Below are 72,089 nucleotides of genomic sequence, written 5' to 3'. Positions count from 1 at the left end.
AGTTTATGCGTTCAGCGGCTCTAAATCAAAATAAGATTGCGGCGTAGTTCAGTGTAAAAGTCGGCGGCGCTGTGTGTCATTGTTTAGCGATCTCGGAACGTCGCGTCGCCGGAGTCAATATGCGGAACATTTCCTATTACACGCCCACTTCTTCTCCTGAACGGAAGTACATTAACAGAGCTGCACAACGTAATAAATTAATTATAAATGTCTTATTTTGAACTTAGTAGTATAATTTATTCGCTTATTCAAATCAATAGGTATAAAATATTTGCGTTATTTTTTTATTTATTAGCTATTTAATTTAAAAGGATATTTATGACTTCGTAGCTTTCTGACATTAACTGAGTCTGACTGAGATTATCCCAGAATGTCACTTTACCAGAATTTTTATAAATAATCAATGAAAAATTATATAAAATTATACATATAACTTTAAGACTAACAGTACTACATTTCCAGAAAATATTAATCTTTTTTTAAAATGTTTATGGCACACTTTAAAAATAAAATAGCATACAGCAACAGCTCTATTGAGATCTGGGAATATTTTTATACCAACACAATTTGTAATGGAAGCGACACGCGGAGACAAGAGAGCGCAGGGGTCGGGGGTGACGGGCGGGGGGAGATCACACGGACGCGGGAAAATTACTTGCAAATTCCATTTACAAAGTCTAGGGGCAGCGTCAAAAGAAACCAGCGCCCGCAACCGGGCATTACCTCACTATTGTCCTCGTTGTGATCTTACATCGAATTGGGCCTTGTCTTGTTTAGGAACTTTATATTTGATGAGAATCATTATTGTCGATTTTTTTAATTATGCGGTATTCATTACTAGGGATATATCTGAGGATATCTTCTTTTATGACTAAAAATCATTGTTTTAATGTTTGTCCTCAACGCGCCTACGCGTTTTGACAGGGTGTTCAAAGACGCCAAAAAGATTTTTTTTCATTGCGATATTATTTTGATTATTTATTAGCATTATTGTTAAATTGTGGCAAATATTACTTGTTTAAACATAGAAACAAAAAAAAGTTTTTTTCAAATAACTTGAAATTGTAACATTCATTAGTGTTTCGCCACATATTGAATAACTGAACAGTACAAATATAATATACAGGGGGTCCCACAAAGTTCGCAGGCGAGGTATCTCGTCTCCGTCGTATCATTGTTTGTTTCGCAACAACTTTAACCAGAACTGTGTAAAGTCACACTAAGTGTTAGTGAAGTTTACACAGCTTGTATAATAATCTACATCCTATATAATAAGTAAATAAATTTTTAAAATTTAGCGTAGTTTTATATAATAATTGATACTGGTGGTATATATTTATTTGTACTTATGGTAACCTAATAAATAGTAATGGTAGTAGTAATAATGTAAAAACTCCAGAAACATTACTGAATTCCGTCAAACAAAATGGCAGTTTGTAAATTAACCGCATTCGATTATGATTTCTCAAACTTTATCTGCAATGAAATTATAATATTTATTTGATATTTTTGTATTCCAAATATAATAAAGAGAATGGAAAATTTCAAGAAATAAATCAATTATATATATTACAGAAGCAATTTTAAAATTTCCAGCTTTTTTAACAAAAGTTAATTATTATTATTACAGATATAATAAGAAAAAGTTATGACATATGTCACCTCTTTTTATATAAATTTATAATAAAAAAAAAATCGCTGTAATATTTATAATAATTATTAAAGTCATCGAAGATCGTAAATAATACCAGAGATAAAATCCTTTGAAAATAATTATTACAAAGTAAAACAACAATTCAATTTGTCTAAAAATTGTCATAATGTTCCATTGGTATGTAAGTACGGCGAGGTTACGGCGAACTTAGCTCATTACCACATCTACGTTACCAGAATGACAATGAAAAGAATTTTACTTTACTCTCTCGTCTAAGCTTATTAGGTGGTGTCGGACGTGTAGTGGCAACGCTCGGTTCGCGGACTATTGAATTTCTCGCTTCAACTCTTGGGAAAAGTACACTGCAGTTGTTATTTGCGGGTTACTTGCAGTGCTCTTGTAAATCTGTTCTATCGATGTGTACAGTTATGCAAATAAGTGTAAGTTATTTTATTATACCTTAAATTTCTCACGAGAATATACGTAAATGTACGTTCTTTTTATTGTGACCTACTGTGTCCTAATTTAATTGACCAATACTAAAGAGCTGTTTGATTTTTATTTAATCAGATTAATTGTTTTTTTTTATTAAATATTATTTGTGACAAAGAGGTGATATGGCCACCTATACTCAACTATTTCCCTTCTACACAGAATTTTAAAACTAAGCCAAAAGTAACTAAAACGATATTTGTTTACCAACGCCATTGAAGATGGAGTAGGATTCAAAATTGAACGGAACGCGGTAGTAAATAACAAAGGAGATTGGATTATTCCGATAAAATAACATGAAACACCGCAAGTGGATGCCGAATTTTACCGCCTTTGGTCCGTTGACACAGGCAGGGAGATTTAATAAAAATTAAAAATTGCGACTTGATGATGATGAGAAAGAAAAAAATTGTTTGGCTTTATTCTATTTACTGGCTGTCGCCCGCGACTCCATTCATGCGGTATAAAAAAATGAGCAGCCTACGTATTATTCCAGACCGTATTCTGCATCTGTACTAAATTTCAAACAAACATCCATCGATCCATCCCATCCATCCATCCAAACATTTGCATTTGTATATAATATTAGTAAGGTAAGATTTATTTTTAATGATAATAAAAAATGTAATTAGTCTGGCATATTAACTAAACAGGAACTAATTGAGGGGAGTAATGATAACATCTTGCTTGGCCAATTGTTTTTTAGGAAGCCACAAATAGAGTATGTGTTGCGTGTGGCTGTGGGGGCGAGTTGGTCGCCCGAGGAACGTCCGCGCGCAATCTTATTCCTCCGAGCGGCGTTGGCTCGCTGCCGGCAGCTTATTGCCTACGTGCCACCGGGACGGCCGCGCACACGTCATATTATTCTATCGAACGGCTATCGGTCGCACCCACACCGATATTAGTATACCCGCCGCTGCTGTCTCCAGATATTGCCCGCTCTCGTAAATAAAGCCATCGAACTAACACGTAAAGAACCACTATTTGTTACAGTAAGATAAATTTATTGCTTCAGCAATGTTTACAGTGCATTCTTTCATAGTTGGGAGTCGCTTATTGGTCGAAATACTCGGTCGAGTTACATCTTTCTCCTTACTATCGATATTTAATATCCCTGCTTATTTCTTAGAAGGAGAAATTCAAAATTATAGGTTCCTTTCGTATTTTAATTGAAGCTGTTACGTCGGAAACAACTATGCGAACAATAACGTAATAAGGGTGACCGCAGCCGGCGTTATTGCCGTCGGCGAATGTTGCCGCTGAGATTTGTCGGAAAAAGTGAAACTTTTTATCTGTGCTCGGTCCCAGGCCGCCCGTTCTCATTTCCACGGAGCCACTCTTGATCACAATCGAGCGACCGCGACACAGGGTTGTAAGACATTCTGTAATTTTGGGCATCACTGAATAGAATCGTCGTGTTTCATATACAAGACGCAGATGAAAGAATATTTCTAAATTTAATTGAGACTTATTGTATATGAAAAATTGAAAAAAAAATTTTTTTGATTAACTGTTTTTCACATCAAATTAAAATATAAATATAATAACACAAGTAGATTTTTTATGTATTGTAGATTTCACGTATTACTTAAATAACATAAGAAAATAATGAATTAAATATGTTTATTTTTTGTTGAAATTATCACTGGCAACCCTGATTTCATAAGGAGTGAAGAACAAAGAAAAATATGTACGCTCTGGGGAGCGATACGTTAAAAAATTATGTGACCCGCAGAGCGATGGTGAGATGATAGAAGTAGACAGATAGCGCCACTTTCTATAACTAAGTGTGGACACTCGATCTCTATTGTGAACCCCGGCTCATCTAATAAATGGCTTATTGACTTTTTTTTTTCAAATATAGAATGTAATAATTTTTAAATGATTAAAAACTATAATATTTTTAATCAAATAAAAGAAGAAGGCACCGGCTGAATATAACAGAAAAGACGTCGATTTAGAAAAAACCGGCTCAGGTGTCAAGACCTTGCTAAATTGGACTACTTTATCTTCACCTTCCATTTTTGGGTACAGGCAAAATTGATTGTCAATTATTATTGACGCATTTATCTTCTACAACTATTTGTATCTTTATAGGTGTTATAAAAAAGAATACAGTCCATTTTATTAGCATATCGAGTTAGTGATTCAGGCGTTAGCGTGGCGGGCACGGGCCCCCAATAAAACGGGCCGAGGTAAACGGCGTGTTTGCGCTGCGAGATGACTGATAGGGCACGCGCGACGTCCGCACACTGCAGTCTTATACACAACGAACACCGCACACCCATTCAATAAAACTATCCATTTGTTCAAATAGCGACTCTGAAACCGTTTACTATTAGTATGTTAGGAGTAAGGGAAAAATGTAAAAGCATTATTTAGGAACCCAGGTTACGGTTGCTTATACAGGATGTCCGGAAAAGATATCATGTCAATATGACAATTTAACCCAACTTATCTTTATCCAAACTTGCATAGTGTATACGCTAGAGGCCTCCAAAGTGTATAATTATTTATACATATATAATCAAGTATATTAAAAGTTAATGTATAATGTACAAAATTTTAGTTTTTTTTAAATTTTATTTTACGAAACAATTAAAAAAAAGTGGGAAGCTTTTCTATGTGGTGTAGTAAAGCACTATTTTTTTAGATATAAAATCCCTTATATTATAAACTGTATAAACAACTTTGTAAGGAAAGACCAAGACAAGTGATTGTAAGTAGAGTTTTAAAAGCGGCCAAAGTCGTAGGAAACAGCTATAAAACTAAATAGCAGTAGCACAATAGTTATTAGCTTTGAAAGTTTACTCAATTTTACAAAATAAAATAACGCCTGCGTTTTATTTAATTACACAATACACCGTGGGTTTCTGAGACCAGAATATCTGTATGAAAGATATTATCATCACTATCATTATCTTTGATAAAACAGAGATAATAAAATGTAAACGGAGATTTTGATCTTAGAAACCCACAGATAGAGAATTTATTCCAAAGATTAAAGTCGGTGTGATAAGATTTGAGGTCAGCGTTAGTTAAAGCATTTGACTTGCACATATATTAACCACGTACCTTGAATATCACTGCATATCTACGATCTTTTGCACGTGTTTCATAACCTCGTATTAAAGTAATGAACAAGGAGGTAACATTTGGGTTTACGTGATTTCCTATATTCGACAATTTAATAATACACACCACCATATTTTACAGGAGTGGACAGAAATGACTAAATTCGCTTGCTCTCTCTTCTTAGTAATACTAGAAATTTTACCAATATTAAAAAGTCGAATATTTGGATGGATGGATGGAAGAAGGTATCTCCAGAACTTTGAACATCGTCTGGAAGACACACAACGAAGTTTTATAAATATACGCATAAGCTTTTTTAATTGAAAACGTCACAAATTTGTCTAAGATATACTTTGCTATCGTTCTATTTTCTTTCCATCTGTAGGTAACCAATACCTATATTTGACACCAATATTTATATTCTTATTGTTACCGACTTCTCGATTACCTAATTCTATCAAAAGAAATAACGTTCCGTTTATGCTGGTATTGAGCTCGAGCAAAACGTAGTCAAGTTCATGCTCAGCCGTTGCTCTAAATCTTTGACTCTTGATGACAGGACGTGTTATCGCGTACACTCTACACTGTTAAATAAAAACAAACAATACGTTCTACACTTGTTTGTTTCTCTGCTCCTTTTATTGTACGTATATTTTTTTGCGTATGCGTTTATAGAGACGTAAGTGAGCACACATGTGATCGTCATCTTTAGCTCACCCCTGCCAAGTGGCAGAATATATTTAATACAACGGCGGCTCCTTGCTTGGTCTGTTCCTTTATAGTCAAAGCTCTAAATAGTTATTTTATGAATTTGCGTTCCAGTCGTGCCGCTCCTTTACTACAAGAAAGCATTACTTTGCATTGCAGTGACATTTTTCTTTATGAACTTCCCTCGCCTTGTTTTTATTAATTCCACTTCGTTGAAACGTAGAACTCTATGAAGAAATTAAATAAGCCGAGCCAGGAATATAACGTTAGAAATTTTAAATATACATTTCTAAAATCTTTCTTTTTTATTTAAAGTTCTACTTAAGTCATACTACATTATAATTATGTTTCATGTACTTCTTTCATGTTTAAAAAAACAGCGTATAAGGTATGCTAGATGATATCAATATTAAGATTCGCAAGATTCGTTACACAGATATCTTATGCTAAAAAAATATTTTACGTTGTAGGCTTCATAATCTTACTAATAATATAAATGTGAATGTTTGGATGTATGGATCTCCAGAACGGCCGCATGGTTCTCGCTGAATTTGGAATAGATGTAAACATAGTCTGTAAAAACAAATAGGCTAATAAGGTTTTTAAATATCGCGCGGACGGAATTGTAGGCGATAGCTTGTTAATAAATATAATTAATTCTATGCAGTTCTTTATCGAACTAAATTATTGCTTGGTAGCAATCTTACAAGCTGTATATTATTCAGATTATTCACAGGGTTGGTGTCTGTCTCCTATCACATTTACGTTTCAGTAATTTGGAGACCGAAAACGAACCGGTTCGACAATTTAATTCATTCAAGCAGTCATAAAGTTGGAGGCGTCTCACTGCTTAATATAGCCGCCTTGCAAGAAACAATTAAACACGAGTACAGATACACAGGAGCTACGTTAATTTAGAGGGTACAAGGATACCAAATATTATTAAATTAAATATTTTTTGAAGCTACGTTAACGCTGAGAAAAATCTAGAGCTTGGCAACTTGTTCAAATAAGATACAGGAAAGCAAATATAAGTAACGCTTTTTATATATGTATGAAAATATTAATTAAATTAACATGTTACCTGTATCCAACAATATTTGGCAGTTTGAGTTTTGACCTTTAAGTTCCGAGCTCTGTCCGTCTGTTGCCAACCCTTTGGAAATTGTCTATTCAATCAATGTACCTGCAAGGTTTAAACTGCGGCATATCATCTTTGAACAAAATCAAGTGATTTATTTTATTACTTCGGCTAAGCGTGGTACTACAAAAATCTGGTCTAACTAAATCCCTATACTATCTAGACTATAATGTATCTATGTTCCGTATTTCAACCAAATGCGCTTAGTCGTTTTGGAGTTATGTGGTAACATTCATCTATATTTTGCATTTATAATATTAGTAAAAAAGTTGAAATCGTCCTGCCTTCTTTCTATAACATGCGTTAGATTCTATGTAACGTTTTAATGAAAAATAATGATGTCTTTTCGTAATTTTCATATATCTACGTTGTAAAGGGGTAACATGTCGAATGGCTTGTAATACGGGAGTATAAATCGTATGAAGGTTGTGACGAGCGCTGCGGAGGCGCACTTACGTGCCGAATGAGACACATCTACTCCGTCTCGAGCGGGAACTGCTCCGTGAAATGTCCTTTTAATTGTTTCTTCAAATATACGACGCTCGCGACACCTTGATAACACTTTTTCATATCATTGTAATTAAACTTTTAAAGAAATAATAAAATTAAATCACTATCACTGAATAATAATTAAGCAAGATTAATAAGAAAAACTATCATATTGTAAGAGACTTGTACATGTTTTCCTATCATCAGCAGTTTACCACAATTATCATGTCAAATCATGTCCAATCATGTTCGGACACCATTCATATCGTGTGTTTCATGCTCACCTAACCATCAAAAACTATTTAGCCGTAGTTTAATGAATAAACCATACTTTTCCTTTTAAACCCCGCGTATCATTTTATTTGCACGGATTACACTATTTTATCTTTTTAAGAAAGTTTTGACAAGATAACAAAAAGGAATAGCAAATAGTAGAAGATAATTCCTGAAGCACTTTTATATTGTTTATGAATGATTTAAATGATTATTAAATGATGGATCAAATTGATATTTAATACGCTATAGCATCTTTCTTCTTTTTTTCCCGTTGCTCGTAGTTGTGCAAAGTGCGTCTGTAGTTAGCTTCATCTCTTAATTGATTTTAATTTAATTTACTTCATACCTATATCAAAGAACTGAGTAAGAACGGAAAGAAATTCTATTGTCGTTTCTCACACTTCAAGTAGTTTGATTCGAATATCAATTAATGTTATACGGAGCAATATAGTTAGTGTCGTGTTACTTTTATGAGCACTTTGTATTTAAAGTGCTATTGCTGTAACGATAACACTGGATAACAGTCGACTTGCACAATATTCAAATGAAATTGCATCTTTGCCAAAACTAGCGGCAGAATGGCGTCGCTAACATTAATACATAATAGAATACCCGACCCTCCAGTCGGCGTCGCACGAACTCTTTGTTTTTATACGCTACTGAATACTAAAGTCTTAATCAACTATTTTGCTGCCACTATAATATAAGTGTATGAAGGCGTATACATAAACTTAAGGCAATCAGTTTAAAAAAAATAATAATATTCAATAAAAAGGGTCTTGACAGACAGAGAAACGAATAGACAATGAAGTAATCCTATAGGTACGGAATTCAAAAAAATTTAAAAAGCTAATGTTTTGTAGTATTTATTGGTGGTAGTACTAGATATTTCTCTTTTCTTCTTCTTAAATGGATACGTTTTAATCGAACTATTATAATCACTTGATACCAATTCTGTAGCGTTTATTTCTAGAGTGAAATTTTCCATATACATACTTGGATTAACTTTTGTTTAATCTTCACTTGAGTTTTAGTCTATAAATTACTCATTTAGTTTATTTTCGGTATCTTAATTATGTTCCAACATATATATTTCAAAATATGCATTAACTTCCGTTAAGAAAATTTTAAAAGAAGCTTTAAGTTCTTCATTAAACCAAAGTATTATTAAGAATTAATTTATATATCAAAGGTTTACAATATGACGTATTTCATTACGTTACGTACATTAATATTCTATGAATGTTGATTGATCTAACCAGTGTAATATGTATGATTGTACGTGCACGTACTGAGTACTTCTATCCACGAATACAGCCGCGTCAATGGCAAATGCAATTAGTTTGAGTGCTCCGTTTTTGATGTAGTACCGTGAGCCGGTATGGAGCCGGGCGTGGATACCGACATTCCATATAAAATAATCCCCTTCCTAAAATCGACGACTTGCACAGACGCTGTTAAGTATTATTCATTTTAAAAGGGTTTTTTTTCGATATGCACTAATCGTTTTTTAACTACACGCGATCTTTACCAACTATTCGTTTTTACGTACTTGACAAGTACTCATACGTCTATTTTAATTGATTTTGAAAATTGAAAAACCTGCCCTACGATTTCACTCACCACCCTATCGTCAGAATAAAGGCGTATTTAAATGATAAACAAAAAAAAAATCATTCAAATTAAATTGCTGGTTAAATTAAACAAACTGAAAGTTGAAGATAACACTATTGATGTATAGCTCCAGCTTCCTTCAAAGACTATTAAGATGAAGGCCTAAGAATTTCTAAAAAAAGTTCGCATGAATCTGCCATACTTGGTTTTAACAGTAAAGAAATTTTTGTTGCGCCACTAGAGAAGGCTTATTTCTAAGTATATGAGTAATCTTACTAATATTATGAAGGGGAAGTTTGCATTGAATAGGCTCCGAAATTATTAAACCGATGTGAAAAATTATTTCACTGTCGGGAAGCTACGCTATCCCTGGGTGACACAGGCTATATTTATTACTATATTTTTAATACCGCTCTGACGAAGTCGCGGGAAACTGCCAGTGTTAAAGTAGTTATATTAAAAAAAATAAAGCCACTAAAATGCTGATTATATTATAAAACAATAGTTTATTTTAAACAGATTAACACCAACTGCGTAAGCTGTAATTAGTAACTGCGAAATTCCCTGGAAAAGAGTAATTTTGTCGCGTTTAAAATCTGTCGATATATGTTAAGCGGCGTTGATTTACGATTTCATTAGTAGCGCGGCTGTGCGACTGTGCGACGAGACGGTCATAACAATCCCCTACATATGAGTACTAATTTACGTCCCACTGAATCACATAGTCACAACAAATTGTAATACGAATAAAATTAATGAACATAATTGCTGTTGTTGTGGTAAATTGATTGATGCTCGACTCTCTGTGGTTGTTAAAGCAATAAGTTATAATATAATCATAATAGCTTTAGCAGCGTGTTAAATATTACACGTCAAATGTCTCGTTCGAAAATTATAAATTTTAGTTTTCAATATATTTCGATGCCTTACTAATTATTTACTATTACAAAATATTCCAAATTATTAATTTTTTTTTTTTCAATGTTAGGAAATTTATACCTGCTTGCATCAACGCCAACGCTGCCTGTCGTCATTTTCCTGTTAGTCAATTAATAAGCAGCCTATCCATGTTCTTTCTTGAAAAATTTAAATAACTTTGTTATTGTGAAAATTCTGCATGTCTTACAAAGAAAAACGTGTTCAAAGACATTCTACATAAGTCCTACACAATGGACAAAGACGTCTTAGCGATTGTCCGATTGTACACTTCATAGAAACTCGGGTCGAGCATTGCTGTAAATAGACTATTGTGTTATTATTTTATAAAGAATACTAGTTGTAGCCCGCGATTCTGTCCGCGGGGAATTAATAAAAGAAACTTAATTGAGATAAAAATTATCCTATCTCCCAAGTTGGTCCAAATTACAGAAGCTTACAAAATTTGATAAGAATTGGTTCAGTAGTTTCGGGGTTTATCACGAACATACATCGTGACATTTTTATTTATATAAAATTGAATAAAGTATTAGCAAATATTTTTAAAGGATAGTTTGTTTTTTATAAAATCTCGAGTCGCGATGTACATAATAATTACATATATTTAAGTGGTTATTTTATTGAGCTAAATAGAGATAGATATAAAATAATATTCTAATGTTTTCTTTAAGATACATTTATGTGATTAATATGTTTAGATCGGCAGTCTTTTGGACAACATCCAAACAAATAAATTGTTTCCTTGCGTACAAACCTCAGGTAATGCAGTATTATTTATTACGTATGTGACTCATATTTCCATTAGTTACTACTTTTGGCTCAAAACTCGATAAAAATAAAACACGAGCTCAATAAAAATATTAAAAAAATAAATTAGCTAAAAAATATAACAAAACTTATAAAGCCGTATCATTTTTTAAATCAGAAATATTTTTTGAATTGCCAGTCCAATAGATGAAAATGTTCCAATCAAATTTTATTATTAAGATTTAAATGATGACTCAACAAAAAATATAACGAGATATCTATAATAGAACGAAAACATCGAATATATCTGTGAAAATAATCACGTTCTCACTTAAAGTGTAGTCTCATAGAGTTTATTATCGACAAGGGAGTCGTTATGTCCACGGCGGGCAAATAGGTGCTTACTCCGAATGGCGCGCTTCAAAAGAGTCGTCGCGGTCCCGTTCAAATTGTATGGGATAGCTCGTAAACTAACACAATAATTAAAAGAATACTTTATAGTTTTAGTGATTTACTTTTATGGATATTTGACTGCGTTTTAGATGTCTTGTGCTCGACTAATTTTTCTCTTTTTATGATTCATAAATTTATAAATAAATTCATTTACCAGCCGTAATTACTGCTTTTTTTACTAATTACCAAATTCTCTTGTGAAATATTGTCATTTTAATTGTAAGTATTATGACTAAGTATTAGATATTTTGAATAGAAATTTATAGTTACTAAAAGGTAACCCAAAAGTTGAAGAGAGCGAAGAAAGTTATGAATTTTCGTCTTAAGAAGATTATATTAACTTCAGCACATCGTAATTAAGTTATGCAAATTTATAATAAGACGTTCTTAGTTAGTCTACATAATTTTACTATACTAATAAACTTTGTCTATACCTAATTTTATTTACAAACTAACATATATATTTTACTAATTGTAGATTATGGTCCTAATAGCTGTCGTAAATATACAAAATAAAAACAATAAGCAATTCAATGGAAAGCATTTAACAAACGCAGTCGATATGAAATTGCATTTAAGCCAATGGGACAAGTATTCATCGTCAGTCATATTATTTGTCAGCGGCCGTCAGCGCCAGGCGTCGAGTGCGCACGACGCGCGCCCCGCGCCCTATCCAATTACAAATTCGCAATATTTTCTATGCAATGACGCTTGCGATGCAATCAATCTGCGAGAAATGTCCGAATGTGTGCCGCGTCACAAGTCCAAAATAAATTTAATTAAACGCCGAACAACGAACCATTGCATTTGGAAATGTATGTTTTTTAATTGTCAAGATTCGTCGTAAACCATTGTACGCTTATGCTGGTTTAAAATTGGAACTAAGGCACTAAAGTTGTTTGTCACTTCCTTGCGAAGTTCTCCTTTAATAAAAATCCCAACAATTACTGTATCTACGAAATCTTTAGACAAAGTTTATCTAAGAATAGAGGTCTAATATAGCGTAAGTCCTTTAAAAGTCTGCTGGTTGGCGCGTATGTTGCACGTGAAGATACGATCACATTAAAAGATAAAGAGTATGTTGCATGAGGCAGGTAAAAATAGATCGAATGCAGTTCGCAAGCGACGAAGCCACTTCAGAACCCAACTTAGCTATTTCTTAAGTTCGATATACACTGAGATATTGACATTTCTTTTAATACGTATCAGACGCTATAAAGTAACTTAAAAAATATTCATTTGTCCATGAAAATATTTAAATTCACTTATATATTTTGATATTTATAAAAAGATAATATTTATTTACCTTGTTTAAGGCATCACGCGTAAAAGGTAAATCTTTTTTTGTTGTATCAATTCTTGATGAAAGAAAAAAATCTTTTTTGGTGAGCTGACCAAATGTTTACAATAAATTGCGTTACTACAGGTGTGTTCCTACCCTAAGTCGACTAAAATAGCTGCCTCACACTTACTGCAAGGTAAAAGTCCAATCGAATATTCGCGAAAGCAGAGACGCAGCCCTCTTGCAAATGCAAAGTTGAGTCTAAGGTTTTTGCTGTTCGTATCGATTTAAGCTTCAATTGACTAAAGATTTGGCTTAAACATCTGGAAAGTAACTTTTAATTTTGTGTGATTCCTTTAAGGATTATTCTGAATTATTATCAAAACTGTAGTAATATATTATAGTTGTCGATCTAGTCAATGTACCAAAATTTTGAATGTTAATTTGTTTATGTTTTCTTTAAAAAATCTTCAATAAATATTATCATAACACATCTATTTGACATGTACGTGGAATTCTAAGGACTCATTTAAATAAAAGTTCGCTTCAAAGAACCGAATTTAGAGTTGAAACAAGTTGAAGTTAAAGCGGACACTTTACATCGACCTCTCTGCACGCAGGAGTGGTTTCTTTTTACATTGCGAGCTTCACGGCGAAATGTTTTGAAGGGAACGATTTCACTTTACGTAGACGCAGCGCTCCCGTCTACCGCATCTATTGTGCTCGCACACAATCGTGCATTATTGTTTTAACGCAGATGCTATTGTTTTTTTGTTCTAATATTTCTACTGTATCTACTTTCGACTAATGGTGATGAAATTAAAACTTATTTAAAATGAAATTCTATTTCATGTTTTTATTTAAAAACTCTATCTTTCTTACTGATATGATAAATATGCATGTTTAGATGTATGGATGGATGGATGTTTGGTTGTAGGTATCTCCAAAACGGCTTAATGAATCTCGATTAAATTTGGCATAATTATAGAACATAGTCTGGAAGAATACATAGACTACTTATTTTTTTCTTAATATCGTAGACGGAGTCGCAGACGACTGGTAGTGTTTAATAGTTTAGAAGATATTGCGATTTTTAAACTGTACTACTTTGTTTTTTAAATATATAGATGTGTATGGATATTTTCAACCATTTATGTAATAAAATATTCAGAAATAACTTTCACCGTGTTTCAAAAGTCACATTTGAATACGACTGCGCTGGTTTAACTCAATAACCTAAAAATAAGTTCCGAGCTACGGGTGGAACATTTTATGTTAAAAATAGGTCATTAACCTGACACTAGATGAGTTATTTTTCTCAGTCATACGCATAATTAATGATCGGGATAAGCAGATATAGTTACCGTTAGCTTTGCAATATAGTATGTAATTAGTATCTAATTGCTGATTTAGTACCAGAAATCCACACTAAGGGCATCTTTTAGTGGCCAATCAATGAATTAAATGCGGCAGTAAGACTTACATCTGGAGTAAGAAGGTATGTAAATTATTTTGTTATCGTACTCAAATAACATTTGGCCATCCTTGTGGTGGTCGGTGCGCGGTGGCCGGTTCGTATCGCCGGCCTGCAAATCATTAGCTGGATAGAGACGGCTGCGGTCAGCCACATTCGCTGTTTGCATTTGTAATTAATACACTGTTTGCACTTCTGATTTACGACAGCACCCGTTGCGTACTCGTTATGTGTTAATAGCTACGAAAATTAACAATTTTCTTCGTTATGTACTACTATGAAATGTAGAGCAGTTGTTTAATACTTAACTTCTTTTGTTTATTTACCTTCACAACTGTTTAAGTGATCCCCAGTAAAATTGCCAGATATTTTGAGAAGATAGGTTGACTTAGTCGCCGACTAAAGGCTATTTTGTTCTCAGTCAACAATGCAATAACTATTTTTATTTTTATTTTGATATGTCAAAGTAATTTTTAATCAAAAATATTGTGAGTGAACACACAGCAGTAGTTTTAATGTGATTTAATGTATATTAGTAACAGCATAGAATGTTCTGTGAAAAACACTAATTTCCTTTTTAATCTTTCAAATGAGATTTAAAACGCGCGAGATGAATACTCGTATAATATTCTTCTTCTTATTATTCTTCTAAAATGTGAAATCAAAATTCTTCCTTTCAAGATTCGAACTCAGAACGATACATTTGCCAGTGGATAAACCCACCACTGGGATATCATCTTTTTATAGATCGCCGTCGTAATTTATAGGCGACATTTATAAAACGGCACGGTCCTTATAATCAGTTCAATGAAAAACTGTAGCTAAAACAGTCCCGTCTCAGGGGTGTGTCTTCCTCATTTTGTTGGGTGAAAAATTGTATCAGGCCCTGTTCTCTCGTTTGCCCCTCCGAGGTCGTGTCGACTGCCGCACGCTCGGGGGCGTGGTGTCACTTCGATGGAAATTTGCATTTTTAGCGAAAGTACAGAGACGCCCGTCTTCCGCAGACGGATTGCGTCACACATGAATAATGGCCTGACGCACGCCACAAGTTTATCGGGATAATTTAAAAGAATATTTAAATTGTAAACAGATAATGATGCTGTAAAACTATACAACAAGATTAAATAAAACTCTGCTAATATATTTACTTTAAAATATAAGAATGTTGAACTTTACACGACTTCTATTTAACGAAAATTCTAAAGAACAGAGAAATATAGTAAATTATAGAAGGAAATTTACATTTCCAGCGTTTAAACTCGATGTAGTGTTCGGATAAGTTTGTTTCAATATCATGACATTTAAAATTTATTTTGTACTTCCTGACCGTAAAAATAAATGGAAGCATAAACTGACTTTAATAGAAAATTTTAATATTATTGCGTCTCACGTTCGGTGAAAGCAATAAAAATCCAAAACTTAGTTTTGCGTGGAAAGTTTCGCTTTGCTTTCGGCTTACGACAGACTCGGCGAACGCAGGCCGCAGCTCGCAGCCCTTCGAGGAACAGGCGTGTACAGAATGCATAATATACGACCAGATTAAAAACTATATCACATGGTCGAAAACACTTCTCATTCAAGACACTTTATACTTAGCACGCTAATCTCCGTTTTGTTCTCTCCAATGATTTCGAAGTTTACCTACTTATTTACACTAATAACTTAAAAGGAGTCAAACCTCAACTACTTAAAGTTTAATAACAGATTGAGCAATTCAATTAACGAAAGTATTATATCAAAGTCAGTTGTCTAAAATTTGTTTAAAACTGCGAAAGATAATAAGCTAAATCTCAGTGTCGTGTGGTTAGAAAAGATAAATTGAAATTGACTGTGCCGTAGTTCAAGAATAACATTAACATAGGCTCCCGGTTCAGAGAGACTCGTTCCGGACATTTGATCACGTGAATTTTTAATACAATCGCCTCCCGCCAAAAAATGTTCGAGGAACAGTCGCTCCTGTTTGGGAAACCATTACTCTAAGTGCAAGCTTCGAGTATTGATTTCACCTTGTGTAGTCGTTTTAGTCAAAACATATAGTTTCCTTGATTTTTATTTCTATTCTTGTATAAAGTCCCAGCTTTCTTTGGAATGTTTTTATATATCAATTCATATCAATACTATAGCTAAGTTTTATTTCCTTATATTATCAAAATATGTGTAATATTGTATTGCCTTTTTTGACTTGAAATTTGAACGTTTTTCCTCTTTTGGTTGCGGGAGTAAATGTTATAAAAACTTTTTTGAATTCAATTTGCAATAAATGTATTTTTAAAAATATTTCCAATACAAAAATATACTTCGAGAATACGTGGTTAATTGAATCGTTATGAACACTCGTATGTGGCCGATATAAAATTTCGTCGTAATTTGAAGGCGAGCTCTATAATAAGCATATTTCAAGCGAAGTGCGATGTCTCAGGTGTTGTCCCGCATCTGAATATTGAAGCGAGTGTGATCAGAATTGTGATGCATTTTTATTGTCACTCTGCCCGAATAAAGCGATGAAATTTTATTGCTTTTCATAGACTTTTGCGAAGGAATTTCGGGCGCTGGTTTGTATAAAACTATTACCCTTTCTATTCTTGGCACAATGTCTGAGTATTTTGAGATTTCTTTTAAAATGTTTGTCAATTTTGTTTCTGGAGTACAAGTTTGACATCTAATATCATATAGTAAATCAATTTTTTCTGTTCTAATATTTTTGATATAAAAAGAATTCAATAATTGTTCGTTCGTTGCCTGTTTGAAGATTAAATATTATTATTTTAGAATAGTTTTTATCGATATATCAATCAGGGAGTGAAAAATAACACAATAATATCAGCTATTAATTCAAAGTCGTGCCTTGACACGTGAAAAGTCGCGATTGAGATAAAGCAATAGCGCCCCTTTCATACGACATTAACTACATTAGTGACGCCACATTTCATGACAATCTGCACCGTGGCTCAGTCGTGTGTGAATCCTAAGATACAGGGGCTCATTTCCCCGCGCGGCCTTAAACAAGCCAAATATACATCGCGTCGTGTATTCGCGCTTATCCGTTTTCAATTATTACCATTGCTAATGCCATTATAGTTCTACACCTACGTAATTTACTGACTTCATATTTCATTGAACTGATAGTTTATTCATTAGTTTTTCGTAAGCAGATAAATGTACATATGTATACATACTTTACTAGAGATATTCATTAGTTGCTATAAGTCAATGCTTTACAAGCATTTCCTTTCCTACACTTACAACTTATTTAAAAACCGTAAAGATGTGAACTAAATGAAACATTATCATGACATTCACTGAAGTTTAAACTATCAAATGATACAAAAGCAATCATGATTGGTGTTTAATAAATATAAAAACAATAATATGAACAATTGCGTTCGATGCATCAATTATGTAGGTAATCTTTGTCGGGGCAGGGCGGCGCGGCGCGGCAGCAATACATCAATCAGGCCGCCGGCGACTGCCGCTCGCAATCAAATAAAATTTAACTTAAAAGCTCCGTTAAGCTGCACATAAACTGTTTATTCCTGACCGAGCACTTTCAGTTATGTTAATTTGCCTTAAGGATGTTTTGTAGTCTAGTGAAATCGTGTAAATAACCATAGCTGTTTCTCTAGAGTCTAGTATATTACTAGGGATTTTCAAACATCATGTACTATTCGTTAGAAATAGCGTTTGTTAGTCCCCTTAACGTTTCTGAACTTTTTCATTTTTAACTAGTTTTGTCTTTACTTTGGTTTAGTTTTAGTATATAGTTTATTTTATATAGTATAATTTTTTTAAATAATTTATACTATGTCTAAGTTTAAACATACAGCGTGTACCAAAATTCAACCATAAAACGGTAATGGTGAATAGCCAGATCGATAACTACACGGGGAAAAATACTAAAACAAATCCAACTCTTTTTGTTAAAAACTTACATTTACTTTTGTAACTTTTCTTATAATTTGATCCCCTCCACCATATGATTAGACATTGTGGCTACAAATATGAAAATATACTTGCATATTTTATGTATTAGCTACCTAAGTAACATAGCTATTATTTTATGTTAAAATTTATATAAATACTATCTTAAGGCACTTTTTCCCTTTTACACACTAGGTATAGTGTTAATTAACAACTATAGGAACTTTTCAAATTGTCTATAACACCGCTCTATGTTGTTAACAAAGGTTTCTATTAAAGTTTTGGTATGTAAATGCACATGAAAACGGTTACCTGTTCATTTCCATTTGTTGGAAACAATTTCCTGACATGGCCGCGGGCGAGGAGAGCGGACATCCTTCTAATCATGGATCACATAATAACTACCTTAATTGTTCATAACCATATGGTACCGGTCATAAGAAGTCTGTTATTTCAAATTTTGAATGATTTTACACTGTTAATACTTTTTAGGAAATAAAAATATTAAAAATGTGCACTGTGAAATGTTTGCGTAAAATGTAAGGAAATTAAAGTCACGATAATTTTTTTTAAGAAGGAACAAGTAAATATTCCTATAGAATATAACAGTGGTAGAGCCCGCTTTAACATCTTCGCACGAATCGACCCGGCTCGCCCGGTGATATACCACGACCACACAGAAGATGAGTGTGCGTCCCGGATGCCTAATCTAGTCCTTTTTCCCTTCCCACCCTTTTTTTTAAAAGGAAAGGATGGGAAGTGGAAGTGGATTTTCCGGATGAGAGGATGCATGGGAAGGGAAAATATTTTCTTTCTGTGCATCCTCTCCTCCGTCGATTAAAGGTAGGCAACGCATATGCAATTGCGAATGTCTATGGGCAACGGTCACTTCGATATTTCAGCGATTTCAGGTGGCCGCTCGCTCCTTTGCCACCTTATCATATATAAAAAAAGAATAAGCAAATTTGACAGGAAAATATATATTAAAAAATTTATTTAATTTTTTTAAATCTATATACTAAACTCCTGGGGTTAATGAAAATTAAATAGTTCAAATTAAGTTCCCGAATACTTAATACCAATATTTTTTAAATAATAAAAATATGGTTTACAATTACAATACGATGAAATTATTCTAACATCGGAAAGCGACTATTTAATCAACATGAGTCAATATCGTATAGGGGCTGCTATCACAAGCAACGTGAACGCGTCACGCTTATTAACTATATTGAATTGGTCGTAATCTGTAAAGTTATAACTTAATCGCGCGCACCATCGCTCTTCAAAACGCTGAAACTATGTTAGCCTCTGTTGACATGTTATGTCTTTTGCAAGTACCATTATGAAATGTAATGTATAATGAAATGCATTTTATATTCCGACCACGATATCTGGGTTTTCAAATAGTAACACAACAAAATCGTCCAATGGACCATGAAAAATCTTATATATATACATATATATAAAAGAAAGTTGTGTTAGTTACACTATTTATAATTCAAGAACGGCTTTACTGATATGGCTGAATTTTTTTTTCGAAGTTATGCCTTGAAGACATGCTTTTTATTTAACTTACTAATATTATAAATGCGAATGTTTAGATGGATGTGATGTGGATGGATGGATGGATGGGTGGGCTAAACTAATTAAGTTTTTTTAGATATCCACGCGGACGGAGTCGCGGGCGACTGCTAGTTTTACAATAAAGTTTGATCGCTTACTTATTGTTTTTAAGTTAGATACGCATGTGCAAACTTTTAACTTAAACTTTTGACAAATCATTGATTATATATATGGGTAAAATATAACATTACAATCTATTAATACTCATTTACGAAGAAATTATTTAAATCTTATTTAATGACTTCATAGACACATTTTGGTAAAATTTATTTTTAATCTAAAGTAGATTTTTTTAATTTTTCACATAAGAACATAGCCGGATGTAAGCATGACGTTGTTTTGAGGAAACCTGTTCTCGAAAGTGCTCCGCATCTGTAGTTCTTTAGATTTCTCATACCTTCCTGCAATGGACTCCATGAGGAATATCCTGCTTCTTCTAACGTCTCACCTGTAGGCTAATATAATTTTAATTGCCTTTTAAATTAAGCAATTACTATTAACTGTTATAACTTAAGCTGTAACCCGATTTAATCAAAGCATGTTATGTTACAAAAAATTATATTCTGAATGATTTAAATAGTAATAAAAAACAATATACTGTACCTGTAATTGTTCTGTATTGAAAAGGAAACATTAAATCCGTAAACCCTATATGCAACATGTGGGAATCAGGAGCATTGTTGTTGAGATGTTCCCCGAGCATACTGACTACAAGACTGGCCTCTTCTGCTGAGTTGAGGACACAAAGGCTTCCTTCTTCTAACATACAAACGTGATAAGCATCATACCAAGATAACGGTTCTGAGTGAAACTTGTAACATTTTCCGTTTTCATGAAGTACGTAACCTGAATAAATTGAATTAATACATCTCTGGTTAGTATTTAATAGTACTCTGATTGTAAATCATGTTTAAACTCCCTTATCTTGTACGTAATACACAGGTTTTCAAACGCGTTCTCCTTTCATCTGTTTATCTTCTTTATTTTACTCTAATTTATCAGCTATGAAGGCCTAATATTTAAAAAGTATTTAGTGACATCAGTAGCTGACGACATGAAGGCGATTGGGCTGACATGGCCCGAGACCAAACGCAGAGCCCAAGATAGACCGAACTGGCGGCGCACTGTAGACGCCCTCTGCCTCACTACGGGCACATAGAACTTTAAGTAAGTCAAGTCATTTAGTGACATAAGAAAACATAAGTTAGTCCTCTATCATAAAAAATAGGACATTAAATTCTGGTCTTTATACACAATCTTACCCATGTCATATCCTTCACACTTATCATTGAATCTACTTTCGTTGCCTAGAATTTTGCAAACAAATGGATATATGTCATAGCAAGGTCTGTCATCAAAGAGTCCCTCTCTTGTCATGACAACACAATCTTCAGTGTCATTTCCGTTATCTGGTCGACCGTCTGCCCAAAGTAATTCTAATATTGTTCCTGTTATGGGTTCCCCTGCAATATAATATACCCATTTTTACTCTATGATTTTATAATTCCTCCGAAGCATTCATTCAAGAATAATAAATGAAATAAAGCCAAGTCAAAAAATAAATAATTTCATGAACTAAACGGACAAGACAAGACACCTTTGATAGTAACGAAGTCACCCTCAGAAAATTGGTCATGTATCCCAATGAAAATAGCAGTGTAGTGAGCTTTCATATTACTGATGAGAAGTTTAAGATTTTCCATTTCCTCAAGCGATCCGGGAACAAGAAGAGATGTGCCCTCCGCTTCGCAGATCTGACGAGCTTGTTGCCAATTTGTAGCCAAATCATGCAGTCGGTAGAACGTTTTAAATGCATGAGCCCACATATAGTCCATACGAAATTTCTGTGCTAAAATATTAAGTGAATCCTAGTTTAATATTCATCAGTTGAACGACGCATCTTTGATCAGTGTGTTGTTTTCGACTATTTTTTTTAAATTAATATTTCTTACCATTTACTGCTGTCCATAATGTTACAAACGATATCAAAGTTATATACATGACGTAATCAATTCTAATAAACTTTATGTTAGGTATAAAACTGATTATTAATTAATTTTTCATTTTATCCACTTTTTTTTTAAATTCCATTGAAATTGTTCGGTTTTTCTGTGTTAGCGAAATCTATTGAAGCGAAATCAATCTTGAAACCTAAAATAATCAAGAAGTTGATTCGATTGTCTGGTTTGGGGTTCAACTTGATGGCTGGCTGCGATAGCGCGGTATCAGTTATTTTCCCCTGATAAAGGCCGTGGCCCGCCTCACTTGGTCCTTCCGAACACGATTATTTGAATCTACTTCAGGCGGATTCCTTTTCTGTGAGTGTCAGGTAATTATCTGTGTGGCATTTCAATTTTCCGATCGAACGGTTAACTCAGTTTAAATCTTTTCGTTTAATACGTAGGCTGCCTAATCCCAGCCTCTTAGAATCAATGCTTGAGTCGGACTATTATCTCGGTCTGCTAACTTAACGACTTTCTTGTTTAAATATTTTTACTGGTAAATATTATTCGACTAAATACTATGAATCAGGTAAAAAATCATATGTAATTAAGATTTCGATACGAAAATTATTTTTTGGTAAATGTTGAATACAGTATTTTCAAAAATGTAAATGTCATTTCAAAGTAGTATTTATTCAATATTTGATGTATAAGTACAGAGATCTAACTCCTCTGAAGTGGATGAACGTTTCGTTGAGTAAAGTTTAACCCAACTCATCAGCCGCAATAGGTGGGGATCTGATAAAAGTTTACGAGAACTTTCACATGCGATATCGCCACCTTCGTCATGTAAATTGGATCGGACTAAAGTTAATGTTTGATTCACTTCTAAATATAAATTATCTTGTGATCTACTCTTAAAGCTTGCGATACTGTTTTGGTGTTTTAAGAAAATTGTATTAGCTTAAAGTTTGTTAAGAAAATATGAAAACTTTTATTAATTACGCATCTTTTCCAGTATATACTGTTTTCTATATGTTTTAACTATTTATCGTGATTTACGCTGCATAAGTAGGTATAAATTGTAATAGTATACTGAAAGTTCAATAACTCTTTGATCTCTCTATCGAAAAAATACTAAGTTTATATTGAAACAGTTCTAAAAGTTTATAACAGTTGGTACTTTGAACTTTTTCAGTCGGTTTAACCCGTAAACCATCTCAGTTTAAGGAGGCATTAAATCGCAACTCAAACAAGAACCGTTACATTGAAGTTAACTCACATATTGCTTTGTGTCACGAACGGTAAAGCGAAAGGCGCAGATGTGACGAGAGTCGCGGCGAGAGAGGGACGACCGAGGTTATGCTTGTGTCACACGTAGACAGAAGAATGGGGCAGAGCAGTGGAATAGTATAGTACTGCTATTTTAAATATGTATAACGTCGCGATAGAACAGTACAAGGCAAACCGTGGTTAGTCAGTCACAAAGAAGTTGAACAGTCCTGGTTTGAAAGGACCCACCGTGAGTTGCCTCTTTTTAGGCACAGATGTATAGATTTTGAAAAAATAGAGACCACATTATGTTTTAATAGAAGCGTCACTGCATTCGAATTTACCGGTAAGTGTGCGTTAAATACTGCTCTGCCTCATTGATGTCACTGCCCTCGTGTGAAACTAGCATTAGATGGGAGAATGGGTGTGGAGGGTGTAAAACGAGAAAAACTACATCGCTAAAAGTGAATGCGGTCGAAAGCCACGCTTATTTCTCCGTTAAGTGCATGGATTTTTTTCCAAGTGAAATCACGAGTGCCGCCGTCTGTTTCGTTCGTCATACGAAACTGCGTTCGGGGTCGCCGGCAAATAAACTGAACCATCAAAAGAAAAAAAATAAACGGGTTTTTTATCGATTCAATCAATATACGAATATAGGTGTATCTTATTAGATTTGATGAAGATTAAGTCGATATTACCAATCACTTTTATGTAATAAATCCTTTGATTACTTTCCTTATATGTAGAAATACAGATTAGAACGTATTATGTATTTCTCAATGTTTGTCACAATAACCTTTTTGAACTCGAACATTTCCTTGTAACGTTATTCCCAATCCGGTCGTTTAATAACAAAAATAGATCGTTCAATAAAAAAATATGAGATAGAATTTTTTCGCCCTTGCCTTGTACACACGAGCAATTTTATGTTGCAGCGCGCAGCCAAAGTTTACACAATTTCTCGTTAATTTCTGGTTAATTACATAAAATGCATGCTGCGGTCTGCAGGCTGTAATGCCGATAATCATGCTTTTAAACTTGGATCAGATACCTAATTGATCAGTCATTAAAGTGCGCGGCTTCCCGGCCGCAGGGGACAGGGGGAACGATTGCATTCGCAAAAATCAATTCTAGGTATTGCTATTAGTCCCATAGCTCGTCTGTTGTTCGGCACTCATCAAATGGATTTCCTGTATACACTAATTGAGTTTTATATTGTTGTGACTTATAAAAATAACAGTAAAATTTACGAACATTCTTTTAAACGATACGAAGGATTAGACCTGATAATCACTCAGCAATAACTAGAATAAAGATATTGAGAAAAAACACCAGTGAAACCTTACTAATATTATAAATCCGAATGTTTGGATGGATGTTAGTTTGAAGGTATCTCCGGAACGGCTGAAACAGACCGTGCTGAAATTTGGCATACGTGTAGAACATAGTTTGGAAGACCACAGGCCATTAAGTTTTTTTTTAATTCCCAGCGGACTCTGATGTTTGACAACTTACATCAATACAAGTACATCTTCTAAACATTATTTGTGAAACCAGTCATAAAGATATCGTGAAAACTGATATTCTACTTAAATAATTGTGTCAATAAAATATAGTTGCGTAAATAAATGTATTTTTGACATTCATAGGAGGGTTACTGAGGGGAATCGGTAAGGACGACCGCACCTGTGCTCAGTCACAATGGACCCACACAATACGTGCGGGAGGAAAGTGAACAGTTTTATTTACGAACACAATAAAGCACTTTTTATCTTGAATATATTATTTCAATATTCACAAAATAATATAAGAAAATAAATATATTGGAATCAAGTTGAAATATGTATATAAAGGGCTATGTAAAGCTACACTAGTAAAAAAGATAAAAATTACTAATATTATTAAGGAATAATTTTGTAATACTTAATAGTAAATGACATTTAATGACACGATGTGTCAGAAACACATTTAATTAATTTCAAATTTAATTAATAAAATGAAAATAATAAATAATTAAATGTAGGAAATCACGTTCAAACGTGTTATATATGTTCAATATATTCATCCACTTCATTAAGACATGAATTATGAATGGGCAGGGCATTAGCATCCATCTGGAGTGCGAGAAATCTACGGGACACAATTGTTATGCAGATTGTAACCGGACGTCCCGCGCCGAGGGTATTCCCACCGATATAACATGCTTGCAAACAACACATATATACATACACGCGTATGAAATGTCCACGTAAATTTATCGTCTTAGTTTGTATTCAAATATCCCAAGAAAATATTGATTGCTAGGAATAAAAAACTGAAGTTAGAGTTTTATGTCTTTAAGATCTTTTAGGTATAGAACTAAGTAGCAAATCTTCGAAATAAAAACATGATTTTTGCATTGATATGTACTTAAAAAATCCATTAACGGAATTAATTTGATGTTCAGTATGCTTAATTTTTTTTCTATCCCCTATTCAAATTAAAGGCGGATAAAATCTATATCTGTATTATAATCAAGTAAATTCCTACCTTAAATAATATTGAACATTTATCTCTTTGATTTGTAAATGGCTTTTAAATTGTATGTTTGTAAAATAAACTCAGTACTTTACTTGAGTGTGAGCAGTTACTTCGATGTTTGTACCGTTACAAGATGCACTTGAGATGCGAAGTGTGACGTCAAAACTGCAACACGCCGCGCCGCGCCGGGGACTCGCAAACGTAGCAGCGCACATATTGAGTTATCGTTTGTCTCACAGCGATGATGCTTGAATATCTTTATATGTCCCTTTGACACAACAACCAGCCTCGTTTAAAATGCAATCCGTTGAGACTTGAGACTATTATGGTTTAAATATGTAAAATTATGTGTTTATAGTTCCACGAAATTATTTTGCAATTTGGCAGTAAGTATTAAGATGTTGGCATTATTTATATCTTTGTATTTATTTACTAATAATATTTATTTAGATTAAGGTACGACACGGTTAAGTTTAAGCATGTTTTTTTAAAGTTAAATTTGGTATTCGGGCAATACATTGTTTAATGTATGTAGATGTAGAACGTTACGAGAATTGGATGTTTTCCGTGGTCGAGGTAATTCCGTTTTATTGATAGTTGTTAATTCGGTGCGTTGCCGAGCGGGACGTTAAACAGTACATAAATAATGAGATTACAATGGGCTTGCCGCGCCACCGGCTTTTTATGCAACCGTAACGCCACTGATAACACGAAACAACACTTAATTTCTCATTATTCGAGAATACGTCAAGGCATAACTGATTGGTTTTTAAAGTCTAGGCGTCCAATTAACCATTTGACATATTATTAATTTTATTAATATTATAAATGCAAATGTTTGAATAGATGGATGGTTGGATGTTTGTTTGGAGGTATCCCCAGAACGGCTGAACGGATCTCGATTAAATTTTGCATACATATAGAACATGGTGTGGAAGAACACAGGTTACTAGTTTTGTTTTTACTTTTATCTCCGCGCGGACGCAGTCGCAGACGACTGCTAGTAAATTATAAACACTTATGTAAGTTTCCAAACTCCTAATTTTCCCCAAAAAGAAAATTAAATTCAGACATTTGGACTCGCACGTTTTAATTTTTTAAGATGAAATAACTGTATTTGATATATTCTATACAATTACTAGCTGTCGCCCGCGACTCCGTCCGCGCGGGATTGAAAATAGATGTTGGCCGAATCTCCGACCTACTCAATATGCTCACAAAATTTCATGAGAATCGGTCAAGCCGTTTCGGAGGAGTATTGGAACGAAAATTTCATATATAAGATATTTTAAGTGAAAATCATACCATTTGATAGATTTTCTACGATCTCAATTTAATACTAAATTTCATTTTACTTCGTACCGGAAACTCTTAGCCCGGTTTCTCACAATGAAAATAATAGAGCGTCAGGTAATTTTGCTAATGCACGCGGTTACATCCTATCTAGATCGCTCTTATACTTCGTCCCGCATCCAAAGGTAGCAATTAAGAGGGTCGACGGAGAATATTGTTAGGGTTACCACGAATTCATATTCAGTAGGAGCATTCAATTATCTTTCCTATAATACTATTATTTGTAATGAACAAAAATTGAACCCCTAAAATTATTACTTCTTGGTATTGAATTATATAGATGATATTGGTTTATATGATGATATATAATACTATGTAATATTTATAGATAAACTAGCTGTTACCAGCGACTACGTACACGGTGAATTAAAAAAAAACATAATTAATGACCTATGTGTTCTTCCAAACTATGTTCTATATATATGCCAAATTTAATCGAGATCCGTACAGCCGTTCTGGAGATATCTTCAAACATCCATCAACCCATCTAAACATTCGCATTTATAATATTAGTAAGATATATACTATTATATAAGTAAATAGTAATGTGGCAGGACCATAAAATATTTAAATTATTCTTGAACTACCAATCACATGGTATTTACAATAGCTGGTTGGCTGGCTGTGGTCGGCATGATCTAACACTCTCGCTGCTTCATACGTCTACGTATATTAATCGATTAAGTATTCTATTAAATTGACCTTTTTAAGTTAGTAATAAAACAAAGTTTTATATATATGTCGTTTATTATGGTTCCGCAGGCAATAATATACATTTGGTGGCCAATATGTTATATAATGGGGGAATACAAGAATTACGTATATAATTATTATCAACTAAAATTATATCTTCAAATCAGATTTCGTACAATTCACTATAAATATTCCGATAAAACGTATTTCCTACGTTAATACTTCGTATATAATTTACAAATAATTGTTTATAAATTCAACAATATTAACATTAACAGTTACAATAATATGCTATATTATATGATTACATTAGCGCTATTTATAACAAAAAAAAATAGCAATTTTTTTTTTTGAAAATATTTAAATTCACTTTACGATTAATAACAATACGCAAATCAAAATTGATAAGTTATTTCTACATTATTTACATATCGCAGTACACCGCACGTATAAATTAAAGCAGATACAGGATGTTTCAAATTGTATTTCCTTGTCAGACCGAAGTATAATGGGATCTGAGTTTCTGAAGGTCAAGGTAGCAATAGCATCTTCTTAGTAATGCTATAAAATCCATTACATTTTTTTAATGCATTAACAAACACTTAAAGCTGTTTAAAATAAAAATTTCAAGGTCAATCTTTTGGGATTACTTATTTAATTTTATACACAACTTTGAACATACACTGTTTAACAATTAAGCACAATTATTATGACACATTCACTTCCTTGGTTAAACCACGTACCCTGTTAAGACTTGCGGCGTCATATTTACTTACATACAATTTTGTTGAAATTTTTCTACTACTGTCCTTTTACATTTTAAACAAGATTTTTAAAAATTAACTATAAAAATGTTTACGCCAAATATTATAATTTATTGAATATTTTTTTTATTTATTTCATAAAACTAAATGAAATGCAAAAGTGGTATCACTTCCAGATTATTAAAAACAAATGTAACAAGATATAATGTTAAATAGTTTAAAAAGGAATCACTGATGTAATACTGAAGTCTTAACTTTGCACATGGCTTTAAAAGTTACTTTTAACACACTGTATACATTAGGGTAGTTATTAAAAAAAATGCAGTGGGCAGAACGCGGCGCGCAGTGTTCGCCTGTGGTCCCCCGCCGCCGAGGAAACCCGCGTCTTCCACGCGGTTCCCGCCTTCCCGCAGTGGCCCCTGCAGACTCGATCGTACGTCGTTGCTTTCCTCTGACGCTGTATCATTCTCTTCCTCGATTCTTGATTTTCGATGCGGCAGCTCCATTTCTGTGCACGATTTTGATATTATATTGACTGATACATAAGTTATTTAATATAAGTGCAGTAAACTTTTATACAATAAAGGTACAGTGACCTTGAACTTTAAAAGTCCTAGTGTTTTTTTCTTTTCATATTTAGCCAAAAATATCCTTAGTTTTTCAGTCTAAGATAGACTTGTTTATCCAAATGGGATCTGCTATAGTACTCACCATATAGTCTGATGTTCCCTTCAGCATCTCCAATAGAGTTCTTGGAGATGCACTTGTATCCGCCAAGGTCACTGCGCTGTATATTTCTGATGACAAGACGCATCTGCACACTGTACGAAGAGCTCGGGATCTCCGTCATTTGGTATTTATCGTTCGATATTATCATCTCACCTGCAACAATTACGCTGTTATCGTATTGAACGTTCAATACCAATTAATTACTATTTACAACAGCAATTTGCATTAATTAGCGCTAGTGTCGTTCAGTAAAAGTTTTTGTTTATTGACGTTATCAATAATTTTGGAATTAAATGCGATCGGGAGCAAGGAAATACAAAAATTATAAAAGCTTTGTGCATTTTTTTGGATTTTGTTGCTCTGTTCCTGGGATGACACCAGGGTAAATGTTATAATATTCATAGCAATTACACACTTATTCTTTTGTAAATTTAATTGTAAAATACTTGTTTATTACATTGGAAGGATTACCGAACGAAACTAACGGAAATATTTCACAGTTTTTTTTTAATAAGAGAAACGGGTAAAGGTTTACGGACAAAGAGGTTATCATCGACTCCTAAGGACAACACACAAGGAACACAACACTAGGAGATCTGCAGATTTGTTGCCGGCTTATTATTGATATAAGCTTGTTACTTGAAGGGCCCTATGTTCGGAAATACCACCGTGGGTATTGCTAAAAATCCTTTTAGATCTTGATTTTATTCACGCTCACGTTATGTAGCTATCTGTGGCTATCGTAAGTTATATCCGGCAGTCAGTTTATAATAACATAGCCCTTTATTCGATAGCTTCTGCTCTTTCCGATCATTTATATTCGGCCACTTCCGACCATTGTCCGACCGGTATCGCGCTGAAATATGTTGTTTCGACATGTTAGCTGAACAATACATTGCTACACACTACAAGTATGATTTTCATTTAAATATTCCTACGAATTTTACGCTTATTTATATTTTCTAAAACAATAAAAATGTACGAAGGAGAACTTAGTTATAATAAATACTTATAAGTTAGTTACATGATGTATATAAAAATAACGAAACATTTTTTTATTCATAAAAATAAGTATTATCGTTTTCTATACCGATTGTTTGATATAAATCTATATATTATATAACGTAAGATACGAATATAATTAGGCCAGTAATTACAATCTTAATATCTGTGTTTAAATTTTATTTATTTAAATTTTAAATTTCGTTTCATTTCACTAAATAAATCATTTAATATTCACTTATGTCGTGTGCGAGTGATGAGGTCGTAAGAGATATATTTTTTTATAAATACGCCACAACTCTCAGGAAAGAATCGTGCTTCACGGATTCTGTTGAATTTTCTCCGTTGGCTACATTATTACCGCGGTCGAGGGTCACGTTGCTTTCCACTCACTCCACATTAAAAATTGCCTGCATTCCTTTAGTGCCGCTTATTTTGTGCCAGAGTTTTATTTTTCTTTTTTTCCTAACAATAGCTTATATTAATGCGGCTTTTATTTGAACATTTTTCGTTTATTGAACGACCTCTTGGTTGCAAACGGTGCCCTGGATAATGTTATTTTAAAATATGTGTTATTTTACAAGTAACTTTAATAAGTGCGGTTAAATAAAGTCAGGCTTATTAATCATTTTTAATAGAATTACAATTCGAATCAATTTGGACATGAACATGTAAGCCAAAAATCTAGCACAAAATTATAAATAAATAAATCAAATTGTACGTCAGAAAATTAATCCAACTCAACAAAAAAAAAATGCTGTGCATAACATTTTTTTTGGGAATTTTAAACTTCTAAATTAATAGGATTCGGGTAAAAATCGAAAATTAAATAACATAAGTTGTAGCGATAGAATTCGCAATATTTGTCGAAGGAGTTGACATTTCAGTTCAGTAATATCTGGAGGCAGAGATGACGACCGAGTGGGCAAGTGGCCGAGTGGGCGAACGTCGTGTGAATTGACCACAAATCTGCGGCGGCCGCGTTGCAAGCGACATCTGACGCCGCCCGCCTGCCAACGACACCCGCTTTTGTTTATTGCATAATAACTTCATTAATCTATTACAGTTTCATTTGCCTCCTTCGTAATATAAAATAAGCCTTAATTTAACAGCAATTTATAATTATAAGAGAATAAAAGGACGTTTTATCATCCCAGAGACATGATGACTGAGACATAGATACTGTGATAAGCAAAGCTCAATTAGAAAGTACTCGTCATTGAAAATGATTGAATTTCAAGAAACCTGACGTTTGTATTAAAATAAGGTTGTGGATGTGATATTGCATGAATTAAATCGAATATTGAATTTCCAAAAATTATAAACTAAGATTTCTCTGGACAAGGATTTTATCCCTTGTGATTTTTGAGCATAATGTTTAAACAAATAGCTTAAAAGATAATAAATGGTTTAATTAACTTAAATAATTATAGAAATAGTAAGTGTAAATCTTAATATTAATTTGTACTAACTATTTCATTCTAATCACGATGATGTTTCCTTTCGCAAGGGTGTACTTAACAAATTATTATGCCGTAAGCGTTCGCACGAACACTCTTATTAGTCGATTTCCCGTTTTTGGTAGAATTTGGGAGCGCAGTGTCAAAATAACTAGTGTCTGCATCTGAACCGACACCCAATCTAGGAACTAAGATCCGAAAACCAATAGATTGCTTATTTGATATTGGTTAAAGAAATACTATTGTTAGAAAGTTAACAATAAAGTGGGTTTTTCTTTTCATAATTTTAACAGTACTTTTAACGTTTCTTTAAATAGATTTGAAGTAACATGGAATTAACACAAATTTAATTAATTTCCTTTAAATTTGGGTAACTGCCACAACATTGTAATTAATGCCTGGCCTCGCAAAAATATAAATAAGAACTGGGGCAATTTAAATGACAACAAAAAGTTAGCGGATGTTTGCAGGTTGGTCCGAGCATATAGGACACTCCCATTCCATGTCGAGTGTTACCCCACCGCTTGTCCCGACTCGTCACGCCGTGTATTACCTAATTTAATTTGTAGCGGCCGCAATTTATGGCCTACACTGTGCTACAGCGCTACAGTGCTACAGTGCTACATCGTTACAGTGCTACAGCGCTACAGTGCTACAGCGCTACGCCTGTTTGTCACTAATATCGCAAGCCGGCTAGTTGCGTCCTATTTGAAGCGAAATAAACGCTAGCAGCCTTAAAAATATTTTATACACGCTGAAGTGTACTAGCAACTGGAAAACGTGATTTGATTGCATTCAACAAACAATCAGCGTGGTTTGACCGTGGTTTTATTTAGATGAAAAATTAAGGTTGAAAAATAATAATTAGTTTTTTCTACGTTTCCAATTTTGAAATAACTACGCAAAGTGGAATGAATTAAATAAACTACACTCTGACAAAATAAATATCGATCGAGGATTATAACAGCTATGACTATTTTGCTATATTTTGTCTATATTTTCCATTGAAATTTTAACTGTTATATATTGGACATTACAAACTTTTGAAACTTTGACCAACATTGAAAAGTGAATATAAAATTGAATTCTATTTGTTCGAATATTGTGGTATGCGGGAGTAAATATCGCGACTATAGCCTAAAGCAATTTGAAACGGGCGGGCCAGCGGTCTTTGTTGCATATCGGACGGTAATAGAATTTGGTCCGCTTTTTGCGCAGTCGGTCGCCTCCGCCGCGTAATGGCGGGTTCGGTTGCCTTTGTAACTGCATCTAAATCTGCCTGCATCCAGTATCCATCCGGTTATTGTGTTATAAAGTTATGACGTTTACTTTTTACGTTACCTTTTTTAAGAACTAACAGAATTATTAAGTGATGTACCTAGGAGAGTAAAGTATTCTTATGTAGAACTTTATATGAAAACCCATATATTTGTGTACTAATATTATGTCAAATTTATATCTTATCTGCCAACGTTTGTGAAGTAATCTAAAGTTAAAAGTCTATTTTATTAGTTTTTATAAAAATCCTGTACGCAAACATTTTTAAAGAATAAATCGACCGATCGGTTTAAATTTTAGTCTAAAGAGTGTTGTGTGGAAACTGGTTTTGTTCGTTTTGCTAAGCTACCGTGGGCAGCTGTGGCTTGGGCGGCGTGGGCGGCGTGGGCGGTTGGGCGGCGTGCATGTCCCGCGTCAGACTACGTAAATCCACGGCTAACTCGACTTTAGTGGCGGCCGTTGCAGCCCCCTAGTTGTTGTTTCCACGCATTATCGGCTAGTATATTGGCAAATTTGTTTAAATGCCCCTCTTTAAACGCCTGAAACTATCAGTAAATTTTGGTTTTATATCCCATCCCACGTTTTTGTTAACGTGCACTTTGAAATTAAATTTAAGAGAACACTAACGTATTTTTTAAATCAACATTCGATAAATATGTAATTAAATGTGTCACTCCTTTCTAATTCACGCGATTCCGACTTAGATTCTGCTGTGATCGTAGAAAGTAAATATTCGTTGTATTTTGTTGTTGTACCTATTTTTATCTCAATAAAAAGGTAGCAAAACTTTCGAAGATTTTCCTTGGTTTTCTGTAGAATCACACTTACACTTATTTCGATCCGTCTCATTCTCGTTAAAAAAACAGAGATTAATTTTGTTCTAAATTCGTGAACTTTGGAGGTCTCAAAGGATATGATTACTAACGTTGTAATATTTTAAACTCTTTATTCATTAAGCATAAAGTTCATCTCGTCCCGTCAGTAACCGATGAGCGGCTTTGTCCGTCTGTCGCCGCAGCGTAAGCAACTTTTATCCTTACGGCGCTGTTTTAATGAGAAATAATGAAGTTTCCGACCCTTCCGACGTTTTGTTAGGCTAAGAGCCTTATTTATATTAGTTAGGACGTGTTTTTACACTTCACTCAATATTTCTCTTTTACGAAATTATGTTTTTCTTTGTTACGTGAAGGAACGAAATTATTAATATATGTACATGTATAGGTAAAGATATGATAAAAAATAAATGAGCTTTTTGCTTTTCGTAGACGAACTATATGAATTAATAATACCCGTCAGTCTGTAAAGAAAATAAGAATGTTAAGTGGCTAGCGTTTGTAATTTTTCTAGACTTCAAAATGAGCTGAGTCTTCAAACGAATGAAAAAAGCCAAAGTGTTAAATTGGACAAGATTTAATATACGTGTAGAGTAATCTCAAACGTAAATATAATATAAATTAACAATTTTATTAAGTTGTAATAGACATACAAATATTTGAATTTGAAGCGTATTAAGGTTTTTTAATAGAATAAATATGAAAACTTTTCATTGCAGAAGACATTACAATACATAGAAGCTCTACCAATTCTTAAAAGTACTATTCAAAATTTGATGCGGATACAAAATATTTTATACAATACTGTTAACAAAACTCTGAATGTAGTTAAAATATTTCATTTAATATTAAAATTCATTTCTTCATGTCTCCATCAAAAACATTTTCATGAAATACTGTTTTTTTGTGTCAAAAGTTATTAATAGAGTAATAAAGCAGCCATTTTGTTTCAATATTTGCAATACTACTTTGCTTTTATCTCATTGTTTAGTTTTTAAAACACTGACATTTTTTTTTTATTTTAATATAAAAATAAAGTTTTGTTAAGACTTTTAATTATGACTTTTAATTTTTTAGTTTTTAATTTAGAAATTATATCCTTATAGTCTCTCTCTCTCTCTCTCGAAAGGTTCAGCTTTCCTAATTAGTATATTCCATTTAGTTCGATGTCCGACGTCTTCGTCTGAGACTTTTGGCAGTCATCCATGTCTTTGAGCATTATATTTTTTACTATAGTAAAAAAATCTTTTCACCCAGATTAACAAGGTCGTTCCATGGCTATTTATACATAAACTACATAGATATTAGAACCGATATAACAATGACATTTATAGCTTGTTAATTCGTTATAACGTTAACACCTTGTAATCAAAACGCTAATAAATAACGTAACGAAAACGAGCGTGACTCGATTGCTTATCTTCTTTAAAAAACACGTATAAAAACGCCGTAACTTGTTAGCGGGCAGCGGCGGCCCGTCAAAGGATCGTGGAAAGTGAGTAACGGTCCGCATAATTACTACTTTAGCGCTTTCAATGTGCTTTATGAATAATGAAATTAGTTGCTTATTCCGTTCTTAAGTTTCGTGCTTCGGACTTAATAAGCTTTATGAGTTACGAGTCTCCCGTAAATATTCGACTTTCTGCTCCGCTTTTCTGTTTAGGTCGTAATCAAAGATTGTAATTAGACTTTGTTTTATGTTATTCAGATTTTAATGTAGCGAAACGTATTTGAGTTGCGTAGACGCGGCTGTAAAATTATAAGGCTAATAAACTCTCTTATATTACAAACTTTTTTACTTAATTTTATTTTCATATTTTAATGAGAGTTAATTTATAAGCTTATTAAAACATTTTATTTACGATATTTTTAATAACATTACGAAACCAATTCAAGCTATAAATCAACAAGATGATTTCGTAATTGTCCTCTTTAAACATTGTCTAATGTCTTCAATATCTAAAACGTGTTTTGATTTTATAAGTAGAACTGTCCACTTTCAATAAACGTATGCCCGAAGTCTGGTGGCTCAATAAGATATCCGTAGGAAATTAAGAAAATAAACAACATCCATTAAGAGTCGATTGTCACTACGCTGTCACCCAAAGACGTCGAAGTCGATGTTTACCCATAATTCAAATATGCACCAAGCGAATCTGAAGAGATGGCAACCCTTATACAACAATGTAACAATTTTTAATTAAAAAAAATTGGTACTGGTAAACCAAAAAGGCCCACGATATTACATAGTTAGTATAAAGTTCTAGAATTGTTCAATATTTAAGTGAAGTTCTTGAAGTTTAATATAAACTTATAAAGTTATTTTAGATAGAAAATGTGGTTTAATATCGAGAAGTTATAAATACTCACCGTTCTCCCGGGTCCAATAGTTGATGGCCTTGGGCGAAGCTTCGACGTGGCACTGTAACGTCACGTCGGTGGCCGTCGGCGCGCCCACCAGCTGATTCGGCACTTGCACTAACGGGTGGACTGCCAAACCATATTATATTATCAGATTTATTAACACCTTCAACGTTACTACGATTTTAAATTAAATTCGAAGGCACTGAATGTGTTAAGCCTTTACTATTGTATATAAAATATTGTATTTTATTCAACAAATCAAGTGATATTAGTTCCGTAAGTTTATAAAAGTGTTAAATATTTAGAAAATTTTAATAAATATATTGAAAATACTCATTGTCTACTTGTCCACATAAAATTTTAAAATTTGGTATAATTTACTAGGCAAACATGTATATTTTTGTAAGGACAGACTTTTTAGTAGTGTAGATAAGTAAAATAAAAGTATAATTAAAATGATAGGATTGGTTTCGCGGCTTTTTTCAATCACCAGTGTATAGTGTATCTGATATTAGAGAGCGCAGTAGGTGGCGCTGCAGTTTCAACCGCATTTTTGTTTACACAATTTTCCATTTGCTTTTATTTGCCAACGGCGTGGTTATGCGCCTCACCAGATCCGTGAAATGCCTTTAACATTTCGTCTCGTTGAAGCCACCTTTAGCAGGCGCATTTAAATGTTATTTGCTTTGGCAAATGGTACTTGACATTAAAACTTGTTTATCGAACTGCAATTGAACAGAATTTTGCGCGCGAATACAATTTCAAAATGGTAAATCTATATTTTTAGCTAGAGATTTAAAGAGTTTGAGCGTATTTTATATATTTTTTGCAAATAAAAATACACCTAGACTTACTATTACTCAGACATTTTCTGTGCCGAGACACTTTTATCAAGTTAAGTAACTTTTATATAAACACTTCAAATTCTTTAATTATGGAATATGGGTTAGTCTCAAATAAACTAGTTTTCTTATAAAGTTTTCGCTTTCTAAATACATCTTGCTATGTAAATAACATTCATAGCAGTCTGATTAAATATGAATATAAAGGGATATGCAGCTTTCTAAGCTATTTATTACATTAGGTGGTAGTCTGTTTGTATACAGGGTGTACCGTCTGCGGCGCGCCGTTAAAACTCTCTGCCGCTGTCAGGTGTTTGCTTTGAACATTATCCAGAGACTGGCTGCGTTACTTCCGTTTGTATAACTTATTTTACTTCAACTAGTCTTCAGTATTTGACTTTAGCAACTGTTAAATTATTTCCTTCTTTAATTCAAAGAAAAGCTTTACTAATGAAAGATACATTGAATACCTAATTTAAAATGTTGAAAGCTTTTAACACTAAAAGAGGGGTAGACTGCTACAATCATGATACGTAGAACAAAAAATCAACAATAATTAATTCGCAAAATAATGTAGGAGTAAGTGTTTTTTTTAAACAACCTGTATAGTTATTTTCACTTCAAGGTCTTTAGGTTGTTCTTTTAATGACATTTGTCATTATATAAAATACGTTCTTAACAGATAAAGATGACAAACACATTTGTTATTCATCAAGTGAAACACTTTTAGAAAATTACTTCTGCAAATCTAGTTAATGCTAGATATTCTCTAGCCATTGTTTCTTAAAATACCTTTGTTCGCTGCAGACCATACTTTAATTCGTACTAATGTATTTAAGATATTCTTTTCTTCAAACGTTTTAAAACGATTAAAAGCATTGAAAAAAACCTTATAAAAATCTATTTGCAGTAAAGCATTAAAGTCAGTAATTAACTTTTGGTTTAATAGTTAAGCATTTCTAAAATACAAATAGGTTTTAATGTTATTTAGAACTTAAGGACTGAAGAACATTAAGAGGGAAAGGAATTTTAAAAACAGATTACTGTACAAGTGTAGGCACTATTACCAACATTCTAAAGCCAGTTTACACTGAATTAATGGGACCGGGTTTTCTCGGTCGGTCTTAGATCGCCGCTTATTTGCGGTTATTCTCTTTGACCGTCGTTAAGTTCCTTTGGACGGCTTTTACGAGTTTGAGTGGCCAATTTAGCGAACAAAATCTGAACGATCGGAATTTTTGTTCTAATTAATAACTCGAAGGCTCAACGAGAGCTTTGGTTATTAAATAAAGCGGAATAACGAACCGCGGGGATGTTCATCTAATTAAAATTAAGGATCAAATTGCTTTGTGTTGGATTAATAGTTTGCTAACATAAAGTTTAGCGTATTTTAATATCGTGTATATTGGATTCAATAGTTGATTAAGAAAATTTCTAAATGTGTAAGTGGATAGGAATTCCTCGCAGCAATCAAAAGTTGGGGCGAGTTTTGCCGGAGAGGATTTCGCGCGGAATTCTTGAAGTGACAGTTTGATTAACCGAGTGGCGCACACGCCACTGACTTCGGATTTCTTAGCGCTTTGTCGACGTCACCTGCATCGGACCACATCGAATCTCCGCATTTATTTATTTCTATTGGATGACCAGTTTGTTTTTAAACTTTTACTACACACAGTATAACTAAGCAACAACTTTTCTAAATCACGAAACAGCAAATGTATTTATATTATGAGAGGAAAATGACTCACAGTTAAAAATATATTCAACATGTATCATGTACCTTTTTAAAAAAGAAAGACAGGTAAAATAAATAGCAATTGAAAATCTATTAGACAAATTATACGATAGAAAGACTGCACCACAAGATAAGTAATTAAAAGAAAGTAGCGGATCCTTTTACAAATTGATTGCGATTCATTCACCTTGTTTCTTTTCTTAAATTCCATCCGACGTCTCTCCGGAGTGAGTTGAATCGAGTAAAAGAAACTCATCTCGCTACTGAGAACTTACAGTTACAAATGAAACGCTTAACTCTCAGTCGTCTAAAAAGTGTTTTTATGTTAACTGAAAGAGTCGGCAAGGCCGGCCGATAGGCTGTTATCGTTCGCTCTAGGGAGGGAAATTTAAATTAAATATTTGAGAGCGTTAATTTTGTCTCCTCATCGGGGAGCGACGCATTCTTTGTGAAGTAATTAAACGGAGTGGAAGGGTTCCAGGCGGTAGTTTGTTTGTTCGCCTGAAATTGCGTTTCCTATGAAGTGAATTTCTCCCACTTGTCACGGGCTGTGTCATTCTCTCTTCTGTTTGTTTACGTTTGGGAGGAGGGGAAGGGAGGATAAAGACCAAGACCGCTTCGTCTGCCGTCAAACAATTGAAATTCTATGATCCATGATAAATTAAACGAATAATCATGAACAGCATGTTTCTAATAAATTTTCAAGTGGTGTGTCATTCATTTATTATATCTTATTCAAAAATACTTTTGCCTTAATTTAGAAAGTCAGTATTTAATTTGTAAATTAAGTAATGTAATTTTTTATATAACGAATTTATATACAAGCGAGATTTCAATTGGTATCTACAATAGTTGCATCAACTACAAAATTAAAGTCAATTCTCACTTAATGCGTTGTATCAAAGAGCATTTTAAAAGTCCGAGCTTAAATACAGGAGTATGTATGCGGATATAGTGGTGTCCAATCAGACGAGTGTTTACATCGGAACTGCCAATAACAGAATGCAAATACGTAGCGGACAACACGTCCACGGTCCGGACGGTAGCGGCGCTCGCAAAAACTTTTATACATATTGCGCTAAAACCAAAACAGACGGAGCCAATTCTCTGAACTAGAACAGTTAATTAAAAATTTAATGAAACGAGAACCGATATTGGAAAGGTGACAGCATAGTTTATCTACAAGGATTTTAAATATTCACACTTTCTATATGTATTAATTCGATTTTGGATAAACCGAATTATAATCAAACTAGCTGGTGCCCGCGACTCCGTCCGCGTATAATTAAAAAAAAAACCTAATAAGTAGCCAATGTGTTTTACCAGACTATCTTCTATTTGTGTGCCAAATTTCATTAAAATCCTTTAAGCCATTCCGGAGATACCTTCAACAAACATCCATCCATCCAAGAAGTAAAATATACGAAGTAATTTTGTTTAATGACAATTATAAATTAGTATCCAACTATACTTTCAACATTAATGAATTTCTTTTTTAAGAAACTATAATATGTATTGAAGTCCACAGATCTTAAATAATTACTTGGTTACAATTAAATCGCTATCGATCGTACCGTATCAGTAATATCCATAAAGTTAGGATGTGTAATTAATGCAAATCTGTGCTATTAGCAAGTATCCAATCAATCTGATATCAATTATACGAAAAAATATTGTAAAATATACAATCCAAGAATGTATTGAGAAGGAGTGATACTAACATTTGTAATTACGATTTTTTTCACTTTATATTCAGTTTTTTAAAAAGGTGATATTATTTCATTACTAATTAATCTTTTGGATGGACCAATGGGATCCCCCATTCAAGGTAAAATGAAGTTGTAAAGGGAAATAGGAAAACAAATATATACAAAGAAAAAATACATAGTAGAATTTTGTCTGGCCCAGTAAGTTGTACAGTATATTTAGGGGGTGTAAGCATAGCATTCCATCCATACTGATTGCTGATAGTCAACAGGGCAGTAAACACGGCGCGCCGACTACAAACGAGCTCCGGCCACATTCTGATGCAAGGCACGCCGCGAAGATGATACGTGATAACACGAAAATCTCCCAATTGCTTACGTGCGCGATGCCGGCTTCGCTCCGGCTAACCGAGCATTGAATAACTCCCGGTTATAAATTAGACTCGAAGATCGTCTGATAAGTGAGTTCGCTACGTGGCTTTTTTGCCTTACGCAGGTGAGTAGACTTTATCGATGGGTAAATTGATTCATGCCTCGAATTTGTAATCGCCGTGTTCATCTCGGAGCGTGTTTGCTTAAACCGTTACAACGCACATTTTGTTTGATATTGAAATGCGGCATAAAAATATAGAAAGAAGTCTGTAATTTTTCTTATTATAATATATGGATTAGAAAGTGTAAGAGATAACAACATGTAAGATAATTTCAATCCTATTGCTTTTTGTATACTTTATCTGTCAATAGTAACTATGTTTACTTGAATATGTTTACTCACAATGTACGTGCAGCATGATCCGCTTGCTGACAGAGGGCGGCACTCCGTTGGCCGCTATGCACAGGTACGCGCCCATCTCTGACCGCGTCACCTTCGTTAGATTCACCACGTCGCCCTCCAGTGACGTCACTGCACAAACAACAAATGAATAAATAACTTGAAGTAATAAAACAAAGAGATAGTCAATAGAAGAAAAGTTCATGGAGCAAATAGGCTTGAGATAGGAATCCATAATTTTATTACTGCTTAGGTTCTTTGACGTACAGTTGGAGTTAATAATAAGGGTAAGGGTTACTAACCTAATTTCGTATTACTAGGAATTTTAAATGTAGATGGCGTAGAACTTGTTTTATTCTATTATAACTAAGTTCAAATAGTTACGTCTCAAGGATTCGCATTTACGAAGCCAAGCTCAAGATTGATGAGATGTTTCCTTTATCAATACTACTGCTTACTTTACATTTCGTCGAGAAGTGTTTGGAAACACTCCGTAACGCCAAAAGTAGACGGTGCTTCGATAAACAAGTAACATTAATGGTTCGTTGTCGAGTTGTTTTCGTGGCACCTTCGTGAAATGGCACCTAAGTACGTTTACAGCTATTATTCAAACAAGAGGATAAAAAGCTAGAGCAATATTTTCCAAGGAAACCGAAGGGAGTTTGATGGTTTAAAGTGTAGAGCTCTCGGTCGACCGCGGCACGACGCGACGCTTCGTTAGCAAACAAGGACAGCACAGCGACTAACTGGAGTTGCCTTGTCGTGCTAGGACCCATAGTATTCTTTAAAGGTAGTTTCTTAGGTAGGTAGGTCATTTAAAATTTTCAAATGACATTCGATAATCGTTAAGTTTTGTACCAGTTCCAGCTTCAAGTTTAAAATATATATTTACGTATTTAACAAAATGTCTGTTTTAAATTTGTCAATGAAACTTTCATATCAATATATTTTTTTGCCAAATGTGTGTAAATGTATGAAATGTACATAGACAATTTTCATGACAAAAAATATATAAAGATATAACTCGGACTCTCCATGGATTTCTTAACCATCTTCGGAGCGGGCTGTTGAATAAACTCGGCTTGTCGATGTGTCACAAGTCAAGTGACACTCAAGCACCATAGATTCTAGTGGTTTGTTCAGGAAAAAAATTACATCAATAAATGTTGATCAAAACGAATAACCATATTCCGATGATATTTAAAACTTTAAAAAAATAAAATAGATTAAAGAAGAATAGTTTTTAAATTTTCATTTAACTTTTCCTTATTGTAATTAATAAAAGTAGGAAATAACGTTTTCAGTTCATACTTAAATATTATTTAATACCTTCATTTAAAAGAGTACCCTTCCGTGAGTTAAAGAGACTTGAACATTCAAAGTAATTTATGTAAAGGAAACTCAATAAGATGGGTGTAACGAATTCGACGGAGCTCTACGCTGTCATTGAAAAACTATATTCATCGCGTTGTCCAACCCTGGAACTTTCCTCATTGGAATATTCCGCGAAGAAACATTGCCTCAAGTAATGGATAGCCTGTATTGTTTCCTCTTCAGATTTATGGAGGTAACTTGTAACGGCTTCTTTAATTAGACTTCTTTACTCAAATTGATGATTGTTACTGACGTTCGGTTATTCAAAATTGTTTGTCTTGATTTACATAGCAATATAAAATTTATTTATCAATTAAATGTTAAATATTTCCTCGAAATTGACAGTGTTGTTTGTCATTTATGAACTTAGTGAAAATATGGGAACACACGAAAATACATTAGTTCATCGTTATTAACGTGGATGTGTGCCAAGGTTTGTAGATGTAAAACAATTACAAGATTTATACTAGGAACAGCTTGAAGTTTAAAGTAGTGATATCTTATGAATTTAGGAACGTACATTCAAACACAATATTTTACAACCTAAGGAAAACATTTAGTTACTGTAGAAATATATCTGATGGTAGATTTAGACGTGAAATCCGAAGTTATTCAGTTGTATTGGTACAATATTAATGTATCTAATTATGGTAGGAGTATATGCGGCAAGTCTAGGACAGGTAATGAATAACTAGTCTCTAATCTTAACGGATTGTATAGAAGTGCTCTGAGCGTTGTGAAAGTCATTACCGGTGGTAGTTTGTTAGCTTAATGAATTGACTGATGGCATGAGAAGGTCTGAACACTGGTAGGGTTAAGTAGGATCTGCCGATTAATCAACCTGTCAGTACTGTTTCCAATTGCTATTCGACACGAATTCTCAATATAACCACTTGTAATTATCAATGTTATAAGTGTGGTACAAATCGCTTCCATAGTACAAAACAAACGTAATCTACATAATGTCGATTTACTGAACGAATAACGTATTTTATGTATTCGTATGTAACAATATTTTCAATTGCATCAATTTATTACATTTGTTTTCTTAAATCATTTAGTCGACGACTTAGAAAATTAGAATAAGAAATGTCTCACTCCCGGTGACAATCGAACTCATATTAATTACTTGAGCTTTTATGAAAATAGATAAAATGGAAATCACGAACGTCATAGAGACTTCTTCGATTGACGGTTTCAGTCCCGGGGTCCTTCCTTCTTTGTTCCCTTTTATTCGGCCAGCATAGATGAGTAGATAAGTAATTATTCCCGGACTATCTACAGAGTGTAATCCCGAAGGATTAGAAAGGGCGGTCTGAATGGTAATAGGAGCTCCTCGAGGTGCTGTGCTCTGATTTACTGCTAAAATTCAATAGTGAAAATCTTAAGCTGTGATTTACTTGACGTTCAATTTTAAATGCTTAAAGGATTTTTTGGCGCATTGAATTGTAAATGAAACTGTTGCAAATGAAGGATTTTTCTAATTACTTATTAATTTCTACGAATATAATTATATTGGATTGCATGGTGGAGAAAAAAAAGGTATTTAATGAAGTATATGAATAGTTGTTTTTATATATTATATTTTATTTGTTTTATCTATTTCTGTGATCCTACCGAATTAAAAGATTTGTTAGATTACCTTTATAACATTCAATATGAATAGAAATTTCAATAAATTTTGAAAATACATTTCATAAACTTTATTCGCTGAATCCATTACCGTTCATTTGTTATTTATAGAAAAGTTAATTGAATATAAAGTATTTTCATTATTAAGCCCGACGGATAGATTCCTGTCAAAATATTTTTATGGGTATTATTATTAAAGTTGATGTTTTTTTGTTTTTAAACATACAAGTTCAGAGCTTATTAAAAATAAATTTAGAATTGTTTGTCAACAACAAAAAGAACTTTTAATTATTCATATGTGTTTGTTTATATCCTATTAATAAATCAATGTCAAAACGTAATCCTTTTTAATGTTTGAGTCTGTAATTGTTTGGTGAAAGAAGATTAAAATTTTGGTCGTTTGTTAGGGTAAGACAGAATTCAATTATAAATAATTTATTCCCACCTTTTGTTTTTCCTTGGGGGCCGCTCCTTGAGATAATGTCACCGCCATCTTCCCTGCGCCACAGGATCTTCGGCGGGGGGTAGCCGCGTGCCTTGCACACCAGCTTTGCTGAACCACCTTCTGGTACCATCATGTCTCCTGATGTCTCCTCATATATTATATCTGGAGGTATTACGACCTCCAAAAATGCAGTCTAAAGAGTAAATAAAATTATGTAAAGTATATCATTATTAATGTGTACATAATAGATTAATGATTGCATCAGCTCTATTATTTTCATAAAGTAAATAATTATTGCCAATGTACAAATAAATTAAAATACCAATTAAATAATGAGTATGTTTGAGTATGACATTTCATTAATACCTGCATTTTCATCGGATCTGTGTTTACTTGGCACATGTATTGTCCCCTGTCCTCCCTCTTCACGCCTCTTATGTTGAGAGTCCACGTGTTGTAGTCGTTGTGAGTCACGCTCAGCCTAGCATTGTTTGTGATAACGTGCTCGTGTATCGCCAGGATCGCCTTTGTGTCCGCTTTGATCCACGCAACCTGTCTCAGACCACAAGCGAAAACATTTCATTTACATAGTGCAACTTAACGGATTATACAAGTGCGATTCTCTCAATGATCCCACAAGGCGAGAACTAAGCAGTTATAAAGAGTGTAAGTAATGAAGACTTTTAGATGGAACAAGTCTAATTACAAGCGAATACTTCCCAAGAGGCGGTGAGATCGTCGAGCAACACTATCTTGTTGCGAGCGCCTCGCAAAATGCCCTCGGAATTTTTAATTACATTTTGGTCTGGTCGCCGGCGTGGCGCTGTGAGCCGGGCTGTGGGCGCGCGCTCACAGCGCCCTCGTTCCGCCCGCTTACCAAAAGCGTCGACATTGCAATAGAAGCTAATTTCCTGCATAGCGCCTAACAAAAAAAACGAACAAATGTCCACAAAATATGACGTTTTAGGAATTCCAACACGGTTCGTTGGGTATTCGGAGCAGTATGCATGAATAATTTACAATGTTATTGCAAACAAACACTTCAGATAGACTAATTAGTTTTAACTTAAACATATCTTTTTTAATTCCTAATTCTATGTGCATTGTAATACCTAATGTGCAAGAATTAGTGCAAAGGACATATTTCAGTGCTATAATATTAAGATAGAGGTCTACACAACACGTTCTCTTAGTAACAGTGCTTGTGCATAAATACTGTATTTTGATACTTTAAGTGCCTATAGTGAAGTATCGCTACAATATGTGAAGGTTAAAAATGAATGTATTACATACAATGATAAACAAATAATAATACTTTCATTTTATAGCCTTTACAACCCTTTGTATTATAATTTTGCTTTGTGAGCTTTTGTTTATTGTTTACGTTCGTTTATAAAATTATAATTTAAAGGGTTGCTATGGTAAATTGCGGTGCAATCTTAATCGTAAAAATTTTCCTTTATTATTTATTGTAAAAAGTTTTTACTTAATTTTTTTTAAAGAATGTTATTATATGAATAAAGTCACATCGCAATTTAAAGTGCAAAAAGTTATATATTATTATAAATAAACACAATTTGTGAGATATTTACCAATTGTCAACTCATCCATACCAGCGGTGCATATCGAAGTTTTGTTAGCTTCAGTTGATTTGTGTAATTTGATAAGTAAATAAATTAAAATTCAAAAATACAATAAATATTGCATAAATTTACTATAAAATTGTATTAAATGATAAAATATTTTATATAGTTATTGTTAACAAGAAGCTATAGAGCTGTGGAACATTTCAGTAAAGTTCAAGTTAGCCTAAAGGGAATTGAATATACGGTATACTGAAGTAGGTAATTGCTTACTATGAGCAATATTGAAGAGCAAACACATAGCTATCGGTAGTTGCGATCGAGACAAGCCGTGATGGAATGGAGTGGCCGATATTGCTTAATTATAAAGGCTATTTAGTTAACAATCTAACTAGGCATAGTAAATGGGAAGTCCGTGGACAGAGATACACCGAGGTGGAAAAAGTTGCTGGACCAAGCCAAGGCCCACAAAGGGCTGTAGAGCTAGAAGAAGATATTAGTTAACAGCCATAATAATAATAATTTTTTATTAATTAAACACAGTTTTACATTTTTTACGTTATATTACTAAGTGTTTGTCAAATAGTTGTTCGTTAAATTTTCGTATACGATAAATTATCGAATGTTTCAATCGTGGAAGGCTATGGGTATAGATTAACTGTTGGGACGGTTTGAGAGTAATGCCTTTCGAAATGATTGAACGGGGACCAAGAGGCTTTATTTTAATTTCGTAAAGTGACTGTTTTGCTACATATTCTTGCCTAAATTAAATTGGCTCGTCGAAGAGGATTTGCATGTTTATTTTAGCTTCAGATTGATGTGTTATGAATGAGCTATAGTTTAATTCGTAATTATAGTATGTTAATAATAAATAAATATTGAAACTTTTGAAATAAATAATATTTATTTCAATTGTCACATGCTCTGAAGATATGTGTTAACTATTGTGTCTTGTGCATTTAAGCAAAAAAAAGTTTGTAACGTTAGCAAATGTGTTTGCTAAAATATTTTAACTATTTAACTTTATATAATTCTATGTGCAATTGTGGTTGTGTGCAAGTCTTGCAGTATTCTATATCTACTGTCTATTAAACAAACTTGCAGGTTATTGTGCAATTTTAATTATTGTGTTACACTCTATTCTAGATAGAGATAGTTTCTAGAAGGTGTGAGTAGAAGAGTGCTCAAGAAGTACACAGATTGTGTGCTAAAGAATGTGCAGGGAGTGTGGAAGTTTGTGCAAAGTTCTATTGCCTGAGATCTGATATGTGACGTTTACTTGGCTTTATTATCGTTACAAATTTTATTGGAAGTTTCATATTTGACGTTAAATATTTCATCAAATTACATCCAAATTTTCATCTTTACGATATTAACTTATGTTCATATTTTTACAATAAAGTATTCAAGATTTTTAAGTTTTTGTGCTTTTGTTTTGCTTAATTCTTCTTAAAGTATTTTTTTTAAATATTCTATTTTTAACTATATAATTAAAAATAATTTATTTAAATAATTAAATTTAAATTTAATTAAAGTAGATATCATTACTTTGTTTTCTTTATATTAACTGCATTTTAATCAACACTGATTTAGTTTAACTTTTTGAGTATGTTACAAACATGTTACGTTTAGTCAGTGTTACAAAATAGGCCATGTAACTTGCACATTACCAGATCTCATTCCAGTGCTGACGGTGCGTCACTATTCAGTCGGCTAGCTGTATTGAGTCAGTTTGATACACACCCTGGCAGTGGCGGAGTCGCCACTCACCCTGTAACCGCCCAGGTTATTGACTACACAGGTGAACATCGCGTCTCTCCCCTGCGCGATTGTCACGTTCTCCAGAGGATACAAGAAGTCCGGCTCCAGACCTAGGGCTGAACAAAACAACAAATATTAGTAATATAATTCTCAAGCAGTGAACCCTATTTACATTGGTTGTGCAGAAAGTATTGTTATCATATTATCTTGCTAATGTCACAAATGTATGGATGGATATTTGTTAGAATATATCTCCAGAACGGCTAATATAAAGGAGTCTATCTGAAATTTGGCAGATGTAGAACATATTCTGGAAGAACACATATGCTACTAATATAGTTCTAATATTTTGTTTCTTTTTAATTCTACGCGGACGTAGGTGCGGGCGACATCTAGTACACTACACTTTTTACATGAACTCTTAAAGTAAGAAAACGATTTTAGTTATTGAGTTCACTAGTGTTTAGACAAATGAGTCTAGAATTTTTATCCAAAAGTAAAAGACCTAATGTCAGAAATGAACGAATGAACAAGCAAAGTAATAAACGTTCTCATTTTTGTTTACATTTTCGCGCTGCATGAATACCGTAGTTAAAAAAGCGCAAATACGAGTTCAAATAAGCGTTGTGATCTCGCGCAATGCCAATTAACTGAAGAGGAATATAATCAGAATATAATAATACGAAAAACGGCTATATTAATCGATGTTATCACTGCAATTACGTAAATTGAGTATTTAACATGAGTGCTTTATATTTAAATCGGAATGAGCTCGATCGCGTTACCATCGTATCGCTGATTTACCAATTTATTGTTATTTCATTACGCAGTAATGCAAGCTCCGCTATTACATCAGCTTCAACAATCATCGCATTAATATTGTATCGCATTAAACTAACCAAGACTTCTGTAGTAGTACAAGCAATCTCACTAGTAAATTATCAATTGGGAATAGTGGATATTTTGTATAACACTAGCTGTTGCCCGCAGCTCCGTCCATGCTGAATTAAAAAAAAAATTAATACCCAAAGTATGTGTTCTTCCAGATATATTCTACATCCATGTCAAATGGTAGCGTGATCCATTTAGCCCTTTTGGAGATATCTTTTAACTCACAGCCATTCAACTATCTATCTATACATCTAAACTTTCGCATTGATAATAATAGTAATATTTTAAATATAATAAAGATCTTATTGTTGTTTCCGACACAACTTGTACTCTTCTTTAATTTGATAAGTTCAAATATATAACAAAGGATTTAATAATACGTTTTTAATAGCTTAATTAGGTACTAAAGCGAACAGGATTCTTTGCTATTTATTTAAGAGAACGTTGCTATAACATTTTGAAATTTTTAACGTTACAAAAATATTGAATTTCGTTGTTAAAATACGTATTGTAGTGTTAGAGTGGATAGCTGGGGGCGTCAATATTCTACGTGACCAGTTCCTTGTGTCTGCGGAGGAGACATGTGTCGGAAGTGAGGGCTATCTATTTGCTCATAGAATGGCGATCGCATGTACTATTGAATTATTTAGATACAAGCGAATCGGAGACATGCGAATGCATTTACAATGGGACGAACAGGACGCGGGTAACAAGATTGATGGTGTTTGAAAACATAGTCCTTACAAGATAAAAGATTAGTAGGTCCTTATGGTGATTCAAATTTGTGTAACTTCTAAAGTTCGGTTGTTTGTAATCAATGGCATGGACAGTTTATAAACCGAGCAGTTATTTAAAATTCAAAAAGGAAAATATGAATAATTTTAAAAGTAAGCAACCGGCTTAGACTTATCAGTAGGCTATTGTTTGGTAGCTTGGTTTACCAAATACAAAGAGCATTTTCCCCTCCTTTAGATGCATATCTATATTATCAAAATTTATTACTGTTTATAATTTGGTTTAATGGTGGCCACCTTAGATTTTCCTCTTATTACCACAAATAAAAATAAGAATAAAAACAAAAAGAAAATTATAATTTTATATTAAATTTTTTGGTGTGACTTACTATCAAGAAATCGTTAGATTCCAATCGAGAGTGATTTTCATAGTTGTGATATTATATCGTATTCGTTTTTGTATTGTAACAAGTTCTTTAAGACTATACCTTTTAAGGTTAAATCACTTCATACATATATAAATAAAAGTCAATAAAATTTATTTTTAAACAACTTCAATAAGGACAAGGTTCCCAATTCGTATGTATGTTTTTTTAAAAGGTAATTCTTGTATGGTAAATATTGCTAATTGTGTAGTTATATAATGTTTTAACACAGATATCTGAATGAACTATAAGTGTTTGCATAACTTAGATTTGAACTAGTTAAAACATTGAATACGAAGGCACTCGGAAGTTCCGCTATAAGCTGGCGGCGAGCTTAAATAAATACAAGCTGTTTGGTGCCGCCGGTACCAATAAGTGTAGAGACAACATCCTTGGTAACAGATAAGAAAATAAACAATTTTCAATTTACATTCTGTAAAATGTCGACATGAATTCTAAAACTAAGCAACCGGCTACAGTTTATCTATTTATTGCACATTACATGATACTCGTAATAGAATGATGACTACCTAGAGATGAAGGGTAGGGGGGATTCTCTCAAAATGGTCTGACGAACTTTTAAGATTTTAGGTGCCCTCTGTATAAAATATTGTCATTCTTATAAACATTTTCTTGATATCTTTGTAATTTAATATGACTTAGAAGTAAATGTCAGATGTGATTTTGTTCGTAAGTAGTTTTACATTTTGTTGTCCCAACACAAAGTTTGAAGAAGACGGGACGGATTTCGAATGCAGTTGTGGCTACGAGAGTCACACTCGTAGATTTGTTTGCGTCTAGTTAAATGTTCCTCCGAACTTTACTCGGACAACTGACTTGGACGTTGTTGTCCTCTATTGTTAAATTCCGTTAAGTACAGTTCAAGATATTTTTCTTTAACTGCTTCTTCAAGTGGTTTTACAAATTAAAATTTGAATAATTGACTTCTTAATAGGTTGCCGAATAGCTATAAAAAGCTATAAATTACCAGCTTTTTATTACAGTCGCGGTACCAATTTTTACTTAAAGTATACCATGTACTTACAATTTCCTGATTTCTTTTATGAATACTTTTAAAGAAATTTGCTTTTAAATTTTCTTTACCTTCATACTTTTATAAAGTGATTTCCTTTGAATCGCAACAGCAAGTCAAGTAATAACACAGAAACTATGTAGAATGAAACCAAGAAATTTGGCTCGGATTGCAGAGCTCACTCGAAGTAAGGAAATTCTTCAAACAACGTTGTTTCTAAATTAAAACAATCTCATAATTGCACATTCTCTGAGTTCTTTGATGCAGCGTATCTCCCACGGTTGTGGGGCCTGGGAAGGGAGCGGGGGTGAGGGCAGCAGGCTCGCGGGTGCGGGGCGACGGCTTGAGGAAGTTTTGAGGCAAAGTTAAGCCGATTAAGTGTCATTTCCGCTACGGAACTAGCACTGTTCATTAAATATTTGGAGCGACTTAATTGTCGAGGTCGTCTTATATTTTTTGACGGCGACAAGTTTGCTTAAATATTGTGAAATTAGTTACGTTGTATTTGGAACAAAAGATTATTTTCTTATATGCTTTGCTATAGACTAAAACCCTATTTAAATGTGTTAAATAAAATGTAACGCCATATTACGTTTATTTTTAATTCACCATTCTTTTAATTAATTGATATAATAAAACATATTAAATAAAATACGCAAATCGGAATAAGAACTTTTATACAATAAATGCAAAAAAGCTTTGCAACTGCTACGGACTACGTTCCGTTGCTGCTACTTTTGATTGAACTTGACACTTCCTTACTTATTGCAAAGTTAGCAGAGAATTACATTACTCACGATTCAGTTATCTTGAATAGCCCGCTTCCTGAAAGTAGTCCCTAGAATTAAGTTAAGCGAATCTTACTTTTTGTAAGATTGCACTGATCTTACAAAAAATAGTGTTTGTATTCATTGATGTTTTGTTAAAAGTATCCAACAAATTACACAATGTTAAATTAACCAAAAGCCGAGAACAAAATAAACGTTAGCCTCGGTGGGCAAACACAAAAAACAGTGGACCCCATCCGTGCGGGTACAAAGTCCATTACAGTCAATTCGTCTAGACGCGGGCACGTGTTGAAACTATTCTCACGGGTAAATGAATTACCTTTCCTAGATAAATAAAAGAAGTCGGCAAGTTCACAGATAAAACGAATTACAATTATCACTGGCTGAAAAAAAACATTAGCACGCTGCTAAAAACCTTTTTGTAAGTGTTTTGTTTATGAACATGTGATGAAACATTACAATGGCATAGATACAGCAAACTAAACAATATGACATCCATACGGAGTATTGGCACAGAATATAACCTCCATAAACCTCTTTCAGCCGTCATATCTGATTTCACATCCTTTAGCCTCTTTCACACAATCCATCCATAATTTCTTTAGTCTTCCTCTACTTTTGTAGATAGATCTACGTTCAATCTTATTATTTCTTTGTTTATGTGATTATCAGTGCTTTAAAAAAATCTCTCAGTACTTTAAAATTATCTCTATGTCCGAGCCGAAAGTTTAAGAAAAAACTCATCATAGTCGGATCATTTCTTAGTAATAAGTCTTTAACTTATAATACATGGATCAAATAAATTAAAAAAAAACCTATCAAGATTCAAGTCAAGTTTTGACCAATACTAGAAATTATAATTCCAAGTACTCGTATTCATGTCAAATAAGATTTTAATATCAGAGATTTTCCGATCAAGCAAATGTGTCATGATGCCTAGATATAATTACTAGAGCGTCTGCAACTGTCACTAATCAATGTAGCGTAATCTACATCAATTATGGATATCAATTAGACTAATTTGAGGCGCTGAATGCTATCTTATATTTTACAAATAAAGATGTAAAAAAGTATCCAAAAAAGTAATTGTTTCGCCGTGTTAACCTCGGTAGGGGCACTATCATACCCCCATATCAAGATGCATCACAGTAATTTTTCTCTTCGACATCTTACGTCTTATTTGGTGAATAGAAAACTTTACGCTGGTAAACAACGGTATTAAAATTTGTTAGGAGTTTGAGTTCATTACATTCTGTAGAACAAGGTGACCTTATAAGTAGTGAGTTTTATTATATGAATTTAATATATATATAAGTTTCTGTAAGTAGCACATGTGTGGGTGTTGCGGTCTGTCTTGCGGCCTGAGTTTTTCAATATCCCCGGGCCGACCTAATGGCCGCCAGATGGCGAGTTGGCCAAAGTGATGCTATCAAAAAGCGATAGGCGGTGGTTTGGCCGGTTATCGGAGCACTTTACGCTTCCCTCCTGACATAGCTCAACTTATACAACATGTTGTACACTAAGTTACATTACTTGTAGTTCAGTGGAATAAGAAATTGAAATAACTTTAAAACGTGTACCTAATATCACGATATTGTGGGTTAGGATCAAAGTTGCGATCATAATTTGTAATACTAGCTGAGCCACGCGACTCCGGCCGTGCGAAAATAAAAAAAAATGATTAGCCTATTTCTTCTTTCAGACCGTTCGACATCAATGCTAAATTTCAAAGTTATTAAAATATGGATTTATTTAGCTTAAAGTTATTGTTTCTTATTTATCCAAGTATTTTACGTGTAGTTTTATTATTAGAAAGAAAAGCGCAACTGAAAGTCGAAGTCGAGTTGCTACGTGCTATAAAATGTTGCCGTTCGGATCCACATTATATGATTATGTTGGTTTATTTAAATAATTGTAAGAAAGGAAAAGCGGCATTTTAGGGTACCGTATGTATTGTTATTCAGTCTGCGAAGTCTGAGGCGCGCACGCCCCGCTGCTTATCGTCTGCCCTCAGCCGCGGCAAATTAAATAAATATACATTTAATGAGCGGAAATACAATACATGTCTAAGCTAAATAATCATATTATAATTACTAAAAGTACTAGTAATTGGAACTACGTTGTAAACATTGCGGAGACGAAGTTGCGGGCCACAGCTATCATACAATAAAAAAAATTAAAACACGTAATAACCTGTACTATTTATTCTCGCTTTATTGTTTTAGATGAATATTATTGTAATGAGATAAAGCAATTGTGATTCAAAACTACAGGGGGATTATAAATGTTAATGTGATGCGACAAGAGTGCGTTTGAAGGGGTGCGCGATATATTGTTATCGTTTTATGTAAAACATCGAAAATAGTACTAGAACTTTGCTTCTACATTATTTATGACCTTTTATAATTATTTATTTTGGTTACCTTACTCACAAGAAATGTGTTGATTTTTTTTAAAACAGAGTTTTTAATTAATATCATACTTTAAATTATCTTCAGGAATACATACTATTTTCTAATAAAATCTTCTTATTATAATACAACAAACTAGCTTTTTCAAGCGACTTCGTCTTGTTGGATTAAAAAAAAGCTTGTAGCTTATGTGTTCTGCCAGACAGCGTTCTACATTTATATCAAATTTCATCTAGATCCATGCAGCCATTCTGGAGATACCTTCTAACAAACATCCAATCATCCAAACATTCGCATTTATAATATTAGTAAGATAAGAACAATAGAAATATCTTTAAAGAAAATCTAACAATATGATCTTATTTCCTAGTAAAAAGAAGCATTGATATTGTTGCAGACACACTGGTACAAACAGATGATATCCTTTATGAGTACGGTATAGACGCGAGCTTGTACCATGATCTGAGTGAGCCCCACACGGCTTGTTTCGTATGAACACATCCTTTGAGGCGGTCGCCGGACGGCCTTTGAACTATATCACGAGCGCGTTTTGATACTGCTATCGATTCCAACTTCAGTGAATAGATTTTACTTTATTTCCAGTTCAATGTTTGTATTTTATGTTTTTATATTTGTACGAATTTAACGTTATTTGTAATAGTAAATGGAACTATTTAAGAAGCAAGTCTTTAGTTTATGAATTTTTGGTGTCAATATGAAAATATTTATACATAAATTTAAATTTGTTCGTTTTATTTCTTATTTTCTAGTTACAATAGATAATAATAAGTTGTCCTACAGTTTTTTAAAACTTCAGGATAAATGGTTATATGACGCTTTCATGTCAGTTTCGATAGTTCAAAGAAGTATTAATTGGAAGAAAGTCGATTAAGATATTTTTGAATCATAAATTAACAAAAATAATCTTCTTAATTTTAAAAATGTTTTGAAGTTTGAAGGAATAAAAATTATAATAAAAGATGCCATTAATCGAACATTCTATTTGTCTTTTGAGTTGTGACCCCATCCCGCTGGTGGAGGCAGAGCGTTCGAGAATTTCAATTTAGGAGAAGAATGTGCCTACATAACGTGTGGCTCGAGATATTTTGATAGGACATGTGCCTCGTGAATAAATCTTTTTACACATATTAAAAAATCGTTAAACGGTTTACTTGATATAATTCTGTTCTAAAATATTGTTAGAATGTCGTATGCAATGTCTTTATTTATGTTTCATACAATTTTGCTAACAATTAACAATAATTAAGATTTTTAATTATTTTATTTTTTTAATTCGTTTAATATTATTTTTAATAACACAATTAAATTATTTTCATGATGTTTTCTAGTGTATTATCCTTATTAAGTCAGCTAGTGTATTATATTGAATACAATAATAACTACAGTCTTTTTTATTTTTAATTATGTTATTACGTAATCCACAGAGGTTCATTTGGGCACGCCAAATAGAGATCCTTTGTCTCTGCCTACCCCTCTAGGTAATAGGCGTGAGTTGTGTGTATGATATTATGATATTACATCTATTACAGAGCTTTAGTTACGCCGCTACTAGTTGTGCAGTAAACTATTGGCACAAAGGCACACTTCAACAACATTTATTCTATATCGATTAGCACTTCTAGCGCATTGCCGTTTAAACTTCTTTCTAGATTTTCTTACATAATTCACTACATTTTGTCGTTTAATATATAATATATACAATATTATAAATCTAACTGAGAGTGAAATTTTATTATTTATAAGTAGTCCACATTTGTTATATTAACAGTTGCTAAACATGTCTTAAAACTTTAGATCAATTTAAAGTTAAGAAAACTTTGATAAAAACACGATGTGTTTTAGATGAATTTTTATAGTTCGAAATTCAAAAATGATAACATTTTTTTAAGAGTATATTAAAAATAAACAGCAAATTTATGATCATTTATTAACAAATTTATTAAATTTTTTGTACTAATAAATGTTAAGCGACCGTTTTATAAAAATGACTTTGGAATTTTCAATTTGGTTACGACGTGCCTGACATAGGCGGGGACGAAAAATATTTAATCTGCATATATAAGAAGATATCAGGTCAAATAGTTTACTTAATAATTATGACGTTACAATTAAGTTGATAAAATCTTTATTTAAAATATTTTAATTTAGTTAAAATTATCACATAGATACTGTCTGCCACCTGTTAATGTCATTCACTTAAAGTTAATTAAAGTCATTCGGTCTCCACTAAGCGACTATTTAAATGATCAGACCCCGAGTGCGGTATTAAATTGGAAACAGTTTAAAGTTATTTTTTATTAAAGATCTTAGAAGCGAAGTAAGGAAACGCTACAAGTAAGTCGAGATAAGCCTATTTTCATAAGCCATATCAAATTCATTACGACAATAAACTCCCAAATGTATTTACAAGGGATCACGTCATGAATAAATTTCGTCAACGGAAAGTTTGATGCGTAAAATAGCGTCGGCAACTTAGACAAAGCTTAAATAAATATTCTCGAGAGCTTTTGCCACTGACGTAAGGCACTCTTGTATTATTTACCTATACGGCTTTTAGAACATTCTTTCATGATATTAAAAATCTATTTAAATGGAAAACTTATTTTTTAAATAAAATAAATATTCTTTTAATCGTTTTATCATTTTATTTTATTGCTAGAGAGGCCATACACGGCCTGTTTCAGACAGTAAGCATAAACAGCTTCAAGTGGGCTACAAAGGGCGTTTTTGACTCGACTTAAAGCTCCGCATCGTGTATTGCGAACGAATTTGGGTGGAATTTGCGGATCACCCAACGTCAATTGCTTAAAGTAGTCCGCGTTTGGTCGCAATGAATTATTCTCACATTTATTTTTTATATCGCTATTAAAACCAAGTAGTTTCTCTGATTCCGTATTCCGATAGGCATCGCAACCGACCGTAACAATTTATGCCACGTAAATAATCTTGTCACATTTCGCACTTTATTAACGTTGTAAACTTAATAGGGCTAATAAAAATATTATACGCCTAAAATGTCCGAAATTCGAGATCGAACATAAAAGTTTGTTTCTCATAAACAAATATCATTGGAGTGAATGGTACGGGGTAGATAAAACCCTTATGGACATTAGGGCGACAAGTGACGACGGTCACGTTTTTAATTACCTAAGTCTTGTTCGTCGCGCGCCGCAGGATGATGTCTAGGGAATGTACAGTCAGCTACATTAATATAGTACATATTTAAAAACGATCAAAACTGAAGTAAAGGTAAAGGCCATTTGTTTTATAAATATGTATGCACATATCTATCAATAACATATATTTATGGTCGGTAGTATAAGGACGGATACATGTGTACATGTTTTTAAATAAAAAGTCTTCACAAGTTTCTAAAGTTTTGTACATGAAAATGCAAAAAATATTATCATAATATTTGTGGTGCTGACTGTACAGTATGATTTATAAACTTTCTCATCGATAACAACATACAAAATGTTTTGTCATCTGTTTTCACAAATAGAATAAGAGTACAGTTAGAGTTAGCTCTCCGACTACCTTAATACGAATATCTTAAAGATTATAAGAACCTTTTTCGTTAATAAGATAAATTGTATACTGAGATCATATTATCTGTTGTTAGTTTGTAATCTTATACTTCATGATTCACAAGAGGCTCGTTACGTTTCAAAGTTACATATTAGGATTAATATGTTTTATCCAAGCTCGTTGAATTGTCTTGAAGTTGTCTTTATTAATCACAAAGGCGCGAATCGAGCAATGCCTTTTTGCCCGTAACTTTGGTTAACTGCTAACTTTCATCAAAAGATTTAATTTAACACAGCAACTCACGGGTCCATGGTATTATTTACTGTCTTCATCTTACATTTTGTCTTGAATTGTAATTTACAAATAATAAATTAAAAGAAAAATATGAAAACTCTCTTTCACTGCGAGAATTTTACTGTTACAATAATGTTAGTGTAATCAAGCTGTCTTGTCTGAGTCTTTGTTGGCTCAAGAAAGATCTAAAAGAGACTACTTGGCAACTTGAAAGAGAAACACAGCGTTAAACGCAACAGACTGACGCAAAATATGTTGTTATGAGGCGTCGAGGCGCAAAACTATTTCTCAGATTATTTGTGTAACTTCTAGGCTTTGCCCGGAAAGTTCGCGAAGAAGTTATCGAGCTTGAAAATTTTAAAAGCTTTTACATTTGTTACTAACGTAAAGTATTGAAAGTTTAGTGATTTAAGTTTTAAGCAGTTATTGTTACAACTAAATTATAAATTTTCTTATTCCCACTGACTTGTGTTTTGACCCAAAATGTTGTCATGAAGTTTTTGTTTACAAAACAGTAAAATATAAAAGAATGACAATTTCAATAAAATAAAATCGTTACTTATCCTCCCTTATAAAGGATCTGGCTTATATCCTTTGTTTTTGGAATAAATCACGAACAGGAAAATACAATGGGCCTATTCTATTTGCTTCAATAATTGTAATAGTTTGGAGATTGGTTATCACAGGAAAAAATAACAGGAACGAATTTGTATAACGTGATTGGGCAATATTAGCTCAACAGCCAAGTGTATCCCTTCTTAAGATGCAAAATATTATCTAATTTGATAGTACTTTATAAATAATATTATAAAATTCATTAATTAAATTTGTTGAGATAATTGTTCAAAGAATATTATTAGCCACAAAAATATATTATATTAGGTATTTACTGTCACCTATATATACGAGTAATTACATATGTACTTTTATTACATGCGTAAATATGTTTGCAGTATCTTAAAAATTTGGTTTGATAAAAATAATGTTCGACGAAATGCAAAAAGAGAAAAATTATTTAATATCGTAGACGTGCCAAGAAGTTTTTCATTTGCTTCATACGTAAATTTGGACGGATGCTTTCATAGGCTTGATGCCTGATTCAGATATGCACCGAGGGCAATCTCTCACTCCGGCACTACCGAGTGAAGAGGGCAATAAATAAAATAGCTCCCCTTTTTTCCATTTTAACATAAAATCGCGTCCCGTCCGCAATCTGCATGTTTATGAGTAAATATTCTATAAACCAGTTGAAACGCAATGCGACTTATGGCGTAGAGTGAAGGCAACAATTCACTGAATTGCATGCAAATAAGATAACAGTAATAAATACTGTTCTTTGAGTTTTCCGCCCTCTTTGTTTCTTACAAAGGACCAGTTATAAGTTCGTTGAACCTTTTACTGCTGTGGTATTTTTTTCTATCGTAAAAATATTTATTTCATGATTCCCTAAAGTAACTAAGGCTGCCGTATGTATTATGGGGTAGTTAGTGGTTGTTATTTAGCTAAGTCGCAAGGGATGCCTTCTTCATTAGATGTGGCCAAACAAAACGGCTCATTGACTTTCTGATTAATTGCTAAGTAAAGCTCATTGACAACTTGACACAAAAAATTAGGCAGAAAATGAAGACCAAATTACTTAGGAAGAAAATGATAATTTTGATTTATTTTTATGTATACATAGGATTTTTTCTGGTTATTTAAATTTTAATTTAATATTTCAGTCACGTAAGGATACACTTAGCTGTCATTTTAAATTGTGCGAGCGTGTCGTATTTCAAATAAGTAGGGATTTGTAAAAAGGTGGTAATAAGGTATGCAAGCCCTTTTTCCTTTGTCGGCCACTCGTTCGCAACGTGATGAGAATCATTGCGTGCGGACGCTTGAGATTTGTTAAGTCGTATGCGAAGAATTCTACAAATGTAGCTCGCGAAGCAAAATCAAAAAAGAGTGGATGAATTCCATCAGAAAATGTTACAAATTTTGCTTTTGTATGTTTTTTTTTTAAATGTATATTTCAATTGATAAGTAGATAAAAGGTTCGTTAAAATTTGTCGTTGTCATTTATAACGGGGACATAAATGTGAATCGTAGCGTAAAGGTAAAGGCAGGCGTGCTGGCGGGGTCGAGCGGGGTTGCGCGGGGCGGAGCGGGGTCGCACGGCCGCATCATTGTGCGGGCCGGCCGCGGGCGCGTTCACAATGCCAGCGCTGTGACATTTTCGCTAATGGTTTCAGGGCAGGCACAATGAAACGACACGAGATATGGTGGCAACTGAAAATTTGAACGCGATGAGATTAATTTACATACGACACAAATCATAGGCGATGACGAACATTTACTAAACGTCGCCCGTATTTCAATTACATTCATCAGTGACTTTGTAATTCCTTTGTCACGTTAACACTATTACTAAGCTTTTCTTACGTAGAACTTAGCAGCTACGCAAGAAATCCATTAACGTTTGACTTAGATTTTTTACACTAAAGCAGCTATTAATTTATCTTACGGTTCGTCAATATATGTATAATATATTACTTGGAATAAGTACAACTTAATCGTAATATTTATAAAAAGAAAAAAACCAGCCTGACACAGGTTCTAACGGATATTTTTTTTATTCAAACTAAGTAAACTTCAATGTATGTTTACGTAATCACTTTCTCATTTTACAATGTACTCGAAAACACTGAAAAATTGATTTAATAATGTAAAAAAAGTTATGACATGAGATTTGATTTCTTTTTTCTTTCTAGCAATGTATGGCTTAGAAGTTTTATAATAGCTAAATAGGTGAATTAATATTAAATCGTAGGCGCCAAAAAAATCTATAAGATCTCTAAGTACGATTTTTAAATATTTAAATCGGCACGTTATAGTATCAAATATATACATTTATGCATTATCCTAGTATATACTATTTCAATACTATGAAGAGCGTTCGTATTTCGTGAAACGTTTCGATTTTTAACCTACGGAGTGTTTTTCAATGAGTTTTCTGTACAGGTAGCGGCGCTTTGATTTCTGAAAGGGTTTATCCACGGTACTTTATGAAGCTTTTACATTTTACCATCGTCGAATGTATTGCTTTTAAAGTGACTAAAAAAATCCATTTACAAAATGTCTCTTCGCTTATTGCGCACTCGCATGTCTTTAATTATGAAAATTAGTTTGGTCCCTAAATATGTTAGTTGTATCTTAAATCTTACTTCTTACTAATATTATAAATGCGAATGTTTGAAGCACGGCTGTATGGATCACACTGAAATAGGTTGGAACAACACATAGGATACTAATAAGTTTTTTTTTTAAATTCCAAGCAGACGGAATCGCGGGCGACAGCTTGTTAAAGTAAATGTGAAATAATTATTTAGCTTGAGCTTAAAACTTATGGGAGGTTTGAAGTAACATCTAATATGTAAGCTTCATAAAGTTTTTATTTACATATAAATTTAAAATCCTAAAGGTATGTTTAAAACGTTAAAGTAACGCTTGTGTGTTGTCATTTAAGCCTTTATACAGCACAATATTATCACATTCAACCGTATAACATTTAACTAAAACAATTTAAACATTCAAAGCTTGAGTAATGATAATTTCTCTCAGTTTTGCAATGATATTTTGTAGAAATGCTTTTATAACGATATAAACGAGCCTGTGTATTGTCACAGCGTAGCAAATTTCACGCAAACGTTGCGAAAGCTTGCACTTTGTTAAATGAGAGCGACTGCAAAACTCCCGGACACAAACCGCGCGAATGTCGTAAATGTACGCCACTATGTTATTTGGCAATCCTCGTTGCTGCGTTTTATACCCCCACGCATTGTCCTGTCCAAACAGAAGCTTCACTTCAATTATGTGACGTGTAGAATAAATTATTTTAATTATTTTTTGCATATAATTAAAATATCTTATTTAAATCATCATTGCAATGGATAGTACATATTTATTAGAAGAAGCAACCGCAATATTTCTACTGTTGTCAGAGTTAATTCTATTGTCAGACAAAGAAGGGAATCGAAGATTAAAAATGTAGGTAGATAGGGACTCAATCTTTTTATAAATAGAATCTTAATAATATAAAATGCATGTAGCAAAATTCATGTCTATCTCTTGTAAGTGCTTGAATCTTGAGTAAGACTATTCATGACTACTCTTTAAAATTTTTTAAATAAATATTTTGACTCGACAAACAGAATGTCATGTTGTTTGTTGACTCACCAATAAAATTGACGTGCAGCACCGCCAACACTAGGAGGCGAGCGAGAGGCCCCCCGCCCCGCGACTGCGTGCCCGCCATCTCAACGCGCCAGCACACGCGGCTTCCGACTACCGCCACTCTTCCATGTACTTCTCCACGATGACATATTCAATATTCTTTGTACTCTTTTATCTATTTCATAGCGATTCATTGCTCTCTGACATCTGTAAATAAATTGTGACATTAAATTAAAGGTAATAACCAAAGACTTTAATATATTTTAAAATATTTTTAATTCCAATTGTTGTATTTTTACATAATTTATTATAAGTACTATTTCCAAAAAATGCTTGAGCCAACTTTTTCTGAGAGGTTTTGTATAGCACTCAATCTTTTCTATTTATATATGAATTTATAGTGTAGTAGAGACGTAAATATATACGTATGACAATAATAAAATGAAATCGTAGCTGTCTCTGTAAATATTTACTACATCTTAGCTTTACTTAACATACAAATAGCCTCTCTCACATGTTGATAAGTGCGTACGTACTGCATTGTAAAGATAATATAAGAAATATAAACATTGCGGAAGCATCGCACGACGTCGGGTAACGCTAAAATATTCCTATTTTTATTCACATTCCGACTGCGGTGCGCGAGTGAAACAGTCGAACGTTATCTAAAATATGAGTGAATGTAGGGCGGCGCGGCGTAGCGGCGTAGCGGCGGCTACGTGCGGTCTACGCTAAAAGAATTTCATATCAAAGAGTCGCCCGCGGCGAATGACGATGCTAATATGGACGTTGTGGTCGTCCCATTGATAAAATTAAAATTCCGCAAATTCACTGTTTGTGCTTTCTTATAAAAATTATTTATCCTACAACCTCAACGTATCAAAACTCTTTTTATTAACTTTTAGAGTAGCGAGTGCAGTTTGTTCGTCTATTATTCGCTGGTGAATAAATAATTCAAAGCTAATATGATGTAACATTTTTTGATAAATAATAATGCAGATATTATATTGTTTGTAATAATATTGTAACAATTCCATTGTCACAAAACCGCACGCAAAACATCATCCGCATTTTTTATACTCGTGTAAAATACGAACGGACACGCAGAGAAGCTGACGCTAACAAAATTTCATATCGTGTTGCCGGTTTCGCTATACAATGATAATAGAGTAACAACTAACAAGGTTTACGCCACGAGTGCTTTGAGATAATATTTTTTCGTTACAGCCTGCGCAGGGGAAGCTAACCAACTTATAAAAATCCATTCCATTAGGCAAAAGTGAAACGTAATGCTTGTTTTATTCGTAAGACGGAGACCAGAAAGATATTAATATATTTCTTCTTATTTTCACCTAAAAATTATTTAGAAATGTTACACCGTTGTTTATTTTTTAATTTAGAATGAATAATTGGCAACAATTAAAAAAATATTTTTCAACATAAAATGAAATTTAGTTATCTCTATATTTGTTTAAAAATACATCTTATTTACATTAAACTTATTGCGAGTATAATAAAAAGTCAGGTCGGCCATGCCATTTTGGGTATCGAGGTAGAATCCCTTGATGATTGCAATAAGATAAGCTACCATCACAGAAAAATACTGTATATATATTTACCTGTACAAATAAACGTTAAACAATTCATTCGTGGTTTAAAATTATTTAGTAAAAAAAAAGTCTTCTTCACGTTTGTACCAGAAAATATGATATCTAAAGGTATAAAGGGAAATTTCATATGATTCAACTTGGAAGAATTTCAATTGAGTACAATTTGCATGTTTAGGAGCTGCAGAAGTGCAATTGCAATGTTTAGAGCGGCCGAATGTTTTCGCCTCGGCACAGCAAATTATTCTAAACCATTAGCAAGTCGTTGCGCAACTGCTGCGCCGCGCGGCCGGCGGTCGTATGCGAAACCCTCGAATACAGCGCTCATTGTCGGAGCTAAAACGTTATAGCGTTCTGCAATTGTTATTATCGCTTTTATTTTTTGCCATTCACAGCATATACCTAGGTTGAATAAAATGTACCAGCTCTTTGATGCAAATTATTTTGTGACAACAATGCAAAAATGACAATGTGCTAACGATATAGCTCTGAACAAAATTAAAAAGTAACCGATGGATGTATACAATAAATGTTAAAATGTAATACCGTTCTTTATAAATTCTGTTGAATAGCGTGAATGCTGAATTTTTTATTTTACACTGTGGACTTGGTTTATATTCCCTTGTGATTGTTGGTTATTAATTTTATTCAAAGAATAATATGAATTACGAACTCGATGAAAATTTTGATATTCTTTAGAAACTTGAATACCTACGGAACTGTTAGGGTGAGATAAACAATGCTATTATTAATATTGGTCTTTGTTTCAAAGGAAACTGTATATTTCTTTTGTTAAATATTTCAATGTCTCATATTCTATCTAATCTATTATATGTATATATTTGTGTATTATAAGGTCATTTTTAATAATAAATAAGAAAAATTTATTCGAAATTAAAGACAGCATTTGTTGTAAAGGTTAAAATAACACAATAAGAGAAACTATTTCATTTAACTTTTGTACAATTCAAGGTAATAAATATGAATTAAATTTCGCGCACGGAAAAAGATTTACTGGAAAGTCCGTTTTATCGCTACGTAGCAAATTGTTTAAAGTGTATACAATGCAGAGCTGTGTTAACATCGTAACTATATTAAATTATTGGATTGTATGTTATTTTCATTGAATAAAGCGTATGAAAAGTCACAATAAACATGAAAAGGATGACAAAGGGTCGCGCAGGGACGGACTCGCGAGTACCCGCGAAGTCGCGATAACGGCGCGATCGCCAACGGATGTTGTAATTAATGCCAGCGACACATCATGCATTTCCGGAACCGGCCGCGTGCAGGTTACATTATCGTATTGTATAAAGCCTCATTGTGCCCGTTCATAAGTTAGTTTTAAGTTATGCGACGGGACGAAGTGAATTATATCAAATTTTCAAGTAGTGAGAATTGTTCCGAAGTAATAAAGTTTTTAGGGTTGTTTCGCATGACTGGCTTTTTATTGCCGTTTAGTGGATATTAAGGAATTGTTTCGTACTAAAAATTCAATGTCTAGGAAATGTATTGATAACGTATCATTATATAAAATTCTTGTGCAGATATAGGAAAGATAATAAAAAAAAATAATAACATACACTGGTTTATTCGTTTTTTATTATTCTCACGTAAATATTTCGTGTGAAATGAGCCTTGTTTGTTTCGTTGCCCGCGATTTCGTCGGTGCGGAATTAAAAAATCTAGTACTAAATATAGCCTGTATCACCCGGGGATAGTGTTGCTACGCAATAGTGAAAGATTTGCCAAATCGGTTCAGTATTCTCAGTGCGTACTCAATACATGCAAACAATCAAATCTTAATAATTAGGAAAAGTGTAACTGCTTAGTTTTTTTAATGCGTCATTATTTCCCATCAGAAGTGACATACTTTCTAGTTAAATCCACCGCGACTAGAAACATTTCCACCTACGCTTGAGCGTTATTGTGTGGTAAAGAAAGATTCCGTCTTTCACATCTCCGAGCGTTTTATATTTCAAACGTTTGCAAGGTATTTTGTGTTGGGAAATCTCAAAGTAGAGTTTGTATAAGCTGTATATAAACCAGTTGAAATTAAAATCAGCAAACATTTTCTTAATTCATATATGCATTTAAATTCATATACTATGCATGTTTTTATCATTGATTACGTATTGCCGGTAGAATTGAATGTGAATAACTACGATGTTCGAGGTTTAACTTTCATAGCAACTAAGATGCTAAAACAATCCTCCCAAAATTATAACATTATAGATAGATATAGATATTAACAAAGCGATCTTGGTTATTGTATTTAATATACAAATAGCAAATTTTTTAATTTTTTAACTTCATTAAAAGCCTCAAGGGGGTCAAGCTTTCTATAATAATATTCACCTAAACTTTTCAAACAAAATCCTCTAACCGTTTCTGTTTTGATGTATGTTCTGTATGTTCGATGGTGCAAACCTTTTTTTTTAAGTTTGAATTTATAGGATAGAAATCCAAAAGGTATGGAATTTAGATTTCAAAAGATTCGATTGAAATTTTATTACATGATATTTTTAAAAATAAATAAACAACATAAATGTTATCTTTCAATCGCATAAATTGGTACACATAAAATATACAAATTGTCAAATTACTGATAAAATCGATGACAAAACACGAGACCGCATCTCAATTAGACAAATGTTGCATTAACACAATGTCCGCAAATTAATGAATGATCAGCTCAAAATATTTCGCTATCGAGTCGCGGCCGTTTCCCACTCATTTGTAAGAGCGGCAATTATAAACCAGAGTAATCAGGACGCGGCTGACTGTGGCCGTTATCCCTGATTCCACGTTGCAATAAACTGATTAGTACGTACGCCTGGAATATTGGCGTATATCCCTCTCTACATATTCACTAAAAAACAAAAAATAACATCTCTATGGTAAACAAGTACTATTGAAGCTTAAGCATTGAACTACCTACTAGATATGTTCTATTTGTTTAAGTTCCAGATTATAGTACTGTAGGAGATGGCTTCGTAGCTATTGTAATTTTATATCATAGCCTAGTAATTAGTTAGAAGATAACAATCAAAAGTGAAACTGCAAGGAGGAGTCAGAATACAGTATATCGTGATACAAGATACCGCGCGAACGAGAAAAAAGAACGAAGTATGCAGTTTACAAGCGATTATAATCGAAAAGTCTTAAAAAAACCAACGTTTTTTTTTAAAATTTGAATGAAACCGTGACCTGCAGTTATGTATATTATGTCTTTGCATAGGTAACATTCGTCAGAGCAGGCTGTAATTAATGCTGACGTGGACAGTGGTGGGCCTAATGAATGGACGGTGTAGCGTGTCGCACAAAAACGCCTGCCCTCAAACACGTTCCGAATTTCGGGTATAACCTAACACCGCTCACATAAGCCGCGTACGAAATTCTAGATGTCAAAATGATAGGCACATATTGGCCAGTTATTGATTTTCGACGAACATTGACTTTGCAATTTTATTCTGGCTGCATGTAGTGTGTTGTCGTGTTTTATTCAATGTATTTGTGTTTGTTTACAAATACGTTTTATTCTTACTGTTTGTTTGTTACGTGTGGTACAAATGTTTTTTTAAATAGCGACTAAGTTAAGAATAGACATAGAGTTTAAATGAATTGTTACATGTTTTGTGAAAGAATGTAGTGATAGCGTCTGAATACAGATAATAGCCCGGAGTTTTTAAGACAGTAAAAAATAAAATGTCATTGCTGAAACTTCTGAAGATCATTGAGAAAGTAAAGATGTCATTTTAAATTTTATACCAAAATGATTTTCAAAAAATTTACAAAATCATAAAATATCTTTAAGATTCAAGATCTATTTTAATTATGAAATTGCATTAAGTATTTAAGTATCTACAATTTACATGCAGATATAAATCAAATAATAAATATTCCTACTCATAATTTATACGCAGCAACCCCGTTGTTGGAGGTAATGGATGCCCTGCTAGATATCAGCGAGATCCGACTTTAAATAACTCAGCGTTCAGGAAACATCGCCTCACTCGTGCCTACAAATCCACTTAACTGTATTTCTCACACTATTAAGATAAGAGGGTGGCCGAATAAAAATTACCTTTATCGCCGCGTAAGGTGTAATTGATTCTTATTACATCCTGGTGTCACGGAGCGGGACGTAATGGCCGTTAGGGACGCGTGAAACGTTTTAACGAAGATAAGGAAATTAAGAAAATATCTTTTCATTTTAGGATAACATCGCACGTATTAGTATGTTGTCTTCGTGAGCAGACGTAGAAATATTTTAACGGGATTTTGCCGACCGCTTGTAAGTATATCTGCTTGAAGCAGTCCGTGTATGGAGGCTCTTAAAGATTGAGGTTATCTTTATTACTTATCAGTCGCAATATCCAATTTTATATTTATAATTTCAATTTCTAAAGATGCTTATAACATACATTTTTCGGCAAAATAAAAGTAATACTAAAAATTACTTGATATGGGAAGAGTAATGTAATTTTTTACATTTAAGCGAGTCTTAAAATTACTAATCTTTATATACCTTTGTACTTGGATCAGACAGAAATTCATACAGAAAATGAATTGAATATTAAATTATGCTGGTCTTCATTTTATATAAAACTGACGAAGCGTCTTGTTAGGCTTTCAAGAAGCTTTTAAGTTAATGAACAGCTTAAAAAAAGTCTATTGACTCCTTTATGGAGAGTGTTTTATATAGATTAATATTTTGAAAACTTAAGTGACATCCGGACAAACACGTAGAGGTACTCTTTTATAAAAATAGGTGGAATATTTTCGTTTTCAGCCCTGTTTTTACAATTTTTGTAATAACATAAATTACTTTTTACCTGATTAAGATCCTTTATCATTGGAATTAAGTTATACATTTCAATGTTTTTTTTTTTATTTTTTACTGTTATATGAATTAAGTATAAATATATTATATTAAAAGAAAATAAAAAAATTGAGTTACTTGTATTCTAATCACAGAAAGTCTAGATTAGTAGATACCTTTTTGTTATTTAAAAAGGAAAAGTTTTTAATTATTTATTAGCTACTAGCTGTTGGCAACAACTTCGTCTGCGTGAAATTAAAAATCATAATTGTTAAGCAGCCTATGTGTTCTGGCAGACTTTAGTCTACATCTATACCGAATTCCATGTAGATCCATGCATCGATCCTTGATATACCTTCTAACATTCATCAATCCATCCATCCACACATCCTCGTTTATGATTTTAGTAAGATAAGATGTAAGAGATTAAAAAATGAATTTTTAATATTGGTTCATTAATTTGTATTATTCAAACTAATATGTAAATTAATTGTATTAAAAAGTAAATATGTAAACTACAAGAAATGTAATATGTTAAATTTACAACGTACAAGTACAACGATTTAAAAATAGATTGTTAATTTTAATAACGCGTTTCAAACAATTTCAATGCTACAGATTATTTTACTGTGTACCATTCAGTACCAAGGTATTTAGAACGACATTTCATATGACATTCATTGTGAATAATTGCTTAAAATAGTAGTTCTTGAGAAATAAAATGGTAGAGTACAGACATTCTTTATTACCTTACCAACGACAAATTATTAATTTAAATAAGGTACACGTGATTTACAAAAAAAAAAATAGTTTAATGTGCGGTTTCTACAAATGTGTCGCATTTATTTCAATACAGTAAATTGGTAAAATATTTTATTTTATCAAAATACATGCGCTAACGCAATTATATTGTACTAGCAATGTAAAGCAAAACTGTCTTTTTGGATCTTTTTAATTGCCCTCGACGTATATAATTTTTATTCTGTTCGATGTTAAGGGGCCGAAAACACTTGACACCTCACTAGTTTCGGTGTATTTTTAGAAGTAATTTTGATGATTAGGGAATACCAAATAAAATGCTTTAAAAACTGTAAATTCTGTTTGAAAGTTTATTCAATCGAAACACTAGGTGCTCAGATAAATCAACTCTAACCTTCATTGAGTAATATTAGTTTCTTCGCAAACCGAATACGGTGAAGGCGATCGCTGAAATATGAGATTAAATGATCCTTTAGATTGAAAGGTCTCGCGTAAACGGGATAAAATGTTTCTTAAAATGTATCTCTATTACCCTTGAATTATTAAACATTTAATTAATTTATGGCTTCTAGCTTCCATCGGTAATGTCCGGCTTCAACTTAGAACAAGTTATTGTCTTTCGCTCCATAAGATATGACTTATTTTTGGACAGTATTATTTAGAATCATTTGTCGCGAATGATGTGTTTTCGTTACAAAGTCCAGTGTCAGAATGAATAGTGAGGGGACATGAACGTCGACATTTTAGTAAGGATAGTGTTGAGTCAATACACTGGCTCATGTTCGAATTTATTTTCCTGATATATAGTTTTTTTTTCTTTTATACATTTATATGAATAAGATAGAGTGCTATTACATGGCTTTAGTTTATACATCTGGATTTTAATTAAGTATTATAGATACTACTATGTTAGTCAATAAAAAATTAAGATAATTAACATATTTGCTATGCGTTTCTAAACCACTAAACAAATGTAATGTAAAAGCGTTACTCTAAAGCTAAAGGTTCAATCAATCTAAACATATCTAATGTTATACATAAGGTTATAAATAATAGTAACGAATAAAGAACGATAACCAAAGGCATGTTCTTCCAGTTTGAATCGTTTTAAACAATGTTTTTGTATTTGTTCTCTTTTGTAAAAAATCATCTTTTTTGTAACTTTAAAAGTTAAAAATTTATTTTCTTATTTATTAAAAAGTGTGTTGTTCGTATGCCCATTAAAACAAGCTTCTATAAAATACCTGATAACGACGTGAATCCATTATAAAGTTTTTGTTTATCATACGTGTGTTTGATCTTTTACATCTTCTTCACAAAGCACACAATAAGTTTTGCACTTAAAACATTGCCGGGTTTTGATTAGCGGCGTATTTGTTCTAAAGCAACATTTTCCTCATTTCACTTTCAGAGTTTATCAAGCAAAGTTATATTAAGGTTCCCAAAGTCAAACATTCAAAAGTTGTGGGTGTATTCGCGTTCGGAGATAAACGGCAACTAAGCTCGCGTTTAATAAAGTTGTGTAAAGCGATCCGTCGCACGGGTCGGCGGCGGGTTGGCGGCGGTCGGCGCGCGACTGTGAGCGGAGACTCCGAACGGCGACAGCAGCGGCGACACGCGGCCGCGCGGCCTCGCGGCGACGCGCTGCACGCCGTAGGAGGAGTCTTCGACCAAACCACGCCTACCAAGAAGCTACACATTTCTTTTTCAATATGTGTAATTCAATTTCGCTTATGTCTTCGCTGGGAAAGTTGATGCCCCGTTGTCGTTCAACACAATGTTTTTTTATGTAAAGTGTATTGTAGCTCGCGAACCAAGTTGGCCTATGCCACGCCGCTCCCTGCGATTTTCTGTTTCCTTTTTTATCTCAATTTCACGTGCTGTTGAACGCTTATATCTATTGTGCTTGATGAAAAGACACTGACAATGTTTTCATTTTAAATACGATAACAAAAGATGACTTTAACAATTTTGTTTAATAACAACATGGATATTTCGTACAATAGAATATTTTAGTTTCGAAATAATGAGAAAAATATGTATGATCTCTTGTATTTTAACCCGATATTAAAACATGAAATGATAATAATTTTATATTTATTATATTGTATTATTGTATACATTCGATAACATAGTATATTTTAATGGAACAGTCTAAAATTTTTCAACTTCTAAGTTAACGAGTCTTCTTAGTTACGAGAAACTGAATCACTACATTTTAAGAAATAGGCACTGGTCATAAAACTTCTCTTTAAATTATCAGTGATTTTATATCTGACTAAAATATCGTTAAAAAATTAAAAGGAAAGACAAATAACAATCATTTCCTCAAGTTAAAGAAAAAGATAATGACGGTGAAATCTTACGACCTTAAACGTAATTCAACACTTTAAATGGTAGTAATCTAGTCATCTTAGTGAGTTTACTTCGAAATTTCATATATTATAAATTCAGCTATAAACTTGTAAATGTCCTTGTATTTTGACATCCTAAAACTTGTCTCAAAACCAAAATATTGTAGGATATCCGTGTCTATTAAGATCTGAGGATAAACGGTTTTTCTGAGAAATAGTAATTTTACCTAAATGAACTGAGAATAAATAAAATGGTCA

At 33.2% G+C, this 72,089-nt stretch overlaps 2 protein-coding genes across 2 annotated transcripts; both read right to left on the bottom strand.

Moving 5' to 3' along the window:
• Positions 1-20,143: 20,143 nt before the first annotated feature.
• LOC106124202 (C-type mannose receptor 2) lies at positions 20,144-21,905 on the bottom strand. The gene is made up of 5 exons (XM_013320672.1): positions 21,838-21,905; positions 21,483-21,734; positions 21,148-21,348; positions 20,489-20,731; positions 20,144-20,333 (listed from the first exon to the last, which is right to left on the bottom strand). The coding sequence occupies exons 1-5, from the start codon at positions 21,884-21,886 to the stop codon at positions 20,158-20,160; spliced, it is 921 nt and encodes a 306-aa protein (XP_013176126.1). The 5' UTR covers positions 21,887-21,905; the 3' UTR covers positions 20,144-20,157.
• A 6,806-nt stretch (positions 21,906-28,711) lies between these two features.
• DIP-beta (Dpr-interacting protein beta) lies at positions 28,712-71,039 on the bottom strand. Its single transcript, XM_013320305.1, has 9 exons — positions 70,722-71,039; positions 62,290-62,493; positions 47,956-48,062; positions 44,969-45,154; positions 44,603-44,795; positions 41,155-41,283; positions 36,103-36,222; positions 29,142-29,312; positions 28,712-28,938 (listed from the first exon to the last, which is right to left on the bottom strand). The coding sequence occupies exons 2-9, from the start codon at positions 62,366-62,368 to the stop codon at positions 28,712-28,714; spliced, it is 1,212 nt and encodes a 403-aa protein (XP_013175759.1). The 5' UTR covers positions 62,369-62,493; positions 70,722-71,039.
• Positions 71,040-72,089: the final 1,050 nt, after the last annotated feature.

This window comes from Papilio xuthus, unplaced genomic scaffold (genome assembly GCF_000836235.2).
Source record: "Papilio xuthus unplaced genomic scaffold, Pxut_1.1 DF825946.1, whole genome shotgun sequence".
Lineage (NCBI taxonomy): Eukaryota > Metazoa > Arthropoda > Insecta > Lepidoptera > Papilionidae > Papilio > Papilio xuthus.
Note: the sequence above shows the minus strand (reverse complement) of the source record. Positions and strands in the feature narration are given on the sequence as shown.

Excerpts from the sequence above, each read along its gene's own strand:
- DIP-beta (XM_013320305.1), bottom strand. The coding sequence starts at position 62,368 with ATGGCGGGCACGCAGTCGCGGGGCGGGGGGCCTCTCGCTCGCCTCCTA. Across the intron at positions 48,063-62,289 it reads GCTGCACGTCAATTTTATTG|CCCTAGGTCTGGAGCCGGAC; the intron begins GTGAGTCAACAA and ends TGTTTTGTTCAG. Across the intron at positions 44,796-44,968 it reads CAGATCCGATGAAAATGCAG|ACTGCATTTTTGGAGGTCGT; the intron begins GTATTAATGAAA and ends TTTACTCTTTAG.
- LOC106124202 (XM_013320672.1), bottom strand. The coding sequence starts at position 21,886 with ATGTATATAACTTTGATATCGTTTGTAACATTATGGACAGCAGTAAAT. Across the intron at positions 21,349-21,482 it reads TGACTTCGTTACTATCAAAG|GGGAACCCATAACAGGAACA; the intron begins GTGTCTTGTCTT and ends ATTATATTGCAG. Across the intron at positions 20,334-20,488 it reads TCAATACAGAACAATTACAG|GTGAGACGTTAGAAGAAGCA; the intron begins GTACAGTATATT and ends ATTAGCCTACAG.